The sequence below is a fragment of the Engraulis encrasicolus genome, chromosome 2, assembly GCF_034702125.1.
Source record: "Engraulis encrasicolus isolate BLACKSEA-1 chromosome 2, IST_EnEncr_1.0, whole genome shotgun sequence".
In the NCBI taxonomy this organism is placed as follows: domain Eukaryota; kingdom Metazoa; phylum Chordata; class Actinopteri; order Clupeiformes; family Engraulidae; genus Engraulis; species Engraulis encrasicolus.
Window position 1 is genome coordinate 12,540,618 of NC_085858.1, and position 70,671 is coordinate 12,611,288.

The window sequence follows — 70,671 nt, forward strand, 5'->3', positions numbered from 1 at the left end:
GGAAATCAAAATCATTGCCAGTGTTTCCCTCACACTTAAACCCTATTGGTCCCTCTCTCCCTTCAGCAAAGCATCACCTGTGTCTTGTCTTCACATACATTCCAACTAGGTCCTTCTCCATAACAACACTATTACACATTTTGTCTTCCAACCTGCCACACATTCCATCAGAATGCTCATCCAACTTTCAGTGTCCCTTTAGGTCACCTCCATTCCATTGCCCTACCTTCCATTTCCCTTCACGTTGAACCTTTCCTGAATTCACTCTTTCTGGATCTCTCCCCAGCCTATCCACCACCTCCACCCAACACCCACCCCATATCCCATCCCATCCCTCCCCAGCCCAGCCCAGCCCAGCTCAGTCATCCCATACCACCACCCCCCTTCCTGTCCTTCCTACTCATCTTGGAGAACCAGAGAGAAGGCCTAGGAGCTGATGATCTGTCCTGACCAGGTCTCGTGCTTGCTTCCTGGGTTCAGGTGAGTGAGGACCACATCCACGGCCTGGATCTTCACGCACTTGGGTGGAATAGGACACACCCGGTAGGTAACTTCATCCCCCTCCACCGGCACGTACTCTCCCTCGATACTGTGGGTACACAAAAATAAAGACAGTGCTTTTCTTAGATGTCATTATCTGCATGTTTTTTTAATCATGCGTAATTAAGATCTGAGATGATGAAGTTACAAAGTCTAATGGACTCAATGCTGTGGGCGCACAAAGCATTGTCTGATGAAGGGCATGCTGCCCGAAACGTCACATTAAAAAAAAGAGCAACGGGAGCTTGGTGTCGCGGACTTTTCTTTCAGTTTTTTCATCGCACAAAACAGAAACAGCACTCTTCTTAGAAGAGGTCACATTTGAACACGTTTCTCATGCTTAGTTACAGGAAAATATACAGATGCAGAAGTGTCAAAGCCAACTGGACATGTAGACAAGTCACGTAATGACAATTACACTTACCATGGGCCTACTGTATTCATCACATTTCAAAATGGCCCAACACTGTTTTCCACTTCACTCCTAACTTGTCGCTGCTGATTTGAATGTGTTGCAGTGAAGCACAGGGGTATATATTTCCTGACTTACTCTGAGATGTGGACAAATATGTCCTCCCCGCCGTGAGAGGGCCGGATGTAACCGTGTCCCTGCGACCTGGAGAAGTTTTTACACACACCCTTGAAGACCGGCCCTGACCTGGCCCGCACCGTGCTGGGGGACAGAAAAGGAAAATACAGACGCAGAAAAGCAGAGGAGTTAATCATGATGAAGACGACAATGACGACAATAAACATTACATTGATTACACTGCCTTGAGCAACGTGCTGTTAAGGTGCCTTGTTCATGGGCACTTCAGCCATGGATGAAGGTGTAGGGAGCAGGGCTTGACGTTAGTGGTTTTCCTGAGTCACTGGCCATTCAGCCTTTCTGCTAGCCAGAGTTTTAGTGTCATTTTTTTTTCTTTAGAATATTCTTGCATTTAAATACAAACAATTGATGCAACTGCCGCCATTTGTCACACCAACGAATAAGTTACCTGTCAACGTGGCTAGTGAGACTGAAACTGTTACTAGCCATAGCCAAGTTTCACCTGCATTTGGCTAGTTGCAGGTGCCAGTGTCAAGCCCTGGTAGGGAGACCATACACCCTTCTACTGGTAAGAATGGGATTCAGACCTGCAACCCTTTAGTCCAACGACCATCTGCCTGACCACTAGGCTACGGCTGCCTGCATGCCCTTGTGTTGTAAACAACAATAGCTTTAATGTCCAAAAAGTGGAAATCTGTCTCGACAAAAGGAATATCTAAACACATTACGACATGATAGTCACGATAAGTGATGATGAGCAGTTTGTCAGGACACTGCAAATGGAGGCACACCCACACTGGACAACTAAGTCCAGTGAGTGCAATAAGGGGGCACAGGCACAGCTGGCAACAGCATGGGAGAGGCAATGCTTGGCATCCTCAATTGAGAAGCAGTACAACCAAGTGCCACACATTGCAAAAGACCAGGGGCCTATACTACAAAGCTGGTTCAGGATAAGTTAAGGTGAAGTCAAGAGGTAAATCATCTGATAGAAGAGCCTGGAGCCCTCATTTTCTTAAGAAAAGCTCTTGTATTAGATGATTTACCTCTTAACTTAACCTTAACTTATCCTGAACCAGCTTTGTAGTATAGGCCCCTGGTTTGTGGACATGTAACCAGGTCTTCTGGACCACGTATGTGGATGGGTAGCACTGGGCGTGGTAGCTTCTGAATCCAGGTTGCCCATCACATCACTCATTGCCAGGTGTCAAGTCAAGTCAGCTTTTATTGTCAGTTTCCTCATATGCACAGGTCATACAAGGGGAAATGAAATTGCGCTTCTCTCTCTATACCATGCAAGGACATGGACATACGCAGGACTGATATTTACAGGCTGACATCAAAGAGCAAGACAGGACAAGTAAAAGTGATGGACCAATAACAGTCCATGAGGAAAGGGTTCAAACCAGGTCTGACTTGTCATCATTTTCCACACAAGTCCGCCTCCATTTGCTTCTCGTCTCCATCATCAGTACTTTCTCTGTAGTCAATCAATGACGGCAGAAGGCCAACAATGTACTGAATAAAAAAAGTCAGGCTTTAAGAGCCCTTGCTTACGCAGAGTAGGTGCGGGTGCGTTTGGTGGGCAGAGGACTGGGCAGCTCTCCGGGCATTGGCGGCGACCTCTCCCACATGCGGGTGCCCTCCCGCAGGGCGGCCAAGGTCAGCGAGTGGGGCGCGTGGTGGTGTCGTGGCGACCGCAGGGCTGGGTCTGTGGGAGAAGACAGGCCGGGTTCTGCCATGGCCACTGCTCTAGATGCGTTTCTTTCTCTCTCTCGCTCCCTTCTTCTCCCCTTTTGGGTTCGTAGAGCAGGAGTTGGCGGTCAAGCTTTGGCAGGAGGCCTACTGGCTGCACCAATGCCCTGGCCGGAAGCAGTATCCACTGTTTTTTCTGTTCTTCTTCTTCTTTAAACAAAGGTGTAGGAATGGTGTGCACCGCTAACACCTGGACTTCCTAAAAGAGTTAAACAACATAAAATGTGGTTTTAGTTGCAGTGAACATGTTTTTCAAGAATTGCAAATATAAAACCAAACCAAAATCACTGCAAAAATACTATGTATCTAACTAATCCTACAAGATGCAAAACGTTTTTTTTAAATTGTGTATTAAAACTTGTTACTTGTTTTAGTGGATCTGTTTACATGCAGACAGTGTCACTAAAAGCAAGATTGAAAAACAAACACAGCAACAGTGTAGCCATGTGAGGCCAAGTTGGATACCTTGGAGCACAAAAGCACCATTGTGAATCAAGCTCGCTGGTACACAGATTGAGACAATGTGCTTGCTATGAGGCGCAGCCTGTAAAGAGCACAGTGTGCTTTCAGGGCAACGAGTGTGCCAGCTTGGAGACCATTTTCTTACTCCAGACAAATAGTCAAGGTTACTCCAAAAGCCCACTCGGCTGCAGCTTTGTCGTACGCTCATCCCACACCCACGTCAGAGATGCTGAGATCACGCTAGTGTTGTGCTTCTTACGTCATCGTCCTATCCAGCAAATCCACCAGCCTTTGAACATGACTTTACCCGATAGAATATTTGTATACCTGCTTCGAAATAAAACTGCAGAAAAATGTAGGTGATGCCTTCTTTGTCCAACTGTTTGATGATATGAAACGCATTGTGCAAACTGACTAATAATTAGAAATGATCAGTTTTGCGCCATTAGGCGAATGGGAAGTCCAAACCACCTCGCCATGCACCCCGCATACTAAACTGGGGTAACTACCAACCACACAGAAATCCCATCAGAGTACCATCATCCAATTAACAGTGTTTACTACACTGTAACAACATGCTACTAACAAGCTGAAGATGAAAGTACGCAAAGCCACGATAAACCTAAACTCCCATTCCAACGGGTATGCCTTGTCCCATTTCTGGAAAATTCGGGGAGGAGATTCTTATTAGACAAAAGGTCGCAATTAGATGCAGAAGAACCTGTACAGACTAATTTAGTCACTAATACACCTTGTGATGTGAGAGTCAAACTCTGAAAGGACCTATGACAGACGTGCAAATATGAAGTACCCATATTGTTGCAAAATGATTGCGCACCATCTCCAAAACAATTCCGCGCAACATTAGTGATCACGCGACAACCACTGAAGACCACAATTCCAAGCAACTACTTACCACAGTGAAAATGAAGTCCGTTTTGCCGCCGGGGTGGAGATGCATGCGTCTTGTCACTCGCTATTATATAACACTAATTAAATAAATAAAGCTCGTAACGGCGCGTGGACCAGTGGAATACCCTACCAGCTCGGTGTTGTGTGTGCTTGCGCAGCTGGCTGGGATTCCTCCGTTGATTGTGGAGGCATGGGCGTGTGTCGGTGGGCGTGAAGAGGAGAGAGAAGCCCGCGCACGAGAAGCCCCAGTTGGGAATAGGACAGTGGCGGAGCATTTGTTGTTCAAACACTGTGTGGGCTTGCCCAAGAGGGGGAGAGAATGAAGAGACGCGTGACTTCCATCATTTCATCACCACCACCACCACTTTACTGAACTAGTCACGAATTTGAAATGTGGCTTAGGCACACCATTATTATATAGAAACAAAAGCAAGCCAAGCTTTAGATTTCACTAGGCCATCAATGCCAAATAATGATAGACTATACAACAGCATTCAGGTCGGAGACCCCCCCCCCCCCACACACACACACACAGATACACATAGTCCACGTCTGTACATAATTAATCAAATTTATTACACAATTGCTGGGCCAAAAAAAAACACACACCTCATACAGCATGAAAAAAAACAAAACCAGAGAGACGAGAGTAATGGGAAAACAATAATTGGCCCTTTTTCAAAGATTCAGATATAAATACGTTTTTTTTCCAGAAACAAGAGCTTGTTCAAAAAGGAATTCAAAAAGAGTCTGGTAATCTGAGGACCGGGAACACACGTTTCTTTTCTGACTACACATTAAGAAATCCATTAACACTATCCTCCATAATTCCTTCTATTCCTGTATATCCCTTGCAGACTTTTGACTGCTGTAATGGCGGTGGCAGATAGAGTCCGTTGAGTTTATGTGGGTGGGTGGTCATCAAGTCACTGTGACCTTGCTTCCAATAACTAGTTGTTCCACCATGACAGAAGTCCCAAGCCTGGTTCACTGACAGAGCCCTGTTAATGAGAGTAGTAAACAGAACGAGAAGACATGACTAAAATGTACTGAATTCATGGTTTTTCACATTACTCTCATGGTAACCCTGATACATCATCCAACTGTAGTCAAAACGTTCAAATGTTTTGAGGGCAGTCATGGGCAAGCTGCTAGAGAGCCTGAGAGACACCTTGAACAAGGCACCCAACCCCACATTGCTCTAGGTACTGTACCTAATACCACTGTACATAAATAACTTTGAGTCACTTTGGATAGAAGTGTTTGTTTGCTATGTGCAATGCAAAATTATACTTAGGCTACGGTAAGTATTTATCATTGTATAGTAAGGCCCAACCGATATATCGGGCCGATATTTAGCATTTTTGGGATATCGGTATCGGCCATACTTTCAATAAATTTCCACCAATAAGTTTGTATAACTTTCACAACCAATTTTGCAGCCATTTCGTTCTGAATGCATCTTCTATTCTGCTCTCCCCACTTTGAGTCTATGAGAGTTAATTATTATAACTAAATATATGTGTATATAGTATAATAATAATTTATATTTCATAAAATGTTATTATGAACAATATTTCTATATATCGGCTGCACATAACGGTTATCGGCCTCCCATTTCCATAAATATCGGTATCGGTATCTGCCCTGAGAAAAACCTATCGGTCGGGCTCTTTTGTATAGTTTCTTAAGAGCATGCGGGGGGTCTCTTTCGAATAAAAGTGTCTGCTGCTAAGTGCAATTCCACTACTAACAGTGTGATGATGCAAATGCATTTAGTATAGTTTGGTGTCTTACCACCAGCGTGTAGGGGGCCTCCTTCTTCTGTTCGGGCTCTGGAGGAGGCGCTGCAGACGCCGGTCCTGCTCCCGGTGCTGCTGGCGGCTCCGCAGCCTTGCTGGGCCCTGTGGGTGAGGTGTCCAGGAAGACCTCATCCGCCACCCGGAAGCGGATCTCCTCGCCCTGGTCCATGTAGAGGTCGTGGGCACCCTCGTCCGTCTCGTACTCCCACACCCACACCTGCTCTGCCTCGTCGCTTAGCCATGCAGTTAAGGTGCACATTACATTCCTTTTTTTTTAAAAACTTTTTTTTTAAGGGGTAACTTTATTAGGACAGGACAGTGAGGAGATGGGGAGTGGTCAGCGAAGCACCCTGGCCGGGAATCGAACTCGGATCAGCCGCATGGCAGGCTAGTGCCGTACCGGATGGCCACGGCAGGGGCGCACATTACATTCCAATGGGGTTTGTGTTGGACATCGATGTATAAAAGAGGGGGAAGGGGGATGAAGCAGCTTGATCAAGAATGTTAAGCAGTTGTATGCAACTTTGGATGACATGACCTCAATGAATATCCTCACATATTTTGACCATGAAACGCTAAAACAGGATAATTACAGGATAGTTACAGGATCATTTCTGATGAAGAATCTTAAATGGAGCAGGATTGTCTAACTTGTTGGTCTGTAGCTTAATACTCAAGTGGCCAGAGGGAACCTTGTGAGAATATAATGAACAGCAACATCAGAATTGTCAAAAAAACTTTTGTTTTATGAGCGCTTCCTGGGCTCAAAAAAATATTGATTTGAGGTGATGTCTGGGTGGGAAAATGTAGAATTTGAAAACCGCAAAATAGGCCCTCTCAAGAGTGCTTTGGTATTTTTCTTTTTTCAAGTTAAACATTAGAATTGTTTTCATCCATAGCCAAATTCAGATTTACAATAACAGAGTTAAGTCAATAATACCAGTTCTAACAAAAATGCACAATCTCCTCAAGAATTGTACTCAGGAAAATCAACGCAACTCAGTGAATAGCAAATAATAAATAACACTCAGATAAGGATACAATTTAGCAGGTTGTTGCAAAGATTCTGGAGGGATTACTATGTCGTCAAAAAATCCCAGGCTGACTGAAAGCCAAAGATAGAGAGAAAAGATTAGCATTTGCAATAGTAAAGTACATGTCGTTTTTAAGAAGAAAGACTTCTGACATCACTAACTTCAATGGGTTTCACGGCTCCCACCAGTAATTGTTTTTCAATGTATTGGCCGAATATTAATGATTAGATACAATAAGACACACATTTCAATTTTCACCCCTTCCTCCAGTAAAGGCCTATTTCACACGCCGCTACCGCCCGACTACCGCCGTGTTAGTGTGGAAGGACAGATCTGTTTCCATGTATTTTCGCCACCACCAGTAAAATTGCTCCTGTCCTGCCCCGCCCGGCTTTCCCGTTCTGGTGTGAAATAGGCCTTAGGCCAGATATCTGGCCTAACATTTCTCTTGATCAGATGAATCAATGCATAGTACAGCAGCTGCTCTGTAAACATGAGGGAGGCACTACAGAGAGTGGTGCTTCCAGCACAAGGGGTCATTTCACGTGAAATCAGAGACTTTGGGAACCGACCGACACGGATTTCAATCATACTTGCTGTGCCTGTTTAGTATCAAGGTAGCACCCCAGAACTGCATTTGTGTGAATCTGACACCAATATTAAGGGAGAAACAGACTAGCAAAGGTTTACAGATGAGGGTAGGACACTATGCATTCAGCCTTGATTATATCAGTCAGTGTAAGTCACAAAAGGATGTCTGAGGTGGTTTTTGAAAGCTCTTTTCTGGCTCTACAAATTACACACACAGCATGGAATACAACAACCTTCAGAATATGAATTATGACACATTGAAAAATTAAGAATTGAATATCAAAAAAAGTATATTTTATAATGGCTGGTTTCTTGTCTAAACATAGCCTGTAAGGTCATAAAGAACACCGGAAAATGGGGTGTTTGGTTCTTTATTCATTTCAGAGATAATGGGACATAAAGGTTGAAATGAGTTGTAATGAAGTAGTAATAGAGTAGTGTCAGGGACAAGGCTGGACTGACCATCTGGCATAACGGGCATTTTCCCGGTGGGCCCTGCACCCTCGTCGGCCCCTATTCCAGGTACTCAAAAACTACACCGCTTCTGCCCATTGTCAATGGACACAGTGGAAGCTAGACCATTTTAAGCATTCAGAGAAGGCAGGGTTGAAAGAATAAGCTCAGTAAATGAATTTTCTAAATGTTAAAGCATCAAAGGGTATGTTGTAGCTGTATATGATGGCAACTAGTGGCTAGCATGTGTTGAGGAATGTATGCTGAGCACTGGAGAGGTGAAACTGAACTTCCTGCATCCTCATGAACCATCTCCATCCTTCACATATTCCGATAGACATGCCGTCATGTGATATTACTATGGTATTACCATATTATTACTAGGTGATTTGTATGATGCCATATTTTTGAGTCCCATTATCTCTGAAATGAATAAAGAACCAAACACCAGCATTTCAGGTGCTGTTCATGACATTGCAGGCTATGCTTAGACAAGGAACTGGCCATTATAAAATATAAGTTATTTTGATATTCAATTTTTAATTTTTCAATGTATGATAATTCATATTCTGAGGGTTGTTGTATTCCATGCTGTTTGTGTAATTTGTAGAGCCAGAAAAGAGCTTTCAAATAACCACGGACATCTTTTTGTGACTTACACTGACTGATATAATCAAGGCTGAATGCATAGTGTCCTACCCTCATATGTAAACCTTCGCTAGTCTGTTTCTCCCTTAATATTGGTGTCAGATTCACACAAATGCAGTTCTGGGGTTCTACCTTGCACTAAACAGGCACAGCAAGTATGATTGAAATCTGTGTCGGTCGGGTCCCAAAGTGTCTGATTTCACGTGAAATGACCCCAAGGCATTTGTGGACATGAACTACCATCCATTTTAGGTCTATCAAAAGATCCCAGCCATCATAACCATGGACCAGCTGCTACCAAGTACACACCACCAGACTTCTTCCACCAGGCAATATGACTGATGAACATATCCTGAGGTAGGACCAGGCAAAGAATGACCATCACTGGATAAGGCTACTTCAGTAAGTATTGTAGAACATGGGCAGCATAACCCATCACTTGGTAAGGCCAACTGGGTGGGTACTAGTAGACAGACAGCGACATTTTTACTTACCATGTACTCCCTCTTGGCTACAGTACTTGATCTTCCCCACGAGGATCTCATCCAAAAAGGGGTGGAACACCACATACCTGAAATGGACTGCAGGAACATTTTTTTTTTTTGGTTTTCAAAATAGAACAAAAAAGTTGTTGACAATTATTGTGTGCCCCCCTTTTTGTTTTGCTTGTTTGGGAGGGTGGGGTGAGATGTCTAGTCAGGGTGAGCAAACCTGTTCTTGTTCTTGATTGTGTGTTTAAAAAAAAGTAATAATGTCTATGTATTTTACTTTTTAAACTTTTTAATTAAAAAAGAAGTTGGGAAAAAAAAGTTGTTAACATTCAAGAGTAAAAATTGACTGCACATTGGCATGTTCATCTTACAGCAGTCCTACCTTTTGTGTGAGAGGCACCATCACCAGGGAAAATATAGGAGTCCTCCAATTTAACGATGTCATACAGACAGATGCACAGTCCTACATTATAAACCACCTGAAAAACCAAGTCAAGTCAACTTTTATCGTCAGTTTCATCATATGCACAGGTCCTATAAGGAAATTGAAATTACTTTTCTCTGTACCATGAAGGAAATAAACATACACAGAACTGACATTTACAAACTGACACCAAAGTGCAAGACAGGACAAGTAACGGGGATGGACCAATACAGTAAAGTGATTAAGTAACTGAGCATTAAACATTGGTGAGTGACAGTAATGGATCAGTGATGAACCAACCAGTAACAATAAGTGGTGAAGTAATAAATAACAATGAAAACATGGAGGAACATAGAATAGAAGACATAATAACAATAATGTAATATTAATGAGTTAGTAAAATCCAAAAATAAGTCTATGCTGTACTACACACAGGGCATAACGACAACTGACTTTTCTTTTAGTCTTTGTATTTCCATACACGATGGTGGCATGAAAAGAAAATTGGACAGCGTTTTACCTTGTTCGCCAGTTTTTTATTCAGTTCTTCTGTGACAGCTTCATTGAGCTGCCTCTGGAAGTTCCATGGAGGAATCCTCACAGTATCGACCATCTCAACCAAAACAAACATCCTGCTGAATACAACGAAGAGCGACAATGTAACTGTTCAGCATATTCTGTCAACTACTAACTGTAACTTCATGAAAGTCGTTATGCTTTCTGGTAGCAACCCATGCAAATACAACATTGGACGTTTGGATGCTCTCATGTTTACTAGTAGCTTACTTTAGCTCTGGTATATGGTTAGCATGTGATACATTAGTTTGCTACCTTTTATGTTGACCCTTGCTTCAGCCGTCACGTGTGAGTTATCCAGTATATGGGAGGCACATATCTTCTATTGTTATCATTCATCATAAATCATACCAAGTTGTACTTAATAGCTGACATTTTGACTCTGGCAAGCATGCATCCAGCACAGCAATAGCTTGTGTACACATTGACGGTAACTTGCTACACGTGCCTTTTCACGACACTGATTAGCGTCATACGGCAAGTCGTAAAAGCAGAGGAAGCTGGGTTTTTTTCTGCTACAAATCTGACACATTTCAGGGGCTGTTCACTCATGGAACTTCCTATTAGCCACAATTGGCTAACCCTAACCACGGGACAGTGCAAAATGAATGGGTGTCAATGGAGTTTTTTACCATTATCATTTTTGTGATTTTTTATAATTTTTTGTCCTGTAATATGAATATTAAGTTCGAAGCTAGAAATAATAAGACCCCATTTGAGTAGCGTTTCGATTATTTTGCGCCACTAGATTATTATATAGTGGGTCACAAAGCTCAATTTTTATGGGGCCAAACCCATAAACATTAGCACGATGCTAGCGAGTACAGGTTGAAATCTTCTAACCAGCTGTAAAACTACACACCTGAACGATTTGTCAATACAGCCTATTGTTAAACAACAGTCATAGTGCTTACCAGGAATGTTTTGTTGATAATATTTGTGACTGGAAATGGCAGTAGCAATGTATTTAGCATGGGTTCCCCTTTCCATTCCATACATTTTCCCACATGAAGGACTGGCCTACGCTCGTTACTGCAGAATGCATGCAAAGCTAACTGGCTACAATGGGAACCAATGAGACTGAGCCTTCTCCCCTGTGTTCTAATTTCTCTGACACATTTGTAGCAACTGACCAATGATAGTAAGACTGAATTATCTTTACCTACATATCAGTCAGTTTCAGTAGTCACCTCCTAAAATGTTGTCGTTACAACTAAAGAAAACGTAACAAAGTGTCATGTTTTTAGATTTAGCCTACAGTCCCATATGAAGCAAAATAAGCAAAGAAAGAAAGACACTGTTTTACACGACAACTGGATTTCTGGTTACTTTTAAAAACAAACATATCTATTCGCCAAACATAAATAAACACAAGAGAGCATTAATCTTTGATGTTTTATTAATTCATTTTAAATAAATTCTCTAAAATGTAATTTTAATCACATTACAAGATATGAAAGAGCAAGCATTTGGATCACTAGCTGCAACAAAAATCAACGTGGATATCTGCTTGAACATACCCAAAATCAGTGTTGTGAGACTAGCAGAGCTTCACAGAAGATATGCTTTAAACAGTGCCTGGAGAGTGATGCATTATAAACACACATTTCTGTTATTACATTGTTTCACATTTAACAGTGTGAGCAACGATATTACCATTTCTGAAACGTTATGTATGGGTTGACTGTTACAAAGGGAAGCGTGACCACATAAATACAGAATAGTACAGTATACTTGTCAGGAAAACCCTTCTGGAATGTGTAAAAAGCCAATCATTCATATAGTGCATGTTGAGTGAAAGGCTTTTTTGTTGTTGTTTTTTTAAAATGACAACACAAAGATGCAGTTTCTCATCAACATAATGGCCATTTTGTACAAGACTCCACACACCACACATTATTATACCAGACCTAGGCATCTTTGGCAGTTTGGTGATTTGGGCATTTCTCCTTGAACAATGGTCACAATTTCAGTCACAACACAGGTCTTGCAGTCCATCACACACACGATTTCTCCTGTTTCACATGTTTTGCTTCATTTTGCCTAGCATTTCATGCAGATCCTAGTAGGTAGGCTTTTAGGCTTCAGTCATCAGTAACTTTACCTTCATTTAGGTTTATAACCCATCAAAGACACACAATGGGAAATGTGGCTGGCAATTCCCCTCATACATCATATGCTCACAAAAATAAATCTGCTCACTTTGGTAGGCTTCACAATGCTGCGTAAAATGTTCACCTGTCAAAGTAAGGACAAGTGCAAGTGCAAGGATTACATAAAAATAATGGAATATAATTGTCTATAGATGATGAAGTCTGACAAAAGGCATTACATTACATCAAAAGTGCTAATGCAAATGGAACACATGATTTTGTTTGGGCCCAATGGACACATCAGTCATACATTTCATAGGAGACCATGACTTGCAATTTAGACTATAATGCACAGGACAATGTAACTGGCAAATGCCTCTGAACCCATTTCATATTCACACCCAAAACCATAAAATGCATCCCATAACACGGATTCCTGGCGAAATTGGAGGGAAAGTGCAAGAAGGGATGAATTTTCTCATTCAATACAAAGCCACCTCGTGCGGCCCTGATTATTTGATTTGCAGCACATTACTGTCACACAACAGATCACAGTATACTCTGTAATTTAAATCAGTGCAATGCTATTGGTATAAATGGGGCAAAGTACCTTTTGGGGGAAAAGTGCAGTACATATAGACCGAGGTACACAGGCCCCTATGATTGTGCGTTTAGTTTGTCACCAAAGACAGACAAAATGTCACCTATGGCAGGGAGTAATACAGCTGAAAGGGACAGGCTTCACAAACAAAACATTAACAATCACACAAGTAAACTAAGGAATTAAATAAAGGACTAATCATGTCTCTCTCTCTCTCTCTCTCTCTCTCTCTCTCTCTCTCTCTCTCTCTCTCACACACACACACACACACACACACACACACACACACACACACACACACACACACACACACACACACACACACACACACACACACACACACACACACACACACACACACACACACACACACACACACACACACACACACACACACACAGACACTCACACAAAGGAGCAGCAGGACAGGTTTAAAAGCAGCAGTTTGTTTGTCTACCAAGCCACAGTTTACAACACCTCTGACTTTCTGCACAATTGCTAGTGCTTTCCCTGATACAGTAACTGGTCTGGCTTACAAAACAAAGCAACTGGTTCACTACAAGAGTAATGCTCACCCCTCCAAAGCCTACTGTAATCCCCACTTATCACATGATACTGCATGAGAGGCCATCTTCCTTTCAAAAGTAACATGGAATGCATTACACATTTAACATGTCATCATTAATAACACAACGCAATTAGCACATGAACAATGAGCGTGTTGCAAGTATAAGGACGGCACTTATTTCTATGCATACATTTGTGCATTACGGAAACACCAATGTGTACTGACTACAAACAGTAGACACATAGAATAATCAAATGTAGCCCTCCCTAAATGAGTAATAAAAGGTATGGTGTATACGTATGTGCATGTCTGTTTAAAACTGATTTAAATCTTTTCAATACGCTTAAGATATGACTTGTGTGCATTTGTGTGCAAGTGAATGGATGGAAGTGTGCGCTTTCAATTTGTACAGCGACCAGAAGGTGTGTGCGTGCATGTGCGTATGCGTGTGTATGTGTGTACATGCGTGTGCGAGTGTGTGTATTAGAGATGTTTGTGCTAGTGAATGCAGTAACTCTAACCGAAGAATAGAATGGATGAGTGGTCAAATCTGGCTCTGAGGAAAGGAGACAAAACATATTTTAATCTTTTTCCTTCTTCTCTTTCTTTCTTCTTGGGTGTTCAGACTTGTTGGCCCCTATTCTGTCTGTGTTAATACACCCAACCCCCTTTACATTTGAGCTTTACTAGCCTTGCCCAGTCCATCCCTGAGAGCGGAATGGATAACTCCCTTGATGACTACTTCCCTCTGGTTTCGAAGTGAGCGGTCCGCACACTTAAAATCATTTTTGTTTTCTTTTATTATTCCATGGCCATGAAATAATAAAAGGAAACAAAAAGGATTTTAAGTGTGAAGACCTCTCACTTCGAAACTACAGTCAGCCTTTGTCCTGCACCTTTTCCTGGGATGTGCACAATCTTCACCTTCCACTACTCCCCTCTGGTGACCAGGCGACCACTGCACCCACCACCCCTGGGGGGGCCGCTCCCCTCTGGTGTCTACTGCAGCTCCTTCATCCTATTGAGAGCGCTGCCAGCCTGGAACCACTGGATCTGGGTCTCGTTGAAGGAGTGGTTCAGCTGGATGGTATCCTGGCTGCCATCGCCGTGCTTGATCACCCCGGTCAGCGGCTGCAGTGCAGGGTCACCAAGGAAGAAGAAATGACACAAAACACATAACTATTGTAATCTCACTAGTGACAAACCGTTCACGATGTGTTACACACAACAAATAAGGTCCTGTGCCCAACAAACCCCCAACTGAACACCCTTTCTGGACACTAGGTCTGCACAATATATCGAAAATGTATCGAAATCGCGATATCAAGAGTGTCAATATGCGTATCGTGAAAATGACAATCATCACAAATAAGTGAAACATTTCTCTGCAATCCAATCACTTGCTGAATGTCAAAAAATGCGCAAGAAGCCCGCCATGACCAAAGCCACATCCCCCATACAGAGCGACAAACTAGTGACAAGAAAAACACTCGACTATATTTCTAAAGGTCTTTTAAATATCTTTATCAAGGTATTGCATGCGGTTATCAAGTATCGATTTTTTTTTCTGATATCGTGCAGCCCTACTGGACACCCAACCCCCCCTGTGTGATGTGGTGCTGACCTTGCCAGGAGCGAAGGTGGAGAGGCCAATGATGGAGATCTTATCGTCAGGACGGATCTTGTCGTAGTCGTTGGGGTCATTAAAGGTCAGAGGCAGCAGGCCCTGCTTCTTCAAATTTGTCTCTGTTACAGATTAGAGAGAGAGAGAGAGAGAGAGAGAGAGAGAGAGAGAGAGAGAGAGAGAGAGAGAGAGAGAGAGAGAGAGAGAGAGAGAGAGAGAGAGAGAGCGCAAGAGCAGAGGTGTCAGAGGATCACATTTTAGTACAAGAGCTGTTCAGTTATTTGCACAGTACAGCTATGTTAGTTTTGTTTTTCAGACCCCCAGTAGGAGGAGAAAAAAAACTAAAGTCACTCGCTCACTGCCTCACTTCATAACCTAAATTTACTCAAAAGACTGGGGCTGTGAAACACCATAAAATAAACTCACTCTCTGTCTTCTATGCCTTTAGCTGGTACACAAGGCCCTTGCTGCAATGCATATTGTACAAAAGGTCTGAGGTGATGTAGCGAGAAATATGTTCTTGCTGATTGTGCAGACTCTGCTGGAGGTTGGATCTGCTTTCACTCACTCCTTTAGTAAGGGCCTGGTCAGCCTGGCAAGCCTGCTTGCACTTACTACAATCTGAATGTAGCACATTAAGTAAAGGCGGTCAAGCACTCCCTCTGTTCACTGTTGAAGATGTGACTGAAGCCAAGCAAGTCAATTGAAGCAAACCCACATAACCCACACAACCCACAATAGGGAGCAAATAATTGAGTGAATAGGCTAGGCATACTATAGGGATGCCCACCTCACCCCCTGCCCTCTCAAACCGGCACATGCACTTCTGTATAGTACCGCGGTAGTAAACGTAGCGTAGAGCTACTACTTTATTGGAGCACTTTACCGTGGATCCTGGCGAAGCTCTTGACGATGATGGCTCTGCCGCCCAGGTGGCGCGGTTCAAGGGCAGCATGCTCCCTGCTGGAGCCCTCTCCATAGTTCTCATCTCCCACCACCACCCACGACAACCCGTTGGCCTGGGGGGCGTAAGGGAAAAACTATGAGGTTACACCAGCAAGTAAACTGATTTATGTAAACTGATGCAGATTATATACTGTATATGACGGGACAGAGTCTGGTGCACCAAACCAGTCAACCATTATTCATCAAAAAATAAAAATAATAATATTGGTAACGTTTTATTTTACGATTTCTATTTTAAGGCATCTACCTTATATTCGTGTATGGAAATGTAGTTATATTGTACATACCTAACACTCACAGTGTAAGAACATAATGTTTGCCATTTCGTTTTTTTTTTTTTTTAAACTGTACCTAATTCATGTAAAAGGGACCACAAAAGGGACCATATAATAACATCATCATCATCATCATCATCATAAAATGTACCTTTTTTCCTTACCTTGTAATGGCGTGCCACATCAGGCACCCCTCCATACTCTGAGGTCAGGACGTTCTTAACCTTGTTGACAGCTTCGTTCTCATAGTTGACGGCCCCGATGAGCAGGTTGTTGGAGATGTTGTCCAGGTGGCCGCGGAACTTCAGCCAGGGACCGGCAGCACTGATGTGGTCAGTGGTACACTTGCCCTTCACCTGATGGTGGAAGGGTAGAAGTGAGTAGACAAAACAATGAGAGGAAGAAAGAGAAAGAAAGATATCTCCAGAGAAATCCCTTAGGTCATCCGCAAAAACCCATTATCACCTAGTGACGCAAAAATGGCGTGTTTTCTCCGCTTTCCCCTCTGTCTAGCAAAGACGAGCCGTGGCAAGTTGGTCTAGTGTCTTTTGTGTAGAATTCTTGCCTTTGGTCAGGTGCATCGGAGGGGAACCCCTGGGTCACCACCGTAGAGACAAGAAAGCTTCCTCACACTGTCAACATTTGCAGCGTTTAATAGCCTGGGGCGCACTTGGAAAAGAGGCAATTGCCTCAAGGTGACTACCCTAGTAAAATAAAGGAGAAATAAAAAAGAAATAAAGCAACGTTTTGGTCTATTGACCTTCAAGCAATTCCTTGACATGCTTGAAAGTCAATAGAACAAAACATCACTATTAAACACTGTAAATGTGGACAGTGTGCAGAATCATTCTTGTCTCTGATTTGGTCTGGTGTCACACCAAAGGGGATAATGGTGCCTTAGCCAGCTTTGTGTCTTGCCCTGTCCTCCAATCACAACGTTCTTCATGTGCAGCAAGATTATTGTGTTTTCAAATCTGAGATGGGCTTAGAACGGTGACAAATCAGCTGCACTGGTCTATGACGTTCAGTTTTAGTTTGAATGCCAATCGTTGGTTGGACAGACTTGCCTATGTTGTGAGCAGGCTATGTCGTTGTACTGTATTAGCCTAGCGAGCTAAACCCTGGGAGCAAATTCAATTTGCGGCCTCTAGGGGCGTCTAGATGTCTAGGCTAGTGCAGTATACCATGCTACAGTCTGGCTTGCCGGGCTAGTCTTGTCCATATACCTTGATGAGGATGGCCAAGTCCTGCAGGTCCTTCCCGCTCCACTTGTCAAAGGGCTCCAGGAGCTGCAGCCGGTTGCTGGCCGGGTTGACGTCCACCGCCACGCCACTGCCGTCAGCTGGGGGATGCTGGTAGGTGTCCTGGCCCGGGTCGAAGTCACGAGACGGCAGCTCATCGCCGGTCGGGGGCACCAGTTTAAACTTCTCACCATTGGGTGCTGTGAGGAAGTCCTTCTCAGGGTTGAAGTTCAGTGTGCCAGCGATAGCCAGGGCTGTGACGATCTGTCAATTGGCAGCACAGAGGAGAGATCAGGCTGCTTCTGACCTACTACATACAGTATTCAAAACATTTGTAAATACAGCCAAACAGTGTAAATACAAACTGGAGCTTCAGCAAAGGTGACTGAAAGAATGAGTTCATCATCACAGACACCAAAACAAAAACAGACTAATAACAAATTGTCATGACATAACAGCCAGAGAGAGGCACATTGTGGACCTTAACAAATGTTATTATATAGTAGGGCTATAACGATACACTCACTATAGGGCTATAACGATTCAGTTCGGATCACGATTTTTGACCTACGGTTCGATACACTCCACGATCGTAAAATAAAATTATTAATACAACTATGACAGATTGTACTGTAGGTAGAATAGGTTACAAGAGGCTACAAATAATTCTATAAAGTTTAAATATGATAATTATGATGATTTGAAGCTTGGAAGCACCATCACTTCATATCATGTGGTAGTTTTCTGGACTGATTGGTGTGAAAACTTTGAAAGGGTGTATCATGGTACTGCTTGTATCATGATTCAGTATCGTGAGTCTGTGTATCACGATTTCTCGGGTCGATACAATATCGTTACAGCCCTATTATAAAGGCATTATTTGCAATACCACATACCTCGGGTGAGGTGACAAAAGCGTGCGTAGCTGGATTGGCGTCATTCCTGCCAGTGAAGTTCCTGTTGTAGGAGGTGACTATGGTGTTCTTCTCTCCTTTTTTCACATCCTTCCTGTGGGAGGTTGAGGGAAAAAACAATGCATAAAAGGCACACTTTGGACATTAATATGCGAAATAATCACTTGTTTTAACAATCCCAATGAATCTTATAATTCATTATAATATGAGATTCTTATAATTCCAAAGTTGAACTGCTAAAAAAAGTACATATTGCATATTGAATCTATTTGCATCTAATTGCTTAATGAAAGTGAGAACCACAAAAACTACACCAGTAGTTAGGGGACTTAACAATCCAAAGCATTAAGATAACAGGCTGACTGGACCCATCTATTGCATGTGTAAACTATGATATTGCATGGGTGACTCGTGGTTAGGGTTTGTTTATTTGGGTTGGTTTTGGTCTGGGCACAATTTTGCCATTTTCCTTGCTTGTTTTGCTGTTCTTGGCAAAAGCAAAGTGACAGAAACATTGCTTTTACTGGCAGGTTAGGGTTAGGGATGGTTTTGGTTAGGGCTCAACTCGCGTTTAGCAACAGAAATTCGCAGCGGGCGACAGGAAATTCCCCCGCAACGGCAGGTAAATAAACTAACATTTCTGGGGTGTTGCAGAGCACGACTTAACATACAAAGTCGGTGCACCACAACGCGGAATGCACTAGCATGAAATAATTACACCTTTGTATGATGCCAGTCTGAAGAATATGATACTGAATGTAAAAAGTTTTCATAAGCAACTATGTGCAACCTAAGTAGCTTTCCTCACCTGTCCCACTGTCCAATGCAGGGTCCACAGGCGTTAGCCAGCACTACACCACCCACATCTCTCAGGATCTTGGCCTGGATTAGGGAGAGGGGTCAGGAGCATGGATGGGACATAGTCAGGACTCAAAGTACAGGAAACAACACCACAATCAAACCAACACTGTATTACAGACAACATAGTGTGCTAGATGCCTTTAGCATACCGGTCAACTTTGAGCAACAACAAAAATCGGGAACATTCCCAGATTTTAGCAGGTTGTGATGAGGTTAATCGCACAATTCGCTGTTCAGAGGCTTGTGTTTACCATAAGAACAATATTATTTGCATGAACTGACGGTTTCTGCAAGGCAAAGAGTGGGCGTACACACGCCTACGGTGAGAGCTTGTATTTTCAAGGAACTTGAATTCTTGGTGGTAGCTGGCATAAAATCTACTGGCAGGTAAATAGAAGCAAGATCTTCTCTGCTTCCGTAGCTGGTGGAATAAGTAGAGCGGCTGTAGCTCATTTTTTTTGATAATGTGAAAAATCTTGATATTTTGCAGGAAAATACCAAATCGGGAAGACAGCGGGAAATAAGTCGTAAGGGAGTTTCCCTTGAAAATAGGGAGGGTTGATAGATATGACCTTTAGCGGCAAATACCAAGCACGAGTGTTCCCAGTTCCACACATTAACTCAGTGAGCCAATTCTAACTATGAATCTGTATGAGCCAATTGATAAATCTCCTGCCTTTTCTGAGCGAGAAGAAGCAATCAGGTGAGTTGGAATACCAAGTACTGCATTGCTGTACTGAAGCTAGATTGCCGTCACATGTACACCACTATCTTCTAATGAGTGTAATAGACAAGACCACGTTGGGGATGACTTACGTAGCCGTCCCTCTCGATGGTGGCCCGGATCTGCTCGGAGCCAGGCGTCACGGTGAACTGGGCCTTACACTTCAGGCCTCTGTCCAGGGCCTGCTTGGCCAACGAGGCAGCGCGACCCATGTCCTCATAACTGGAGTTAGTACAGCTGCCGATCAAACCTGGTGCACAGACGCGCAGAATACCCAACAGACAGGCAGATTAGACATTTTATTTGATTACCAAGATATTCATACATGGATTTTGACAAAGGCCTGTTGCTTGTATGTCATCCTTGTTCCGTTTCACTCCAAAAGCAATGACATACAATTTGGCCAAACTGAACTAGTCCTCTGCCATACAGCAAATCGAGAAACCTGCATTAGCTCTGGCAGACCACGTAGTCAACGCTCCCTTTTGCCTATTGGCTGACGCCGACCTAACCCCTACAGCTGTCCACGAATCAGCTGCGCTTTAGTTAATCAGCTGCTGCTCTCAATTGGATGCTGGCCTTTGGCGCACTTTATTTAAACTACCGAATTTGTTTTCCTGTCATTGCTTTTGCTGCTTGTTTTGCACCCACCACCTCCCCTGCTCCACCAGACTTATCATTGCCAAACAATGTCATACTGTTGTCATTGTTGCTTGCTCTGTTCTAGGGGGTATGTTGCCTTTCCAGCTAAATGGAAGGCACTCCACCTGAGGATGCTGCTGTTCCCTGTCTTGGCTTCCATGGAGCTCATGGAGAAGCCGGGGAGCTTCCTCCGAACAGAGCCATACCGTCAAACACAAAATGTACAATCAGAAATAAAGATTCTGAAATGTATCTTCTATCTCTGTTTCTCGTCTCATTTTTGACTAGAGTGGATCTGACAGAAATGGGTTTAGAATGCTTTGCTCAGTTTGAGCCATATATGAGAATGCAGGTTTGCCACCGGTATTTTTCTTTGTTTGTACATTGTTTGGCAATCAAACTTGCATGCTATACTACCAACAGTGACAAACAACAGTAGTCAAGGCAAGCTCTGCTCCCTCCTTGTTTAGCATTTGGAACAAAGGGAAGCAGAACATTGCCAAAAGTAAATACTATTGCATAACAAGAGCTGTGCTACTTTAGTGCGTAAAACAATCACTTCAAAACGTGCTAACAGTAGGTTTGCAGTTAGGCAGGCTTAAATCTCTTGTAACGATCATACCAGTTGCACAAGTATTTTTTTCCAAAACCTAAACCCCTATCCCCTATGTAGCCACAACCGGCCATCAGCGGAGAGAAAATCTTGAATAGTATATTTAGTCAGTTAGTAAAAACATTGGAGTTTGGAGAAGAGTCAACAAGGTGGTGGTCAATACCGACCTACTTTGACTTCCAGGGGCCAGCCGCTCTTCTCAGCCACGGCCCCGAAGTCAGACACGGGGTGGGCCAGGTCAGGGGTGAAGGGCCCATTGATGTGGGGCTGCAGCTAAAGGAGAAGGGGAGAGAGAGAGGAGAAATCATCTAGGCTGGCAGAAACATTAAGAAACGTTAAGAATGATTCTTAGTAGAAGTGCTACACACACACACACACACACACACACACACCAAACACGCGCGTGCACACAAACGCGCGCACAAGCACGCACACACACACACATACATACACAAACGGTCTCTATGAAAGCCATCTCTACAAACCGTTTCTAAAAACACTGAAACATAACTGCAGTACAGTCTTATTATTGCCATTAAGCATGTACTGCATTATTTCAAGTTTAGCCATAATAAACAAAAAAATCTTGCAACAAAAACAGTGGGTGACAGCATTAGGTTGTAACCACCACTGAATTATTTAGTAAAGGGTCATTTTCATGTCAATTCCCACGATTCCCTAGAAGCTACCCAATCTACCTTCAAAGTACAGTATCTGATATTTCACAGCTATCACAGCTATCTTTACAGCTATCTTTTGATGCCAACTGAAAGACTCCCAAGTATTAGCATCCTACTGTACGGATCTGGCCATGGATCCTAGAGTTATTTCCCAAGAAAGTTGAAGGTACTTATCCAGAAATGCTGTAATCCTTGTTTATTGGCATGAAGGATACTACAAGGCACCACAGAGTGGACACTGCTCTACTACTTCGTAACGAAATACAAACCCCAACTGTCAATTGTGATTAATAACAAAATACTGTCATTTTCAAAACATCTGATATTTACATTATATGGAGTACAGTACAAATAAAAGATATCAGCTGTCAAAAATATCGTTTTGGGGGATATTCATGTATATGAAAAAAAAACACATCTCAAAAGAGTTGGGATGGGGGCAATAAAAGGAAGCAAATGTTGAAGAAGACTAAAAACAAAACAACAACCAAAAAAACACCCAAAAAAAAACATACACACGCAGAATTGACATGGAATGACCGTAAAATGCATGAGTGACATACTTCACTGAGATTGATCTCAATCAGCTGGTCATAGTGGCAGTCAGGGTCTGGGACAAGACAGTCCTTATACTCGTCAGCCAGCTCAGCAATGTCTATGAGAGACAGGAGGGAGGGATGGGTTGGTGGATAGGTAAAGACAGACAAAGATGGAGATAGAGTCAAAACCAACAGCACACATTTGTTAATCCAGTGGTTCTCAACCTTTAAAAAAAAATGCTCCCTTGGACTCATCATAAACCTTTCAACGCTTATTATTAAAAATTAAAATAGACTAATGCCCCACAACTGAGCAACCCCCCTCTCAGCTCCATCTTTCCCAACGCCCCCCAATGGCTCCCTAACGCCCCCTGAGGGGCTGCATTATGCTAGTCAGTAGATACTCAGTCCGCAGGTAATTAAAACTATCTAGATCAGGGGTGGGGAAGCTTTTTCATTCCAGGGGCAACTTCAAATTCATCTGAGGTCCATAAAAGTCCTCAGAGGGCCATACTATGAACGCAAACCAGGATTCCCCCCTGTACTTTAGGTCTATAAGGCAGCCACCTTTAAAACTGACCCCACCTTCTCTAGTTCCCCTGAGTATAACTTAATTGTATTGCAAATGTATTTTCTAAGATTCCATTACAAAATATGTCATATTTCATGTGAAGCTGCATAACATTAAAATTACATCGGGGGCCGGATAAAACTAGCCTGGTCCTGACTAGGGATGCACGATGTGAAACATTTTGGCCGATACGATATCCGATATTGATATTGCGGTTTTGGCCGATAACCGATATTAACCGATACCGACGTTTTTTAAAAAAAAAGAGATAACATTTAATACAGACTGACAATGATGCAAACAAACTGAATTTTTGAATGTCCTCTTATTTCCAAAAACACTTTTTAACTCCCTGTGATAAAATTAGATAAAAAATAGAGACAAACTAGAAGACAAACAATGAAAGTCCCCGTCAAGTCCAATCTTTTAGAACCGTAACATATAAAAAAAAAACATTGGCGTTAACATCGGCCCAGTTTTACCCATCGGACCGATGTCCGATGTGTTGAGAAATGTCAATTATCGGCCGATACCGATACATCTGGCCGATACATCGTACATCCCTAGTCTTGAAAATCCCATAATACTACCATTTCATTTCGTATTTATGGTCTGAAGTTGTGTGATCTGACGCGATTGCAGGAAAAGGGAAGTTTGCACTCAGTTATGGTTTGAAATGATTGGACAGCTCTCACCCAATCGCCGACAGTTACTCAACAACATAGCGCAGACCAGAGCCATTGGCACAGACGTTTTCGTCATCGTCACGAGCGTCCTCCCCCTTTCTCCCCCACGTAGGGTGCTTATTCGCTTATTGGCCGTTTTCTGAATAGATCTGTGGGCGAACAAAATCCCACCGATCTGGATACTCCACAGAAGAGCAGGGCCAGACTACCGTAGTGGAGCCAATCCTTTGGCGGAAGTGCGTAGGATGGCTCGCGAGGCTAGGATAAAACGGCCTCATGGGCCACAAACGGCCCTCGAGACATAGGTTCCCCACCCTTGATCTAGATCAGTGGTTCTCAACCTTTTTTGATCAAACGCCCCCTTGACCTCATCCTAAGTCTGCCAACGCCCCCTTGACATCATGATAAGGCTGTCAACACCCCTTTAGTATTAAAAAAATAAATGGACTAATGCCCCCAATAACTACTAGGCACTGCCCCCTCTCAACTGTATTCTTCTCAACGGCCCTCTGGGGCTCTGCAACGCCCCCTGGTGGGCTGTAGCGTCCCCGTTGAGAAACAGTAATCTAGATGGCCACAGACCTGCACGGCCCGTCTTGTCCAGGTAGGTCTTCATGCGGTGGTTGTAGGGGAAGACTGAGGTGGTGGCTCCTATCTCCGCCCCCATGTTGCAGATGGTGGCCATGCCTGCAAACACAGTATCCAAGAAGGTCAGGTTTGACGTTGAGTTGCCATTCAAATTCTTAAGCCATACTGGTTATTCAAATCATAAACCCTGGCTTGAAATTCTAGAAATCATGCGTTCATTCAAGGTCTCTGGTTCAGTTTAGCTACCGGTACATTGCGATGATGCATAATGAAAAAGAGTTTTTATTCATTCATTTATTTTATTATGTTATATTCGTCTTTTATTAAACCAGTAGTCTTTTTTTGAAAGAAAGCAAAGAAAGGCAGTTGACAAGGCATGTTAAACTAAGATTATCACCAAACATGACCATAAATTACAGAATGGACTAAAGGACACTGGCTGAACATTGTAATCTGAGATGCTGACTAGACTTCACTGAGATGGCAGCGGTGTAAAATTTCACACCATCAGTCTATAGGCCTACTGGTACTAATACACTGACTAAACAAGTTCACACAGTGTATTCTTACTATTCAGGGTGGAGCAGGAGGGTTTTTTCCCTATGCAATCCAAAATAGTGTCTGGTCTATGTGTAGTGTACATAGCATACTGTACCTTTATGATCAACCGAGCTTAGATGAGGATATAGTGGGCCGAGAAAGAAACATCAGACCTGATGGCGCCACAGCAGCAATGAAATCACCAAATAACACATTGCCTCATTTAGGCTTAGCAGCCTGCCTCTTCTAGGGGTCTAAAACTGTTCATAAATAAAAGCCTGACTCTTTTAGTAGCTTGTATCAAAACAAGTGTCTCTTTATCTATGGTAAATATGTTTTTTTTTAATTAAAAGCATCCTTCAAATAGTAGCCTGCCCCATCTGTTCAAACTATTTTTTTTGTTTTTATATAACCAGCTATTACTTGAGGACATATGGTACATAATATTATTAGATGCAGGAGAGACAACAATGCCAATACCCCATCTATCTGATTTGTTGGTCTGGATTCACTGTCCGTGTACTTGTCAAGCTTCATTGGCTTCAATGTAGGTTGTATGTGAGAGAGGAATTTGTATCTTTACAAAATTAAATACAGTTAAACTTCACAGATGTTTTCAAGAGGTTTCCATATGACCTGTTAACGTAAAGACGCAAGTAAAGCTGCCTCCTTGCACGGCAATTTCGTTGAGTGCAGTGTGCAGAGTTCTGTCAAGCTACCTGGTCTGACAGGCATCTGACTGACTGGCACAGAAAGAAGATGGGATAGTTTAGCTTGGTTAAAAAAAAAGAGAAAAAGAAGGGTGATTACCTGAAATGTCAAGGAAAAAATAAAAATAAGTGGGAGCAGAAAACCCTGGTTGAAGAGGACTTTTTCCCTTTTTTATCTGGTCATTAGCTTGTCCTGCTCCCAGGTCAGACGTTTGGATGTGCAGACTTAAGATTACTCTTTCAGCTTAGTTTGGTCTCACCAGTGCATGAGATGGAGTCCACACCGGGCCCATGGTACTCCACGATGGCCCCGGTGCCCCCCTTCACCGTCAGGATGCCGGCCACCTTCAGAATGACGTCCTTGGGAGAGGTCCAGCCGGACAGCGAACCGGTCAGCTTCACACCAATCACCTAGGGAAGAGAAGGAAGTCAATAAAAGTGAAGTGAGAGTAATCACTTGCACATCCACAACAAACACGCCTGCTACAGACAATAGACAAAGCCTGAGGAAGATGAGTGGGTTTATGTTGAAGGAATGTCGGACAACTCACATTTGAACACATGGTATGGGATCCTTGTAGCCTGATTATCATTGACTTTCAAATCTCTTCGAGACTTGGTCTGACCAAGAGCATAACAATTAACGTTTCCCAAACAGCATGGTTGACCCGCCTCCCTAGGTTTGCATCTGGTTGCGTGGTTTCTGACAAAGTGGGTGGAGTTCCTCATTTTTCTGGAGATCAGAAACGATATTTACATTGTTCTTGGCCTGACCAGAAGCAACGCCAAAGGTGTTGCTTCACTAGGAGGGTGTAGCCTGGCTAGGATCCTTGGGTATACAATTTAATTACCGAGTAAAACGGTTTATAATCTCTAATTTCTGCATCCTAACCTGTGTCAGTTCGCCTAGTATACCTAAATCTGGGCTACACAAAAAGGGAGGTAAGCTTTCCAAATATGCCGTAACCTTACACATGCACGTGCACGCACACAATCAAACGCACACACACACACACACACACACACACACACACACACACACACACACACACACACACACACACACACACACTCACTTTGGGGCATTTGAGCTCCCAGGGGATTCCGGCCATGACGTCCACAGCGTCAGCTCCTCCCACTCCGATGCAGATGGCTCCCAGGCCCCCTCCGTTGGGCGTGTGGGAGTCTGTGCCAATCAGCATGACCCCTGGGTATGCATAGTTCTCCAGAATAATCTGCAAAGTGTTCAGGTGAACCATAACTGATGCTTGGTCAATGAGAAATGATATGGTTCACACAAAGCAAATTTGGTCCAAGTCCAAGATATGATAACAACAGTCACCATTCCGGGTACTATGACTAATATGAACTAGGCTATATGAAATATAGTCATTGATCTACATCTATGCTTACATGTTTCTTGTTTGGTGTACATCTATAAGTTTATCAATAATAAGTTTGTCAATGTTTCTTATGTCTTGTCTATTGTGTTGTGGGGAGCATACGTATGTTCTGTGAAGTCACAATGACTCTCTCTCTCGTTGTAAAACAAATAAGGAAAATTGGGCAAAAGGTAATTATCTTAATCTCACAGTGTGATACAGCACTTGATTACACACAGTCATTTCCCATGGTGGATGAAGATCATTACGAAAAGCCCACCTGGTGAATGATCCCGGAGCCTGGTTTCCAGAAGCCCACCCCGTACTTGAGTCCTGCTGTGGCCAGGAAGTTATACACCTCTTGGTTCACTTCCTGGGTCACGGAGAAGCCAGAGCGGGAGGAAAGGACACAACAAGGAAAGGGTTACATTTTGGTAGCTCGCACACGAGGCCTGTGAGTCCCTTTAATCCATGTTACTCAACAGAGGATCCCGCACCTGCTAATCCAGCTAAATACCACACACACACACACACACACACACACACACACACACACACACACACACACACACACACACACACACACACACACACACACACACACACACACACACACACACACACACACACGGCCAAAAACATTTGAACTCCTTTACACAGCGGCTCATCCCAAGTCCCCACTTCCCAAACTATGTGCTTGAATAAAATAAACTGATGTTCACTTGCCAAGCGTTAAGGACTAGATGTTGACCCAAGGCTCCAACATCCCATTCATTAACCAGAATTTGGCATTTTCCACAAGTGCTAACAAGAGTGTATTGACAGACTATCCTGCACTACCGCTGAAAATGTGTGTGCTCATGCCAATTATCAAGCTCTGACCACCTCGGGATGCCAGCATAAGTGACAGGCAGTCTGGCTAGGCAAAGCGAAGCAATACACCAGAGTAACACAGTGTTTGTTGAGTAAATAAACAAGTTAACAGCTGAGTAAACTAGTATAAGTCTTTGGCCAGGTAAGCACTGGTTATCCATAAGTGGTCGCACCACTCTTCACTTAACCTCACCTCATTTGGCTGACCTCAGAAAATCACAACCTTGCAACACAGTGGAGCAACAGGCTATTCCCAAAGTTGCAACTTTGGACGAGTACATCCTCCCATTTCAGATCGGTTACATCAGTGGTTCTCAACCTTTTTTGAAACAACCGGCCCCTTGGCCTCATCACAAGCCTGTCAACGCCCCCTTGCCCTCATCATAAACCTGACAACGCCCCCTTGCCCTCATCATAAACCTGACAACGCCCCCTTAGTATTAAAAAATTAAACAGACTAATGGCCCCCACCTCCTTTCAGCTGTATCCTTCTCAACGCCCCCCAAGAGCTCCCCAACACCCCCTGGGGGGCTGTATCGCCGACATTGAGAAACACTAGGTTATATCCTTCTTAGTCCTTCACCTTTGCTCTCTGCAGGTCCTCAGCTCCTCCGATCTGGGCCTCGATGAGGTGGTCGCAGTGGATGGTGGAAGGCACGGCCACCCTGGCCAGGCCGCTGCTGATGAACTGCAGCATGGCCATCTGGGCTGTGGCGTCCTGCATGGCTACTCGGTCGGGCCGCAGCCGCAGGTACGTGCGGCCCCTGTCGATCTCCTGGTTGTGCGGGTCATCCAGGTGGCCGTACACAATCTTCTCGGACAAGGTGAGCGGGCGATTGAGCCTGCAAAATGACACACATGAGGTACGTACAGTGTTTTTGAATAGGACGCAAGTACATATCCTCGAAATCCACAAATGGAAAAGAACATTTTAAAGCACATGGCTGTATCCATGCAATTTACAGTACAGGGAAAACAGTCGTTTGGCCATGGCAACAACGGTGAACACACACACTGATAACTCAATCATACTGCTATGAAACCACAGAATTAGACATACTCCTATGGAACTTATTAGTCAGATGTCACCATCACCTAGTGCCTCCACTCAATTTAATTTTGCTTCAGCAAAAATCAGCTTCCACAAAGTGATGTAAATGTTACTACAGGATACATCAGGCTATAGAAGTATTGTGTCTAGAATTTACTTTTTTAAAAAAGCAATTTACACACACATGTAAAGACACATTGCTTGAGCAAAAGCATGAACCAAATATTGTGTTGTATGTCAGGCACATGCTACAACGAAAAGTTCTACATCAACAGTCTACAGCTAAACAGTAGGTTCAGAATTAGACAAGACTCTGGAAAGTATTGTGTGATCATTTCCAAGTTGTTGGGACTCAGGACTGACCTCTTGCTCACAATGCTGATGTTGTTGAGCAGCTTCTCATAGCTGATGCTGGAATCGGGCTCATATCGACTCATGGCCACCCTCGACTTTGCACTGAGGGCCGCGGTGACATGCAACTGACGGGCCCCATGTCCAAGTGCAAGCTGAAGGAGAGACACAGACAGAGGGACAGGCAGAAGGACAGACAGAAAGGCAGGCAGGCAAAGGCAGTAAATACATACAAGAGAGACAGAATGTCAAACAGGGTTTCTGACAGCTTTTTGTGAATACCACAATGAATTTTATATGGGTGTGGTAAATCTAAACCCATAGCATATGGCTATTAGTATTACCTGGCAAAAAAAAAAGTTTTGTAATCTCTCATGTTTTGGCCACAATATGTGTAAATGGAGGCTGAACAGGGTCAACCAAGGTTACGCTAAAACTAAAACGAGGCAAGCTTTCCAAACACACACACACACACACACACACACACAGTGAAAATAGGAAAGCTCCTTTAAAAAACACAATATCCACAATTCATTTGTGTTAAAATAATACTGGTTCAAGTACCATTATGTGTAGCCTATTATCATCGTTAAAGGGACTGAGTGTTGAAAAAAAAAAAAAAAACACCCCACATCTTGGCTTGCCAAAATTCATCGCGTCTACGAAACGCACAAGGGCTATGTGTGATGTGATTTCATTAGTCAATAGGCTAGTATGACCAGAGTAAAATACACTCAAAGAGAGTTGCGTTCTTTTAACATTTGAATTCACTGCTCGGTTAAATGGCAGGTATTAGAACTTTTAGGCTACATCCTGGCTGCTCACCTGTCAAAACAGATGGGAGCAAACGCTTGGTAAAACAGAAGCGGACAAATCCATGTGTCAAGAAAGATAATAGGCTACAACTCACATGCTAAAAACAAATCTGTGTCTTACTTAAACAAATCACAGTGTAATGAATGGTACATTGGTGCACTTTCATGAATTGCTTTGCCGTAGACGTCGCTAACAACAACATCTAACGGGGACGCAGTGACCTGGGAAACTGCGTAGTAGGCTATGCCAGAATGATAACACGCAACTATTTCTAACTAACATTTCTTATCGCATAAATCACACCTTCCAAAAGGTCAACATATTTGTATGTCACTATTATAATTGGCCGAAGCTTTTAGTCTGGATTACATGATATAACATGATAATCTTACCCGGAGCCGAGTAACTGTCATGCAGTAGGATGCCATGTTGGTTGGAATGTGTCGCTAAGGTGTGACGTAATGACTCAGCTGTTCGATTTAAAGCGCTCAAACAGATGCGCTTCTTTCCTCTCTGCTGCTATTGTAGCTACTGTAGGCTAGTAGGCTAGTTTTTTTTAGTACAGGCTACATAATTAAGACGTGACACTTGCAAAATGATCCACACACACTGTATAAGGATATAACCTTATACTGCACATACTACCAAGTGTCCTGTTCTACACATGTACCAGTAACGTGCGCTGGGATTTATGGCTGGTGAGGCAACTTTTTCAATATCAGATTTTCAAATAAATAATTGCCAAATAGGCCTACCGACAAGTTCCATATGTCATAGCAGCTTTCTTAACATAAGGTAGGCCTACATATTTTGACATAAGCTTACTGCATTTCCGCAGAGAAAATGCTATTAGATCTCTCTCTCTCACACACACACACACACACACACACACACACACACACACACACACACACACACACACACACACACAGGATTCAAACAGTGGTCTCACATATACCACACAGCACCAATGTGGACAGCAGAGCAGAGGAGAGGAGAGGAGAGAAGAGGAGAGGAGAGAAGGGGAGGGGAGAGGAGAGGAGGAGAGAAGAGGAGAGAGGAGATGAGAGAGGAGGAGAGGGGAGGAGAAGAGAGAGGAGAAGAGATGAGAGGAGAAAGGAGGAGGAGTGGAGAGGAGGAGGAGAGGAGCTCAAGGAGAGGAGAGGAGAGAGAGAGAGAGAGAGAGAGAGAGAGGAGATGGGAAAAGAGAGGAGAGGGGGAGAGGAAAGGAGAGAAGAGAGGAGAGGGGGAGAGGAAAGGAGAGGAGAGGAGAGGAAGAGGAAAGGAGAGGAGAGAGAGAGGGGGGGAGAGGAGAGGAGAGGAGAGGAGAGGAGAAAAGGAGGGGAGAAGAGGAGGGTAGGTGAGGGGAGAGTAGTGGAGAGTGTAAGCTCCTTCACAGCCCACTGCTCTCTCACACACACACACACACAGGATTCAAACAGTGATCTCACATAAACCACACAGCAGCAGCAATGTAGACTGAGCATCACGGCGGATGCTCAAGACACACAGGATTCAAAACATGGTGTCATATAGACCACTGAGCACCACGGCGAACAAACCGGTGTGATAGCTTTCGTGATACGAACTGGATTCTCGTGCAAATGTAGGCCTACATCTACTTGTACGAGGCTACGGCAAGCGATGTGAGACAAAGGTGTGGCAGGAAGCGAATGTCAACGTAAACAGATATTACACACGCTTCGATATGGTCACCAAATATTTTGGGACTGTCATTTCTGTTATGCCTACAAATTGGAATTAAATCAGAGTCTTGTAGTTACACGGGTATATTTGATTTACCTCAACGGTACCCTGTACTCAACTTTACAAACAGTTACCGGGCACATGAGAATCACACCACACTGGACAAGAATCACGGCGGATTCTCTCCCTCCCCACGGGTCTCACAAACACAGGCTTCACACACATAGGAAATTGGTCCTACCTGAACTCGTGCATCAGGTCCATGCGCCGCTCTTTTCCTTCACTGCGTGCTAACGTTACTTTAGCCGGTGCTGTTCATCCAAAGCCCCAAACGTCGCCCCAAACGTCCAAAGCAATTTGGCATTGAATATGAGTAGCCGCGAGGATTTGTGTTTCGTGAGGCTCCTTAGTCCTTAGTAAATTGTTAAGTCGTAAAATCCCATGCGAATGGTCTTCCACACATTCTCGCCGGTTGCAAACAAGACACAGGGGAAACAACAATATTTTCTGCAGTGTTGTACCACTCACTTTGAAATGATCGGGTAGTTATTCTGACCGGTCACCTCAGTAGAAAACCCTTCAGCTCTGTCGGTCCTCCATTCTTTATCACATATTTTCCCCTTGGAAATCCAACTTTGAGAATGCTCTTAGTTTCGTTATGAAATCCACTTGTAGCAGTCAACGTGAACAAGCTGGCCAACAACACCGACTGACTGTATTGTGAACTTCAGATTCGCTATGACGTAACTGTCCAGCAAGACTCAACACCAGAAGGAGTCTGCGGCCAGGCTACTGCTCGCCTCACCATTGTATATTTCAGTGGGCGTTATGCCAAAGCGTCCAGAGTAAAGAAATGATAATCACACGTATAAAACATTTAAAAAATATCAGGAAATGAGGGCACACCATACATACTTCTATTAAGTGTATAAAAACGTTTAATACAATATTACCAGGTTGCATTCACAGAACGAGCAACATGGCGCATGCGCGCAACTTTGTTAACAAGGGATTGCGCAATCCGGGGTGAGGCCAGTTCAGAGTTGCCCCAAATTCAGCATATTCGGAGCAATTTGACATGAAATGGGCTAATATTACGATTTTGGCCACGGAAATGATTGTAAATGAGTGAAACTGTTTAAATACTGCTCAAATGGTAGTTATGGTGCAGATGCTCGAAAACAATAGCTGTTATTGTTACTATTATTCACATTAACTGCATCTCATCATTGTCATCTGGAGCTGGTGAGGCCGTGCCTCCCCTGCCGTATTGGAGTGCACGTGCCTGACATGTACAATGTTGCAAAGTCGCATGTTCAGGCTAGAGAAAATGAAACAAGCAAGCAGATTGTCTATAATGTTAAAAATACGGTGTAAGAAACCTATACTCTGCAACATAGGCAAGAGAAGGCAAGGCATGACATTATTCATATAGAGTAAATAGGAACTCACTTTTGTTATTATGTGCCATAAGACCAGGGGTGGAAAAGTAACTAATTACTTTTACTCAATATTGTACTTGAGTAGCTTTTATGAATACTTTGTACTTTTTAAGTATTTTTTTTAATTAATACTTTTACTTGTACTTGAGTACATTTTGACCCAAGTACTTTACTCAATTACACTGGAACCTGGCCTGAGTACTGAGTACAAAAAAATGACTGAGAGACAAAATGCCATGCACAATAATGCCACAATCCGCCGGAAATGAAAGATTGTGCAGGATGGCACACAGCATTTCCACTATTTTACTATCTTGTATCAATGTATTGGATGATGGCTGGTGCCAAGTAAGAGATAGAGGTTATGGAGGACGATATTCAAGAAAAATAAACATGACATTCTCAAGAGGAAAGCTAATTAAAAGTAACTAAGTACTTTTTACTCAAATTACATTTTAAGTGAAGTACTTTTTACTTCTACTTGAGTAGATTTTTAGATATGTACTTTTTCTTGTACTTGAGTAGAATTTAGGCAAAGTAAAGATACTTTTACTTGAGTACACATTTTCTGTACTCTTTCCACCTCTGCATAAGACTAGCCTATAAGAATCATTTTATGCAGCCTTTCTTTTTTATATGTGCATCTTCACAGAAACCATCTGGTCAGTAGCCTATCACGTGTCACAATAACAAAAGTTCTCTCATAGACTTTGTATAACATAATGCCAATTACACACAAGCACTAGGCCTATTCCTATCTCATATCCTCCTGTGAACTGTATTGATGATCAGATTTTAGTTTAGATAGAGTAGAAATTCTGATATTCCAGACGAATAAGTGATACGTTTACAGTAAATGAGTGCATGGCCATATGATAACCACTGATTTAGTCTCTTCCAATGTACAAGGGGAGCTTAAGCCTGATGTCACTGGTTGGATGGTTACAGGTTCAAATCCTGCAACATGAGGAAGAATGTTTGTGAGTGGTCAAGGCATAACCACCCTCATTGCTCCAGGGACCATTCAATTAATTCTGTCAGACATAGTTTTAGTGCCATTGCAACAGATTTTGCAGGTGTAAGGGTCTCTTCAATAAACTGATCTGGACAATGTAGGCCCGACATGCTGGATTAAAAATGCATCAGACATTCTTCACGTTTAGTGTACAGTATTGCAGCTGCTTATTGACTTCACCACAACTACAACACTAAAGTAGGCCTATATAAGACATTCTGCCTGAAACATTTCCTTTTGGTATCCTCAAAACTGAAGATGAAGGCAAATAAGGCATTTCACTATTGTACATTATTGTATATCTTATCTATATGATATTTAGTTAAGATATCTTGTCTGTATAAAACTACAACATGTAGGCCCATGACACCATCACATCTAGGTTCCCTGTACATCCTCTCGGAACAAGCAAATCTGTATCTACAGATCTGTTTTATTCTGTGCATCACATCTAATGCCATGAAAAATTCACACATGCCACACGTCTTCTATGCACTGCATTTACTGGACAATAACCTTGAAATAATAACCTAAAGGAAAAATGACTGACAACAACCATGTATAATATTGTTTCCCAGGATTCTTTCAAAAGTATGAAATGTTAACAGCAAGAGCCAAATTGGTAGACCTGTTCAATAAATTCCGCAATAGATTAGTGGAGAGCAAAAACAACACACGTCCATCGTCATGCCTGTAAAATGCGAGCCCGTGCTGTAGTCGCAGCTGACTGGACATCCAAGCAATCCAATTGAGGCTGGGCCCTCCCCCATCCCGACCAATAGCGCCTCTGTTGCTATCACATATTGTATTTTTAGCATTTGCAAAGCACTGCTCTTGCAAGCGTAATATCAGTTCGCCAAATAAAGTAGCGCATATTAACATCGACATTCTGGCTGATAAGAGTATTAAAATCCATCAGATACACAGTGCAGTGGATGTGCGCAGTGGGTATGCTGTTGTGCTGGGAAACACACAGATACATTAAACGAATAGCATAGGCCTACTGTATATTTTTAATGTGCTGTTTTGCCAAAGTTACAGTAAAATAATTTAAATGTTTGCCTGTGGTAACATGTATGTATAACGGATGGGCATAAGCAGACCAATTAAGAGTTCATTTATTAGCCCAGGTTACTATAATAACATAGAAGTAGTCCCTACAGATGGAGCGTCATAGGGAAGGGGTGTGAACATGGGGGGTTTCTTGTATAAATGCGCAAGATTGTCAAACACCAAAGTTTCTGCTGATCCCTTCATCCCCTCGTGCAGGCAGTGAGCTTGCACAATATCACGCTGTATTTCTGGAGTAGCCCAACTCGTTTGTTTTCGCTCGCAAATCCTCGTCTAAGATTTACCGTCCCCCACGTTCGAGTGCACTTTAAAACAAGGACTGAGGAACAACGTGACATGAGTAAGTATATCCACATAGTCTATGTTGGGCTTAACATATGGCTTTTAACATCTCACGTTGTCTACGTGTCGCTTACTGCAAAACGGTATATTTTGATGCAAAACGTGTTATAGTTAGAGCCAAACATAAATTGTATGGTCTGTAGGTTATTCTGAGACAGTGCATGGCAGGCTACTGAGGTGCTTATAAAAAAGACAAATGATGTTCGGACCGCAGGTTAGAGCTCTAGTATCTTTGGTATTGGCCAATGCGTGTCATTTAACTGCTTTTGGGTAGGCCTACCACTCGGATATTTTGCTTTTCAGTTTAGTATTGGGATGGGTTTCTTAAGCAACAAAATCCACTGCATTGACAATCACGGGTGTAAAACTTGGCTTTAAAGGTCAGCATTTAAATCCCCTCGAAGAATCCAGAAGCATTGCTGTTGTCAATACGGATACGGTGTTTTCAAGGCTGCATTTTGTATCAGTTTATTCTACCAGCAGCTCAGGGAGTGCAATAAAAGTATAATATGTGACTGCCCTTTATGCATGTGTTTGTCTAGTTGCCGTCATTCACGGTACACCAGAGATAGGAGGTTGCCGTTCGGTGTTTCTGTACACACACCCATGCAGTTACCCTTTTTCCTGAAAGGAGCAGAGTGCATGAAGAGTGGGGGCATGGAACCTTTATTATTTTGAAGCTTTCGGCGCACTGGGCCGCGTTCAAAAAAAGTCAGGCTACCCCCTATATCATTAAATAAGTGTCTGGCAGGGAAACTGTAGCACAGTGGACTGGGATGCAATGTTTAATCCACACTTCGCAGGCACAGGATGGTGAAAGTGCGATCTGGCATTACAATCCAAACACTCTGGCCATGCCATGTCCCTTCGTTTATGACTGCATCTGTCCAAAGCGGGAAGAGGTCACAAGTAATTTGGGCATCATAAATGACATTGACTGTGCACGCATCAGTGTAAAAACAATGAATTGCCAACATTTGGTGCTTTACGTCCAAAAATAACTAGAGAGACCAGGACCAATGTCGCTGCAGCCTAGGCCAAGGCGGCATACAGACTGAGACTCCCAACGGAGTTCGCTCCCGGACGTGCGGTCCCCGGTGTTTCTATCACTCCCGGACTTGCGGTCCCCACCCGATTATATTTCACGTATTATCATATACTGCCACATACAAGCAATTTAGGGTTAGGGTTAGGGTTAGGGTTAGGTTTAGGGTTAGGGTTAGGGTTAAGGTTAGGGTTAGGGTTAAGGTTAGGGTTAGAAACAAAAAACTAACATCAACAAGATAACTGGCTCCGTAATATGGCGGTGGTACCGTTAGTCTGGCTAGTGGGAGCGAGATGAAATGGGAGTGTAATGAGATGGGAGCGTGAATCTGGGAATCGGCCAAGGCCTGTCATTTTGAAGGGAGTGTAGGCTAGTTTAACACTAGGCCATCACATGGAGGTCATTCATGTCCCTATGGGGCCTTCTATCTATCAGCCACGTTGCTTAAAACGTAGGCTACTGTATGGCAGAGCAACTAATACAATCAACGGTACAATTTTGTAGTTATGAATTTGTGAACTGCCTTGAAGTAGCTTAAACCGAACACTTCGATGCCGTCGACGGATGATATTACTGCCTGTAGGCTACACTTTCTCACCTCATCTCACTCAAGAATACTTGAGCACTCTTGTCACCATTCATTTGAGGACGACATAGCCATCACTTCTTCCCAAAGCTATTGCGAAATAACACTGACCATTTAATCTACTCAAAGGCTATTCACAATCACGACATAATTGCTAGGTGGTCCTTGCTGCTATGTTTTGATGGTGCGGAGGCGGGTAGGGTTATCGTTTACACGCGTGATGATGACGTCAATGCCATTGCACATTGGGAAATGGTGTTTTAGAAATTCTCTTCATACACAACCTTCCATTTTATATGCCTATGTTGGCTGTAATGTTGAACGTCACATCAATTGCATTGACATTTTGTGGATGTTTATGCTTTGCAGGGTTGTTGATTGGTGTTGTGGCCTTTTATTTTCCTGTGTTCTTTGCATGAAACAGGTTTACTTTAATATACTCATGTCCCTAAACTCATCGGTTAATACAACCAGGATCTCCCAGTTGTGCATGACTAAGTGCCTAATATAGTTTCTTCCTGATCTCATCACATGTACAAGTCTTTTTTTGTTAAACAAATGAATGCATGTTATATGCATACAAAAGAATGGCCTTGTCATCTCTTGATTAAACGGATAAAGCTGTGGAATGACTACTTGAAAACCAGCTCTATTATGCTAGGTATCAAATGGGCTGGGTTTCTCCCCCTCTTGTGTAATGTCTGTGCTCTATACTTTTTGACAGTAACTGACTTCACTGTTCTCTTTGTGTTCTAGGAGGATTGTTGCTTGAGCAATGAAGACCATGGCACTCTTTCACCAATCTTTATAATGAGCACCTCTGATATACTGGAATAAGACACCTCCCAGTCCAGGAAGTAAAAAGCAACAGAGGAGAGAAAACTCTGACTTGGAACAGTGGCTTCAACCGAGTGTAAACACGGCTTTGCTTTCGAGACTGCCTTCTTCTAACCATGCACCTGGAGGTGAAGGTGGCCATCAACTTCATCGTCTCCTACCTGTACAACAAGCTCCCCAGACGCCGGGCAGACCTGTTCGGCGAGGAGTTGGAGCACATCCTCCTCACCCGCTACGAGGGCCACTGGTACTCTGAGGACCCTCTGCGGGGGTCCGCGTACCGATGCCTGCACTTGGGCTTCATCAAGGACCCCACCGTGGAGCTGGCAGCCAGGCGGAGCGGGCTGGACACTGAGGAGGTCCGGGCCAACGTCCCCGAGGAGCTGGCCGTCTGGATCGACCCCCACGAGGTGTCCTATAGGATCGGGGAAGGCGGCTCGCTGAAGGTGCTCTACTTTGACAACCCGCTCGGTCTGGGAGGTGGCGAGAGTGGAGAGGTGGCATCGCCAGTAGTAGAGGGAGACCTCCTCACCACCATGGTGGACGACGTGAAGAACATGGCCTTCAACCCGGAGGCCCAGGTGTTTGTGCCCATCAGCGACCAGATGTCTCCGGTCCTCCTGCCCTCTCTCTCCAACTCCCCGACCCCCATGTCTACCTCGTCCTGCCAGGGCATGTACGGGTACTCTGCATCCAGTACCCCGACCAACCAACCCACCGCTCACTCCTCCAACACCTCCACTCCATCTCCACCGAGCGCTGCGCTCCCCTACCTACAGACCCAGCAGCATCAGCATGCACCTCTCCCCCCTCCAAACGCTCGGCCGCCCCCTCAGCCCATCACCTTCACAACGGCCAGCTTCGCCGCCACCAAGTTTGGCTCCACCAAGATGAAGAAGTCGAGTGCCACCGGAAACACTGTGATGCCCAGCATGGGAATGCCTCCTGTCCCGGCTCCCCCACCTGCTCCTCTTCCTCAGCACCAGCAGGTCCAGCCACAGCAGCAGATGCTCAGCCGCACCCCCGCCTCCATCTCCCCTCCGGGGCTGCTGAAGCACAAGGCCCTGTCCCTGTCCCTGCACTCGCTAGGAGGGGGGCCCGTGCCTAGCCAGCTTTCCCCCAATGCCAAAGAGTTTGTCTTTCCCTCCGCCCAAGGCCACCTCTTCTTCGATGTCGATGTCACCGCCGCCGCTGCCGCAGCAACCTCGGCCTTGCAGCCTGCTCACAGCTGCCCCTTTCAGTCGGCACCGCCTGCCCTTGCCGCTCACCCGCACGCCCGCCCACCCTTCGATCCCTTCTCCAGCCCTCCTCCAGCCCAAGCTGTGGGCCTCATCAATGCCAACACAGGCTTGTCGTTTGTGGAGAAGCCCACGTTTGTTGAAGGCCTGAGCGGATACAACCTGCAGTACCCCAGCCAAGCCTTCCAGCCTGTGGTCTTGGCCAATTAAGCCTCCAGTCTTTTGGTGATCTGACGTGGCCACATGAAGGTACTGGTGGTCATTTGAGGACCCCCCTCCCCCTCCCTTCCCCTCAGAGTTGTTACTAATGCTTAGCATAGCTAAGAGCTTAGAGCTAATATTAAGACTACTACAGGCGTGACTACTTTTTCTGACTTACCATATCATTCATACATCTATTTTTTAAGTTGTTCCTCATGTTAAAGGAGTAACAAGCCTTTTGTTTAACTTTCTGTTGGTCTTTTGGGTTAAATGTTGACCATTTTCACAGCTGTTTCTACACTGACCTTACCACCCCCCGACACTACACTGGCAGGGTTCTTGCTGTCAAGCTTGCACTGCAACCATCCTACTGTGGAATAGATAAAAGCTGAATGATATGGATGGCTTTGGAAAGCTAGGCTGTGTCTTGGCATGCTGTGTCTGTTAGACCTGAGCAATGATTATTTCAGTGTGAAGTCACGAATGCACTTTCTCCTCTTGTTTTGTGCCAACATCATTTCCTGTGCGCTTTCATTTTGTGGCTAATGACCTCAAGTCAGCCTTTGTGTGGAGGGCCTGATGTTGGTTAAGCTGATACTGCACACGTGTAACACGCGCGTTCAAGCTTATTGTGAATTTTTGATTGTGTAAGGCTTAGGGAACATTCTGGTTAAAATGTGCAATGATTTGTGTGTATGTAATGCTGTTGATGAAGTAGGATTGTATGTAAAGGGGTCCAATCTCAGCGTGTTTTGCAAAGAATTGGTCAGCGCACAAGAAAGGACAAACCGATCAGGTCAGCCTGAGCTAAATGTACAAGACGACGACCATCAAGCCTTTTCGATATAACTGGCAACTAATCTGTTTTCTGGCTCCCCTCCGAGCGGACTCGCATGCACATAAGTACTCCCAGTCAGCAGAGCGTGAAGGTGAGGGCGGTATTGGATGGGGGGTGGGGGGGTGGAGAGAAGAGGGGGGGTATAGTGGCAGGGATTGTGATGAATGGCTTAGTGTGACTTTGAACTATGAAGATTTTTTTTAGCCTGCAAGGAGAGAAGGCGGTGAGGTAAAGCGGTGGCATCTGTGAAGGGCTTTGGCCCATCATGTCCGCCCTGTTTCTGTTGTGCTGCAGTGAGTAGACAGGCTCTTTTTAAAAGAAAATAATTTGCACAATATATAATGGTTTGTTTTTGGTCGCCAGGCTTTGGTGAACAACACCGTTTGGTATTTACCGTTTCAATGTGAAGGCAAATCCAATGCAATAGAAGACTGTGTCTCCAGATGATGAATGTTGCCTGGTCAGGTCTGATTTATGCAGTATACGGGAGTCCTCTGGCTCTGTCGATTCTGGGGAGAAAGGCAGAAGATTGACAGGCCTCATACTCAAGTTCACTTACTGAAATGTCCACAGGGACAAAAAGAGGAAAGCCATAATATCATCAACTGTTCTTTCTTTGCTAGTGAGCGACCTGATTGATGGGTGTTGTCATGTTGGATTAAGATATTCTGAGTAAAGAGGTACTGTCTCATCGGTTGAATGTTTTTTGTTTTTTTCTTTGTTGCTGTTTTCTTCTGTCTGTGCTCGAGTTGTGCCCGTGAATATTTCATGTGTAAGCTGACCCCTTTCGACCCTTAACTTAACTCAACGCTGCCCTTTCATCAACAACTCATTACTATTTTTTTCTCTGATTTTGATGGGTTGGGTACTGGTCTGTTTGTAACTATGACGATTGGGAGGTATTGGGTGAAATTTTTTTACATTTGTTTGTAATTTATTTACAATTTTCTATTTTTTCCTGTGTGTTTTTTGAAAGGAAAATACCTACGACATTTATAAAAAGTATAACATGAATATGTATAGATTTCTTATGTTTAAATATCCTTTCTTTAGTTTCTTATGTGCTGAGGTTATTTTTTCAGATTAACTATAAATATATATATATATATGCAAGAAGAGACAAATAAAATGTGTAAATCAAAGTATTGAATGTGTATTGTACCTTGTACAGAGTTTTGTTTAATAAAAGACGGGTAATAGAGTATATGTTCATCTGAGGCGTTTCTTTCAAGAGTTTCAGGATTGAATGTTTACAGTTTGGGTTGGCATTTCATTCTCTGTCCTCTTCAACAAAAGTCTTGAAATACAAATTGGTCATCTGTGTGATCGTAAAGGCAGTCTAACACCCATGTATTGCTCTGGGTCCCACCAGCAGGTTCTTGTCGAGCTCAGTCACCAGCCCGGCAATTCACAACCTTGTAGGTTCTGTTATTGTACCCAGATGCCACTGATGGGTCTGTTCTGGTGGTTGATCATCTTCACCTGGGCTTTGATCCCTTAGCAGGTACAATTGTACTCGGCCTGAAATGGTGGCCAGGCAGTTGGCAGTAGTCCCTGTAATCTGATCTGGGACGACCAGAATAAACCGTTTCTATTGTGGCCGCCTCTCCAATGCAGCCCAGCAAGCAAGACGGTCTTGCAAGCTCACAGATGACCTGTTCATTATGTGCAATGTGGAAAGCCATCCTTAAGACCAATACAATGCAGGTTCCCCTCGCCTGTCCTATACACTTGTCCCTCATATGGCTGTAATCTTGTAAAAGGTTTGGAGGGGTATTAATGTGCTCTGGACATCTATGGGATCAGGCAAGGTCCATCCTGCTTTATGTGAACAGCCCCCTTTAAACATGCAACAGAAGCATTTTCAAAGTTGATCTGTTAATTTTAATTCTTAAAAACCTAAGATGGTATTGAGCCAAGTCGTGCCCTTGTTTAACCATATATGAGTAGATTTAATGTTTTAGTTTATTGCACATTTAATGGGGGTGGTGGGAATGGGGGTTCTTGGGTTGTTTGAATATATGTAAGCAAGTCTCGTAAACACTGCGTGATGGCTGGTCACTTTTTTTGTTTTGCTCAAACGGATGTTTCTCCCACAGCTGGTGGTAGAATGCCAAGCTGTTTTGTTGTGGGGTTTAGTGTTGTCATTATCTGAAAGCTACATAATGCTTTGTACTCAAAGCTTAGTTCTGCATTTGCTGGGATTTTTTTGCATTTAGCAAAAAATGGTTAACTCCTTTGGTATGAGCCAGTGATATGCAAGATCTTTATTTTCACACCTGGTAGTGGGGCCCTGCCTTTGACCAAGAATGTCTTGAACTGAGGGAAACATAGTTTTGTATTTGAACATATATTGCATATATTGTACTGTATTTTAGTTTGCACTCTGGAGTATTTTGTTGACACAAATACAAGTTTATTTTATAATATTCAGCTTTCAAGAGTATATATATAAGACAAGGAAAATATGATCAGATATATTATTAACTGTTTTCTTTGCCTGAATTTTTGTTCTAGTTTTGTCCTCTTTTTCTAATTGATTGTTCTATTTGAATCTTTCACACACAAAATGCAATGACCTGTTTTCTGTGCTCCTCCCCCAGTGGGATTACTACAGCTGTTTCTTATTGTATGAGATTCTTTTTTAAAGGTTTGTAATAAAATAGTGACAAGTGGCTGCATGGTAAAATACCTGCTTGTCCTGTCCTCATTCTTTATGTTTTGTCTACTTAATCATCAAAAGTATTCTATCCAACATGACCAAAATGCTTTTGTTTGAAGGCCTAAAATACCTTACATTTCAGATCTGCACAAGATTAACCAAACAACAAAAAATGAGTTACATTCTGGTTTGTCCACCATTGGGCAAAAACTGATTACAGATAAACTGCTATCGTTCTTGTATCTCACCACAGATTTGTTTTCATGTGATTAAGGCCTGTGTTTTCAAAATGACACATGGCACAAACAAAACCAATGACCTACCTGCTCATATTTTCACTGTGTGGGTCACAATTGATCTTGTCCTCACACATAAAAGCCACACTCATGTGGTCTCTTTCATCAAGCATTAACGACCAACAGTGACACAGAAGGCCAAAAAAGAACTAAATACCAGTACGCATAATCCACTTTATCTGACCTTGTCAGTAATGGAGGAAAACAATTATACCAGACACTGTAAAGCAGGGCTTGGGGCCAGATGCGGCCCTTGGATGGCAAGGTTGTGGTATGTGTGACATCTGTGGCCGTGCATAATTTGCGATCACTAACTTTTCAGGTTGGGGATATCTTTACTATGCCTTCACATGAGAGTGAAATCTTATCTAAAACAATGTCACAAATAGACCATTAAGGCTACTAAGAAATAGAAGCGTGAATATGTTCTGTCTGTAAAGCTATCCGCTTGTTTCGCACCCTAACCTCAGACACCTCTATGTTCGGCCCCTTCACTGGAGGGAATTTGAAGAACTGGCGCCCGGTGACTTAATTGAATACCCCTGCTGTAAAGCATAACTTGGACAACACCATCTTGCCATTTATTGCAGAAGACACAAAGCCAAAACTGGTGAGCCATGTTGACAAGAACATAGACCTAGGCGTACATACATATGAAGAGTTTATTTGCAAAACAGTGTATCCACCATTTTTGACTTTTGCATCTTATTACTGAAAATGACTGTTCAGAGGTCTAATCAACTATGTGAGAATTCTTCTTCAGTCAAATATTTTGAGAACATACGTTTTCAGCCTATATAAAATGCATTTTGAAATGCAATGCAATGGAATGCCCAATACAAAAATGTCAATCCCCCAACATTCTACAAAATGGAGATACACCATTTTGCAAATAAACTCTTCGGGTCCTACGTACATACAGTACAAAGGCACAAATACATACAAATACAATACATATACAATACAACTTCAAATTGTGTACAAACATAAATTCATACAAAGGCAAAACAAAAAGTGAAACATGCATAATACTGAAAAATTGGTCTGGTTTGTGAATATTCAAGTTAATCTCCCTCCAATTGCAGTTTTTTTTTCCCTGGTGGCTTCAGACAAGGGGCCATCATTTTGTTGACACTGTTATTGATTCATCATGCATATATTTTTTGCCAGACGACCACATGGCCCTTACTAACAAAATGGTTTTTGTTTGTCTCCTGTGCTTCAACACAGCTCGTACTTGGTTTTTGACACTGCTGGCTGCTAAAATAATAATAATAATAATTTGAAAAATGAAATGTGAAAGACAGACATTACTACCGGTATATCAGAATAAGCTTTGGCCAAGAAGCCTATGTTCATGTAAATAGACTCCAGCAGGTGTGAGTTCATCCAGTATGCAGCACTGGTCAAATGTAAAATGTAAAATACAATACAAAACAATGGAAATTAAGTGGAGTGGATCATATTGATCAATACATAGGCCTACAACAACATTCACCACATACAGCACCTAAACTTGGTAATATTAGGCACTTGATGGAGAGCTGGGAAAGATATCCAGTATGATGATCAAGGCTCTAAATTAACTTTTTTCATCACTAGACTAGGCCTAAATGGTTGGTAGATGTTAATCTAGCCAAAGACACTCTCCTGGGACAAAGTGGCCAGTAAGTTGCTACCAGCCAAACTGAAATTTCACCTGCATTTGGCTGGTTGACTGGTGTTAATTTAGAGCCCTGATGATGATATATCAGAACTACCTCCAGCAGGTGAAGCATGGGAGATAATGAGCAATCGAGACATCACACTGACAAAGGATGTGGCCTGGTGCATTTCCATCATTGAAAACACTGCACTGTATGCTCAATGCCATGGCTTACAGCAACCCTTTAGTGGAATGCCGTCTGCCTTTTCAGTCATCTGTTGGTTGAGAGGTACTTTGTTGGTTGTAGGTACATTTCTTTATTAGATTTCAATAAGCTTCATCCTATTGTTGGGCGAGCCGAGGCCCTATTTCTTGAGTGGATTTCAGTCAACTGCATTCTTCTGGGCAATGGGCACCACCACCATGAAAGTGAAGGTTAAAGGGAGACAATCGACATGGGCCAGTGATAACAGCAGGTGGCTGCCTTTCTTAAAGACATGTCGTTCTCTTCCCTTTATGGAACACACACAGAAAAGCACACAGCACTGCACACGGCACACGGCAGGCACACGGCATCAGGTACACTATCTCTCTTCTCCTTATGATTGTGTCTCGTGCTCTCCCCCTCCTCTTTTCTCTCCTCTGTAAGCAGCATTTCATCAGTGCATCCGTGCTGCTGCTGCTCTCCCCATCTCTCATCCGTGCCGCTGCTGCTCTCCCCATCTCTCATCCCTGCCGTGGCTCTTCTCTCCCCCAATTTACCCACTCAGTTCAGTTCATCCTCCTGCCTGCCTCCCTCCCTGTGCTGGCTTTGTCTTTGAAGCAGATGTTATGCAACATCTCCCCCTTGTGTGTGCATGTATGATCATTATGCAACGGCACACACATGCAGCATGCCAATGAGGAAGAGGGCTGCTGAGGCTGAGGCAGACACGCTTTGGAAGATGGCACACGACACAAGCAGGGCTGCTATCAGCTTGTGCTGAGCCCAGGGCAAAGTCATCTAAAAGGGCCCCCCATCCAATACATACTACAATGTAATGAGGACCAAATTTTGGGCCCCCTCTCTCTCCCCAGACCCCTTTGTCCCCCCCACCTCTGTCGGCTTCCCTGCACACGCGCACACTCTACACTGAGGGTGTGTGTGCGCGCGCGCGACTCTGTGAGTGTGTAGGCACGTGTGCACTGTTGAACAAAAACCTGCACTCTTATCTCATGGACAGGTTATCTCTCCTTGTGATGATGGTAGATCACTGATGGCACGAACTGAAAAATCAAACGTCTCAAGAATTGACTCATCAAATTTGCCTTTATTAATATGTGACACAAGATACCGTTAAACATACAGCAATTATACACACTCCCATATTGATGGGGGAGAGAACATGTAGGAAAATGAAGGTGCTTTTTATATAAAAACAGAAACGAATGCCACTCTTTAAAAAATGATGAAAACAAAAGCTCAAATCCACTGTCCGATACCAAGTCACCGTCTACTTAAAAATAGTCCAGGCTTTTTCTTGTTTAAGCAAACGTCATATAGTTTGAAGTGAGGTGACAGGCTGCTACATTTCCAGAATCAAGGTATCTCTGATCACAGGTGATGACCAGTATCTTGATCATCATATGTTCTTTTTTCTTTTTTTTACAGAATGAAATTACAACCAAATCAAATGAATATTTCCAATATTTGCAGCATGAAAGATGCCAGGTGATTTTATTTTAAAACACCACTCATCAGTCACAATATTTATTTAAGTACATTAACACAGTGATTGATTTTTTTCCCCCAATAGGGCACACATTGTGCCTCACCACCACCCTCCACAATAAGATCCATAGAGGAAATAATACAAGAGAAGGAAAACAAGGAAACCAAATAACATTTCAGTGGAAGTACAGGAAGCAAGCAACTAGTGCTGTGGACTAACTACTCAATTATAGGTGCATTTCCCCACAGCATTCACCTGGATACAATTAGCTGCTCTGATGAAAATAAGGACACTGCTCTCCCCAACACATAATCAAAGAAACATTCTGTGCATCAAATGCAAAATGTATGTCCATATATCCTGCTGGTTCTGTCTGTTTTAAAGTCAAAAATTCTTGCAATCCAAACCAAGATTTTTGGAAGATTGACCTCATGGATTACCAGCATGCAGTAACCTTTTTGAGGCCTTCAGAATAATTTGACTCATCATTTCCTGCTTCAAAAACCTGTGCTTTCCTCTGTCAAAACTCCAGATTGTTTCCTCATACTGCGTTGCCACTGTTGCGATAACGAAGTATCTGCTGGAAGCACAACTACAACTTTGTTGCCCAATAATTCCCATTTCATTCCATTTACAGTTCTCAGCAACAGAGCTAACCTGTACCTTTATATATAAATATATATATATAAAATGGAAATGTCTGTTTCCATCTTGTTTGCTGACTGGTGGTGTCCATATTGATTTGAAGTCCTCATGGGGCCGTGACAAGCCCTCCCACTCCCACTAGCTTTCACAGTCCTTGGCCAAAACACCTTGGCCTTCTTTATAAAAGAAAATCAAATATAAATGGAGTGGCCCATCCCTCATGTGATTGGCTTTACCCCAGGAAGACAAACTACTCCTTAAATGTCCTTGACAGTCTATAATAATTTTGTACGAGGTAAACACAATGCTTGACTGGCAGGAGGAGTATAAAAAAAGAATTGCAATTATCTGATAACATGAGTACATATCTTGGCAAACACCCATCCATACCTAAAATATTTTTATTTTCAGAATCCCTGCACGGTTAAAGGTTTTTGTTTTGTGTACTTCTTTTACGACTCAAAAAAAAAAAACGTAGAAATCTGTGCACATGACAATCAATAGATGCATCGTGAAAGAGAAGCACGTCATTTACTAAATAATCAACTGTTTTAAAAAAAAAAAAAATCATAGTAACATCAGTAAAATACAAATTCTCAGGTATTGGCTGTGATTATAAGTCAATCACACTGAGACAATAAAACCAAACAAAATAAAAGGCAAGCCTATTTACAGTTTAGATAATAACAAATAACTGTTCCCTTTATGTCTATTAGAAATGACACACAAAATACACTTGATTCCTTTTAAAAAATGAAATCCCTCTGTGACAACATCCTCTTTCAAACAAAAAGCTCACTTTAATTATGCCAGCTTTTTACCAACGTGGTGGATAGCACCAGTCCTTAAAAGGCTTTCTTTACGCGTTTTTCAACTCTATTTTACAAACGAGTATGCAAGACCCATTGAGTATTACTATCGAGTATTTAAGAAGAGAAACCAACTGCCTCTGGTGAGTCACACGTTTCATTATCGTCATACCCTTTCCCAGAACAGGCATACACAATTGTACATGCGTACACACACACACACACACACACACACACACACACACACACACACACACACACACACACACACACACACACACACACACACACACACAGACAAAGATGAGAGTGCAAAACAGTGGGGAAGAGCGAACACAAAGTCTTTGTGTGGACGATTGAAGGACAGTACAAAAACCTTGTCTAGGAGGGACAAACACATACCCCCTCAAATAAACACACCATTCTCTTGAATCAGGAAGAAAGAGAAACTCATAGGGCTGTGTCACCACTACCACAAATGTCTACCAAAGCGCCGAGGAATACGCACACATTATTTTGAAGACACCTCGTCCCTTTTTTCTGTTCTCTTCTGCACACACACACACTCCCCCCACCAAGACGTCCATCCACTTTGGTGGTCATCCACTCTATTTATTCATTTATTCCTCTCCCTGGTTTTCGCTCTCTCTTTCTGCAGTCATGAATAAATCAATAAATCCTTCCCTGCACTTCACATGCCTTTGTCCTGAGTCCCCAACACAGTGCTTCAAACAAGAGGAAGAGAGAGAGAGAGAGTCAGTTATTTGGACTAGCAAGGGTTTTTTTTTTGGGGGGGGGGGGGGTAGAAATGGGAGAATGGTTGGTCAGGTGGGGAAAGGAGAGGGAAGACACATCATTCAACAGTCATGTACTGGGACTTCATGCTTTGCCTGGGTTGCTGCTGCTGCTGCTATTGGCCCATGGCCCAATTATCCTCTCGTGTAGGTTTTTTAGCCGTGGTGGCTAGTACAGAGGGAGTGGGATTCATGTGCCTTCTAAACGTCCCTGCAACTTGGCTTTATTTGACAGGCTCTCTTGGTAGCCATTTTCATCTTTCCGAGACTGAACTTTTCCCTTTTTCCCCCCTTTTTATACGGGTGTGGCAGCGAGTGCCTCGTTACACAGCTACTGCAACTCAAAACCGAGACCCATCCTGTCTCGCCATCACCTAGCGCCTCTGCGAACGTCGGCCAAAACCTTAGGTGTTTGTAACAGCATTCTGCAGGGACACTTTTTCTCTGGTGATGAAGTATTATGTGTTTTTTTTTTTTTCCACTTTGTTTTCGTTCTGCTTTCTTTAACTCCCAAAGTCATTGCTGCTGCTGCTGTTGCTGCTGCTGTTTTGTGGTTTGTAGTTGTTGGATTAATCAAGAGGCTTTTAAAGTTGTCCCTTACAGTGGCCCATACTTGGCCTCGTAGCGCGACAGAACGCTCTTGCAGCGGGTGTAGTCCTTGCGCAGCTCGGCCACCTCCTGCCGCAGTGCCGCGTTCTCGCGCTCCAAAAAGGAGGCACGCACCGCGATCTGGTTCTCCTTCAGCCGCCGCGCGTCCCGGGAGCGCTTGGCGGCCATGTTGTTCTTCTTCCTCCTGGACCAGTACTTGTCGTCCTGCAGGGGGAAGCAAGGGGGAGGAGGGGAGTGATATATGACATGTTTCCTGACTTATAAGCAGACCATGAAACCCTAGAATGTCAATAACGTAATAATAATAATCATTGAGTTAACTTGGGAAAATGTAATTGTATTTCTAATAGGTGAACTGCACTAGTTTGTGAAGAGGAATCCAAAACGTGATGGGAGCTTCAAGCAGTACAATTCCTCGCAATTTGTTTCACTTGCATCGCTTCTGATGCCAATTTTGAAAAAATATACCACTACATTACACTTGGCTGACTTTTATCTGAAGCAACATAGTTATTTGGAAACCTGGAGCAATGAGGGGTTACTTGATTTGCTCAAGGGCACTGTTCGCATGGATGATATGGCATTCAAACCTGCAGCCTTGTAGTCATCACAAGACTAGATCCCCAACCATTGAACCACGGCAAAACATACAGCAGAATGCATGCGCTTTCCATCATTACAGCTCTGGCCCACATACCTTTGCATCATTGGGAACAAACACCTTCTTGGCCTTCTTGATCATGGGCTGGGGCTTCAGCTCGTCCTCGGAGAAGCGATGCTTGCGGGGGTTGAAGAGTTCGCCCCCTGGGACGCTGGACAGGACCAAGTCAGTGGGGTCCGGCTGGTAGTTGATGTCCACTTCGATCTCTTCGGGATCCATCGGGGTCGGAGTGACGCGGTCTTTTGTCACTTTGCCTTCTAACAGAAGAAACAGTATGGTGGTTAACTTGTTGTTATCCCTTTATAAGGCAAATGACTATACTGGATCACTTCTGCAGTTTTTTTAAATAGATACAACTGACATGATTGGTTATGGGCTACGTATATGCCAAATTACACAATCGTAACGCCAAATAAATGGCAAAGGGCAATTGTAAAGCACACCTTTCCTACGATAAATTGCATAGGTAACCTCCAGACTCTCACTTGTGAGATCGTCTGGTGTTAACCAGGCAACTGGGACTGCAGAGAGAATGTTCAATCACCTTTAGGGCTGCACGATTATGGAAAAAAATGATGACCATGATTATTTGGGTCAAAATTACATGGTTATTATCATGATTATTACACAATAAAAAACAGCTGAATTTTGCACAGAATATTATTTAAAAATCACAAAATTTTTAAATCACAATTGTAATATGTATTATGTAGAAGGAAATACGATGACGCTTAGGTGGGCATACAGATTTTTGGCCAGAAACACTAGCCTGTGTCAATATGTTCTCGCCTCAAGGACGCCCAAAGTCAGGTCACTATATTGCCCCCTGTGCGATCACAATTAAATTGTCATGGTAAGTAATAATTCATAATAAGTAATATGTAATACAGCCATCATATTGACTGCCTTTAAATGTTGCATGGCTCGCCTTTATCATGAAGAGGATATATTGTTATAACAGTTTGTGAAACAGCAGTACTTGCAAATCGTGTCAGTTCTAATTAATCTTATGTTGGACTTGTATGACACAAAGCACCTCTTTGGGAGGTATGTAAAGCTTACAGCAGGGTAACAGACAGGGCTGATAGGGTAGTTACCATCATCAGATCGGGAGGCTGAGTATTTATTACCAGATCAGTAAGTCATATAGGAAAGTATGTGACATCGAAATATTTCACATGCTATACTTATACACATGTCAGCATGAAACAGCAAGTGCCTCCCCTGAATAGCCTATCTCAAGGAGAGGTGTGCGAGTTGAGCTTTGGCCTCACCTTGGCTTTGGGCCCATGGCTGTGATATGCATACATACATACTGTCCATACAGTACATGGCTGCTCATTCACATGGCCGACCTCCAGCTAACATGTGTGTGGAAAGAAACGGGTGGGAGATGGCAATGTCCTCTTTATTTAAGAGAGGGTCAAGGCTAGGGCAGTGTGTGCGAGGTGTCTACGAGATTTAGGTGCAAGTATTGGCATCAGGGCCGAATTATCCATAAGGGCCAGTGGCACAGTGCCCAAGGGCACCCACCATTTACAGCCAGTTAGGGGCCACCACATGACACAAACTTCATAAATATTGTTCATAAGGGGGGCACCTGCGTGGTATAGTGTCTTAATACAGTCCAGATTGGCATAGCAATTAAAGTCTTGCAGTTAAATGAAATGCAGGACTTTTGTTTGTAGTGGGGTTGCACGTTCTCTCTAATTGCTTTAAGTGTACGTGTGTGTGCGTGTCTGTATGATATTACCTGCTCTAGCTTTTACAGGTCTCAGTTCAGATGCATCAGTCAGAGATTCTGCATCGTCGTCATCCTCATCATATTCTTCCTCATCATCATCTTCCTCCTCCTCTTCTTCTTCCTCCTCCTCCTGCACCTCCTCTATCTTCCTCTTCTTTGCAGTCTTCTGCTCCTCCTTCTTGTTCTTCTTCTTCTCCTCCAAGGTCTGAGGCAGCTCCACAGCCAGCTCCGGAACCAGGGAATCCTTTGGTGAGGGGAGCAGCACCTCAGGCACCTGCTGTGTGGTGGTGGAGGCTACTGCTGCTGCTGCGGCCGCGGAGGTGGACAAGGCTGTTGCCTTGGCAGTCGCCACCACCACCACCCTGCCTCCAGCATTGTCAGCTGCTTCCTCCTCCTCCCCTGACTCGGCGCTCTGCTCCTGGGCCAAGCTGCTGCTCTTCTGCAGCTCCTCCTCCAGGGAGATGGGGATGCCGTTCTCCAGCAGGAACTCGTCCAGATCCATGTACTCCAGATGGAAGTTCTCCCCGTCGTAGGGGATGGTCTTCTCCCAGATGGCGGGGGTCAGGGAGGCCGAGACGCCCCCTGCTCCTGCCCCTGGTCCTCCGCTGCCGCCGCCGCCACCCCTGGCCGTGGTGCTGCCACCTCCACTGGTGGCATCTCCTCCAGACTCGGTGGCCTCAATCAGGCAAAGCTTCTCCTTCTTGATCTCTGCATATGTGCAGGGGCGTCCACGACAAAAACACAAACACACACACACACAAATGAATTACAGAGGTCACAGGGGGTCACATTGCCCAAGTCATAAGCGATTTTCTTGTGGAGATTTCCCACACATGACCAAATGCAGAGTACAACATCACTACTCAAACTACTAGTACAACAGTACTACCCAAAACAAATGCACGATGCAGGTAAAAGTTTGTTGCTGCTACTACTGCTGCCAGTGCCATGCATGCACAAACAACACAAATGTATACATACTGCTTCAAATCAATAACACGTTCATCATTTACAAATAACAATGCCATAGTAAATTACATGCGCCACATCTGGAGCGCAGGGTTTAAATATAGACACCCCGGTCTGTAACCAGAGGTGGCGCGGGGAAGCGGTGAGAACTTCATGTTCTTTCCTGACTACACTACACAGTCTGGGTACGGGCTGTTCCAACCGCCGCTGTGTTCAACAGTGAATGAGTTGACAATGAACACACTCAAAAACAATGGCTTCTTAAACCAAAACGCTGGTGTCAATACTAATTTGTGCAGATCTCCCCCAAACTAAACATGTTAGTCTACAACAGCAAATAGTTGACAGCTGGGAAGGCTATGTTGCAGGAGCGACTGGAAATAGCTTCACAGTTGTATCATTTTGAATCATAGTCTGCATGTGAGGTTAAGCCTATTGTTAACCCCCTCCTCTGCTTTGCGCGTAAAATGCTGCCAGCCACACAAGACCCAGGCTCACTATTCATCCACATGCGACACAGAAAACCAGAAACATACCATCGTCGCCTTCAAGAATGTTAGGTGGGGGGATGTCCATCACTTTCTTCAAAACAAAGGGAAATGGCTTCGCTTGTCCGGAGTTTGGAGCAAGGGTTAATGTAATTGTCGCTTCCCCAGGCATAATTGATTGCGCAGGAATCGGCTAAACACAAGAACGCACTATGTCCGATGGATGATTCCGTAAAGTTACTCGTTTGTTGTATCAGACCAGTCGCTGTAAGACCTCTTCTAAAAATTAGTTTCGCCAAAACAAACGCGTACCCGAACCTGTCTTCCCTTCTGCGCCTGTCGTTTAGATATTCATGATGTACACGCCTTGGGTAAAAATCTGCCGTCGCTGATAGGCCACTTCACTGGCGGTCATAAATATTAATACGATAACATCTGCAGGACGCGGTGTGTACTCGCACTCAAGGACAAGGCTCTCGGAAACTGAGACTCTATTGGTCGGCAGGGATCCAATCCCTCTCGTAGCAGCATATACATTCCGTGTGAAACGCTATCTCGGAAAAGAACACAGTGTCTCCAACGACACTGTCCCCACTGAAAAACCCTACCACACAGCACTGAAAGACATGCCTATCGTGTGTCCTTGAATCCTGAAATGGATCCTGATACACTCCGAAGAAATATAAAAAATAGAAAATAATTACACTGTAATAACAATAAAGATGCCAAATAATCATACAATAAAAAACTCTATTCTTTTTTTAATCGCACGATTAATTTAATGATCTTCATTCGACCAGGTTTCATATTTACAAACAATGCAGTCTGGTGCGCTTGTGCTTTTCCACTTCCGCTGAACACTCATGTCAAAACACGTGCAGCCCCCACCTCAGAGAACATTCATATGAGGGGCGGGGGTACCGCATGTGCAGGGCAGGCCCGTTTCTCCTCGTGCCTGCACACGCGCCAGCCAGCCACCGGAACGCACGAGAACAGACCAGAGCGCGCCTGCGCCATATAGCTGAATGTGTAAAATAATGTTTTGTTGTAGTGTTGTCTCGTGGATGCTCATTTGAATAAGCATAGCTCGCTCAAACCCACACTCACCTGCAGGTGCAGATAGAGAGAGAGCGCGCGCACGAGACACAGAGAATGTGTTAAGAAGGCCATGCCAGACACTATAAATTACGGAACATGAAATGAACCACCGTAATTTTGGACCTGATAGATCTATTAGGCTATTTATAAATCTATCAATCGCCCACACGGTAACAACTTGAGGCAATGTCGTTGATTGTGGAAGTCTAAGTAAGAACACACGCGCGCATAGACACCGACACGCGCGCGCGCACACAATGACTCATACTGAATCACTAACACTTCTCATCCATCCACCTGCACAATATTAATATGCAGGTGAGGCAAGTAGTGAGTAGCTTCAAAACAGCCAGTTCTCTGAGATTTGGCAGCAAAATTACAAGCCTGAGTCACATAATGTTTGGCAGTATATCTTGCACCTTGGCAAATAGGACATGTTTTTGATCAGAATCAGAAATTGAATGGCCAAGTATACCAGAAATTGTCTCGAGTAAGTGTTAACCCTTCAAAAATCTCTGGGCATAATACAGCCGCTTCCAAAAGTTTTGTCGCCTATCCATCTGTTTCGAACAACAGCTAATAACCTGCCTTTCAATTAATCACTTGACTTCAGAAGTCGCTCATATGAAAACTACAACCCTCCCAAATGAAGTTTTATGTACAAAAATAAATTTCATGCACCAAAGGAAGATTGACCATTTAATGAACACGGAAAGGGCAGATTTTCACAAGACAAACGTTTTGTCGCCTGTCGAACATAATGTGAAAATGAGCAGATAAGTCACATCAAATACGCAAATCAGGTGTCATACTTGATTAATTACTTAATCACTGAATCATTCTCACCTCTTCAGAAAATCAACTTTGGCCTTAGGTGTATGTTTAGGGTCATTGTAATCATGGAAAGCAACACAATGAAAAACTATGGAGGTCAATGAGAGATGGTGACATATTTGCTATTCGTAGAGCAATACATGTTTAAATTCATGATTTAATTAATTATAAAAGCCCTCAAACACCAGCAGCGTACATGCAGCTCCACTTAAGAGCTGTATCCCTACCATGTTTCACTTTAGGCACCATGCATTTGTTTTCATATTCTTCATCTCCAACACCATACAGTTTTGATGATATCAGTTTTAAAATGATTGATCTTGGGATCATGACTTCAGAGTATGAGTCCCATTGGCCTTCATTTTTGTCAGAATTAGGCCTGAACAACTCTTGGCCGGCTTTTTTGTGACAGGACAGTGGGAGAGACTTCTTTGTTTGTTTCTTACATTAAAACTGTATGGTGTTGGAGATGAAGAATATGAAAAAAACATGGTGCCTAAAGTGAAACATGGTAGGGATACAGCTCTTATGTGGAGCTGAATGAATGTTGCTGTTGTTTGAGGGCTTTTATCATTGATTAAATCATGCATTTTAACATGTATTGCTCTACGAATAGCAAATATGTCACCATCTCTCATTGACCTCCATTGTTTTTCATTGTGTTGCTTTCCATGATTACAATGACCCTAAACATACACCTAAGGCCAAAGTTGATTTTCTGAAGAGGTGAGAGTGATTCAGTGAACAAGTATGACACTTGATATGCGTATTTGAAGTGTTTTGAAGTGACTTATCTGCTCATTTTCACATTATGTTCGATAGGCGACAAAACTTTTGTCTTGTGAAAATCTGCCCTTTCCGTGTTGATTAAATGGTCAATCTTCCTTTGGTGCATGAAATTTATTTTTGTTCATAAAACTTCATTTGGGAGGGTTGTAGCTTTCATATGAGCGACTTCTGAAGCCAAGTGATTAATTGAAAGTCAGGTTATTAGCTGTTGCTCCAAACAGATGGATAGGCGACAAAAGGAGACGGCTGTATACACGATGGGCTGCAAGAATGTAGTGCGAAAATGAACATAATTACATTTTTCACATTTGTTTAGACTATATTCAGGCTTGTTGATAACCCCTACAAAGTCCAGATCTTAAGGCAAAGCCAAAGGCTTTGGGTAACAGTCTCTCATCTCGTCTCCTGATGGAAAAGGAATGTGACAGTGGATGAAAATAAATCCTATGACATTGCAAACCCTTATTGAACCAATGTCACACAGGTCATGCATGCCATACTGTAATCCAAGCTTAAAGTGGTCGAACAACATTTAATTGTGAGACCTTTTCTTGGTGGCGACTTTTGTTTTGCTATGGCCTACTTGGTTACCAAGACAAAAAAGTTGATTAGTGGATTAATTCAACAGCTAGCCAACTCATAGTCTGTGTCTCCCTCGCTCTCTCTCTCTGGAATAGTTTAGATTTTCTGTGTTACGATCATTATGTCTTTATGTTGAATCTAGTCATTCATTTTCCTTTTGAAAAAAACAAAAAAAAAAAACCCAAAGAAAATTGATTTTCTCCGGACGCAAAGATGCGAAGAATATCAGAAGGTAGGGACTATACAAAAACTCTGTGAAACTGTGCTTATTTTCTTCGTTTCTTTGTTTTCAAAAGGTGCACTGTGTAATATTTTTAGCTGTTTATTTCCAGAATTCATGCTGCCCATTCACAAATGTTACCTTTTCATGAATACTTACCACCACCATCAAATTCTAAGTATTCATTATGACCGGTAAAATTGCACTTTCCATGACATGAAAAGGTTGATGTTCTCCATGTCTGCCATTTTTAATTTCCAGAAATATATTTTTAGTTGCACAATGTACTGTACTTTGGGCATACTAGTAAACAATAGTTTATTACTAGTAAATATTCATGAAAAGGTCAAATTTGCTGCTCATTGAAACTGAGCTGCCTATTGCCATAATTGCAATACCTACTATGGCCACAATCCTACACAGTGCACCTTTAAGGGATGGACTTGATTTGAAGAAGTAGTAGGTGCAATTAAAGATGTGCAAGAACTATTTTTCTGTATCAGACAATTTATTCTTTTCTAGATTCCCTTGAGAATACAAAGCAGAATATTCCATTTTGGAGAAAAATCACCCACCCAAAATATCAAAATCACACTACAATATCAAACAACAGTAAGCAAATCAAGACCAATGCACATGATCCCATTACAAAAAAACTTTATTGGTACGTTTTGGTCCATTACCTTGATTGTGTTAGAAACGTCAAAACTAAAAACAAGACTGAGAGTGTGACTGATGGTACCTTTCAACATTCCGGTTGCACAGTTGGACCCATTTTCACATCACATTCAACATACTCCTTGCAAGGAAAGAAGTGTCACTTACGTGCACTGTGTGGATTAAGTCAATTGAGTTTCTGTTGGCTTTGTAACAGTGGCAGTAAACGTCTGGCAGTTTACAAAATGATCACAAGAAAGACAAAATTATTACATGCTAAAATTACTTCAATGTTCCAAAAAAAATTTCTTGAACAACAATAAAAATGGGATGTAACCATTAACAGGAGGAGTAACTAGATTTTCAACAACGCCTTGAAGACAAATACTTTGGCACACAGGTAAAGGTGACAACAGTCACACAGTAAGGTTTCATCAGGGGCACTTTCGGCTGAGTTGTGGCAGGGAATTGGATTGTCACTGCACTAGATCGCAAACTACTCAATGTACTGTGTAATCTGTAAAATGTACAAGTTGTAAGGCACTGAAGCAAGATCAATTCAGTATTTCACATTATGCGAAAGGTACAGATTATACCAAGAATAAACTACTAACTATTTTCTACTTGTTCTAATCTAGAGCGCAATTTCTTTTCTACTCCACAAATACACATGTACTACAGTGGTTGCATCTTCATCTCACAGTACCATAATACAGTAAGTAAGTAGGTCTATAGTTCCAAATGTGAGTACAGTTTGCATCTCCTGGTATGATGCATTGTGTGTATGACTGTTCAGGAATGTTCAAATTAGGACAAATGTTCAATTAAGACTTAAGAGAAAAAAAACAAAACAAAAAAAAACAAGCCAACCAACCAAACATGACAAAACAAAACAAACCCAAAACCAAAACGGATTCACGTGGTCTGCAACTGACCAGACTGTGGTAAACCTTGAAAATTTGACCCAAAAGAAACTAACTCCAATTCATTTGTGATGTCTCCCAGTTCTCCATTCAGTTCACCTGCCTTTTAATTGTGCAAAAGAGGTAGTGCCAGTGAACTACGACCAAAAACAAATATAAATGCTGCTGTCCAAATACACAATGTGATACAGTGGCTAATTCAACAGCAATACAATATGCTGTGTGCCATCTGCTTCTCCTTCCATAGATACAATCAAAGTGGTCTCTTTCTTACATTTTGATATAAGGAGGGCTCTAAATTAACTTTTTTTTAATCACTTGCCACAATGGCTAGTAGATGTTAATCTTACTAGCCAAACACACAAACTCAGTAATGGGTCAAAGTAGCTGGTAATTTGGTCTTTTCTACCAGCTAACCTGAAATTTCACCAGCATTTGGCCGGTTAGCTGGTATTAATTTAGAGCCCTGGTTGTAAAGAAAGCTCTATTAAGCTAACTGACCTTTCCCAGTTGGGTTATGATATACTGTTTGCAGGCTGGTCAGAACAATGCTAGCGCCAGTTCCTGCATTAGTTACATTCCGAATCGAGACGCTTACCTGCAAGCCACTCGCATTCAAATTGTACTGTGTGCTTTACCACAAAAGTATTTTTTGGTCCGCATTGCAAATCAATTTTCTGCTTTCTGAATGCTCACATTTGTGGCATGAACACGTCAGTTGAATCAATGTTAGGTGCGGGAACTCTTTTACAGCACAGTCCATAAAGAGTGTAATACATTGTATAGGACTAGATGAAACCCTCGTTTTTATACCAGAAATTAACTCGTAAGGCAACAAATTGGTGGCATAAAAATACTGTTTCAAAATTTCTACAAGCTCATATCAAAAGTATTGAAGATGACACAATCCTTAAGATTTAAAATCCTTACACTGCTGGTCACTTCATACAGAAATCCAAGTTGACTTGCATTTATCAGGTCACATATGACCATTGTAGTAGGTCATTTTAATTTTTGTAGTAATGAGGCTTTTATTTAGGAATTTAACCTGCATTGGAGTAATAAGGCTTTGGCCTACGACCATCTTCAGCTCTCAATGGCATTAGAATACCACGTCATCTTGAATAGGCACACACGGACGTAAACAAGTAAGTAATACTGATTATTAATCTAACCACAACTGTGGCTTGAATGTGCAAAAGTATTTCCATTGTAAAGGACAATTTAGTAGCTAGTGTGTTGACCGACAAGGTTTTTGGATTCTTATTTTGTGTATTATTTGACTTGTTGTATTCTATATTTTACGCATCATGATAAAATTCAAACAGTGGGCTGACAAGTAAAAGGTAAAACCGTCATTGTGGCAGTTTGCATATGTGGTATGAGTGTGTGTGTGTGTGTGTGTGTGTGTGTGTGTGTGTGTGTGTGTGTGTGTGTGTGTGTGTGTGTGTGTGTGTGTGTGTGTTTCTTACAGAGCATGGCCATGTTGTTCATGCATAAAATGTGCGCCATGAGGAATGGTCTAGTCCCGCAAGAGGAAATTGTACTTCCCGAAGTTGAAGTCTGTGGGTGCGATGAGCATGTCTGCGCGGGCCTTGGCCAGCTTCTGCCGCATGAAGGCCCGCCTCTCGTGCCACTCCTGCAGCTCCTCCTCGCTGTGGGCAAAGTCACAGGCCAACCCCTCTGGACACACACCATCCAACCTGCCAATCGCAACAGAGCAGAAGGTCAGCATAGGTAATCCACTACAACCTAGAGGTCATTAAATACAACTTAGAGGTCACCCTGAACATGTCACGGAGATGGGTTTTTTTAAGATCAGATGGTTGCAGGTTTGAATCCCACCATTCTACTCCCCATCCATGGCTGAGGTGCCCTTGAGCAAGGCACCTAACTCCACACTGCTCCACGGACTATGACCAATACCCCGTAGTTAAAAATAACGCCAAGTCCCTTTGGATAACAGTGTCAACTCAGCTAAGTGTAATGTAATGCCTCATTCCATCCTCCCACAGCATCTTCAGATTTTCATAATATCAGTGGAACCAAATGTTTTACATTCTGATATCTGTTCCTCTACTCTCTCTGGTATTACTATTATTTGACATAACTTATTTAGAGACTTTCTAATGTCACTGACACGAACAGGTGTGTCTTTTAAAAAATTAAAGAAACACTATGCAACTTTTTCATAGTCATGAAATGGCTTGGAACTCAGGGTTTTGCTTGACTGACCCGTTATGGCGAAAATGGGAATATTTCCATCACCATCTGGTGGTTCTGCTCCGAAACAGCACTTGCAGTTTTGCCTGGAGGCGCCGCGCCCTTTGTTGTTGTGGAATTTGTGGCCGCTAGGGGCATCTAGATTTCTATGGTGTATGAGTGGAACGAATGAGAGACCCATTCATCCCCTTCGTTTGCTAACTAAGCAGCAGCAGCTCGCTGAAAGCTGGCTACTGGCTAGCTGATTGTAAAATATCACGCTGGCATGCAGAGAAAACAACGAATGGGACTGCAAATAAATCACGAGCTAATTGAGATGAAAGGTTTGGACAGGCAAATATTTCGCTTATGTGAACATTGGAAAAGGGCTTCAGAACGGAGAGAGCCGAAGAGCAAATATGTGGATTTTATCACTCATTCACTGCACTGGGATATATGCATTAGCATTCTCAAAGTCCACGCCACCTCGTTTTAGTTTACAAAGCTACACAAATGTATACGAGTTGAAATCTGATGGCGCACATTTTACTTGATGTGAAAGGACACAATCAGTCGAGCGAGGCTAAAAATGTTGTTGCCGATCAAGAGGAAACAAAACGTGATCTCTAGCCGGCTTATGGGTGTCCACTTTCACTTTCAACACCACACAAGATAAAAACGCGTCTTGTCACCTCGACTTGGTAATCAAATCTTTATTATTACAACAAAATAAGCAATAGCCTTTTGTCTCCTCATTCTCCTAATGTACAGGTACTATATAGTTACTGGAAATGTGAAATAAAGACGGGGATATCTGCCGGGAACAAGTGGATCAAATAATAGTATCCATCTGAAGGAAGTGCAAACGTGATTGCAGTTGTGTGAAGTGAATAGACGAAGCAGCGAACTCATAAGCAAGGGGGAGAATCGCTGATAAAGAAGTGGAGAAGTGGAGAGCGCTGAATGCAAGGAAGGGAATCTGGCTAATTACAGAAGACGAAGAAATTTAATTCGCACATAATCTCGAAGCCAATGTCTGTCTAATTTAGTTCAACGCACATTTTCGGCAGAACCACTAGAGGCCGCCATAAAGTTGTTTACATCGGTGTGTTTATGTCAAAGTTGCATTGGATATCTTTAAAAAATAAATTTTAGGGGCTTTTTGACAGGACAGTATGAGATGCTGACAGGAAGTGAGTGGGAGAGAGAGATGGGGGAGGATTGGGAAATGACCCCGGCCGGACTCGAACCGGGGTCCCCATGGGCATGCAAGCCCAAATGTGGGGGGCTTTGCGCGCTGCGCCACAGCACCCCCACAAACAGGTGTGTCTTGGTGAGAGGGTAAGCTTTAGTCAATCACAATTATCTATTGAGGTCCACTGTGAGTTTTAAGTAGTTTCCTTTCAAAAAGCATGCTTTGCCTATTCGCAAATCTGATCCGTTTCATGAATATTTACGACTGCCATTAGTTTAAACGCATTCCTTATGGCTTGGAAATGTATACTTTTTATACATGAATAGGAAGACCACACCCCCATGCAAATCTGCCATTTTGAATCAGTCCTATGCTGTGTTCCATTATTCACCCTCTGTACTGTGTACCTGGTTTGAGTGCAGTGAAGTACCCTTTCCACCCTCCGCAATTCACGAGGCGAGTACATTCCGATTCCCGTTCTGTCTGATACACTTAACGGAAATGACGGTTGGTCGCGTGACATCCGAGTTTACCAACCGCCAATATGCAATTCAACACGGAAGGCACTGTTCCTTATGCTAACACTTTTTGAAGTTACCCCTGCCTCTAATCAGGGCTTTGAACCGTTATTTTTTTCCAAACGTTCCGTTCCGAACAGAAACGGAATTATAATGTTTCCGGGTTATGAGTTCCACCAAATAAATTGACGTTCCCGAAACGGTTAGAACAAAAAAATATTGTTCCCGGAACGGTTAGTTTCGTTCCTGTCAGCTGATTACTCCCCATAGTCCTAACTGACGTTAATTAACCAAGAAAAACGGAAGTGCAAATGAATCAGCCTACTTCCAAACTGTTTATTCAAGCTGATGAAAAGAATATCCTCCAGAATTTTGTCATTCAGGGATGACCTAAGCGGAGAATAAACCTCAATGATGAAAATGTGCGTTCCACGCTGACTTGGGTCACGGGGAGCGCTATGATGGACATTGTGAGTTTGTGCATATTTGAAGCGGCCATGGATGCCCAATAACGTCGAACATTCTCGGTGCTCTTTACACACGCTTCTCTGCAATATCTTACAATGATGCAATGGAAACTCTGCCCTTTTGTATGACAGTGGTTTCTCTTATTTAAAATGTGGAGTGGAGACTTTGTAATCCACAGCTCTCTCTCCATTCAGTCAGAGAATGTCTGATGTCACACAGGACGTGAACCTCAGCCGTCATGGTAACGTGCACAGGAAAATAATTACTTTTTTGTTTTGTTTGAGGAACGGTATTAACCGGTATTAACCGGTTACCATTATTTTTAAATAAGTGTTTCCGTTCCAGAACAAAAAAAAACAATAACGTTTCCGGTTTCGTTTCTGTTCCCTGTAAAATACAAAAAGTTCCTGGTTTTCGTTTTCGTTCCTTGAACCGGTTCCGGTCTTTGGAATCAAAACTATGCTGTTATCACGGAGATTCAACCGTTTGACAGATCTGACACTCAACTACGTAACAAACATGGCGGCCGTTGAGTGCGAAAAGTGTACAGTAACATCACACTTCGAAAAATGGCCGTTTTGGGGGCGTTATCCGGGTAATTTACAGTACACTTTACCGTCGCGATTAGAAATGGAACACCCTGCATACCCAAACACAGTGCGGAAAGGGCGGACAGTACGAGTATTGGAACACAGCACTAGAGATCTTTGACATCTTTCGCTCCAATACCTACCTGATCTAAGAGATATCAACTCCTCCATAACTCGCCTTTAAGCAAAGCAAGATGGTTCGCAGACCAGAAAATGAAGTACTGAAGTGCTGTTCTGTGGTTGTGAAAGGTGGCGCACATGAAAAAAATAGTGTGGCACACCCAATGTAAGGGGGGCCTTGGCTGGAATCTACTGGTATTGCGGGGGCTTGTCATGGTCAAGTTTGGGAACCCCTGCTCTATACCACAAAGTGCTTAAATGGTAAAGGCAAAAAAGGGTTGAAGGCATGCATATCCGCGAGGGGAGCGTACTTGGGGCAGACCTGGTGTAAAGGGGGTAAAGGGAGCATACCTGGGGCAGAGGGCGAAGTGTAGTCCGGGGAAGCGGTGTATCCAGTCCAGGGTCTCCTCGTCCTCCTCGCAGCTGAAGAGCCGGTCCTTGTGCTTCTCCGTGGAGATGTGCTGCTGCCACTGCCGCTCTCCGTTGCTGTGCTTCCCACACAGACGACAGTGGAATCCACTCTGACATAGGGAGGGGAGCACCCATCATATCATCAGCAACATTACAGAAACCCATCACATCATCAGCAACATCACAGAATCCGAGATTACAGAGATTACTAGAAATTGCGTCTACCAGTGTGGTGCGTTTCTCGAAAGCGTAGTTGTTAGCGAGTTAGCAACGTGGGCCGATGGGAAATTGCATTGCAAACATCATCAACAACATTACAGACACCTGGGGTGCATTTCTCGAAACCATAGCTGCTAACTACGTTGTTGTTTGCAATGCAATTTCCCATTGGCAACTACCCAAGTTGCTAACTGGCTAACAACTACATTTTCAAGAAATGCACCAGAGTTGTTTAAAGTAGAAGTAGAAGCACTCTTGCAGATGTAATAAGACTGTAAGAATAACTTAAGATATGATACTGCATAGTTTCAACTTTGTAATATCATGTCACTTGTGTTGTTGTCACATCTGTAAGAGTATGTCTACTTTATACAACTCTGACAGAATCCCATGTCATTTGAGCACAACAGCAGTACAAATGGTACCTGTTAAGTCGAACTGGGTTTGTGTGTGTTTTGCTTTTGAATTCCACTAGGAAAATACACCGGGGAAAAATAGAAAAAATGGGTGATGTTTAAGCTGCATCAATCACGAGTCAGCTGATAAGTTGAAGCAGCTAGAGTTGGCTGATCAGCGTCAGCTGCCCGCGTTTGAGCTGATTTGTCCTGTGCAGCAAAGCTAAGCACAGGTGGGTTTAATTAAGCTCTTCAGCTCAGTTTCAGAAAACCCTGCTGAGAAGCACAGGCATAAAGTTGCTGTGCTTGGGCCAACAATTTGAAAAGATATTGTGCATACGTGACTCTGGAAACTGGAGAGGCAACCGGTAAGAGATTGTTTGTCTGTATTTGAGATGTTTAGTGAACTTGCGCTCAGTTGCCTTCAGTTTGTTTGATGTAGTTTCCGATGCTTGCGCATGTGTTTGCAACAATTGTTGTGCTATTGTTTAATGCGAAATGTAAATGTCAGCTTAAACGGCCAGGCACACGTTTGTTCTGTTTATGGTGCTCGCAGCGCAGTGGCTGTGGATTGTTTAAGCCACACAGCCAAATCAACCGTGTAGTGGGATCGATAGATTATAGTGCAGTTGATTAAGTTAAAAAATGTCAGTCTCAGGTAAATCAAATGTCTTCTCTTTTGTAGCTTTCTTACAACATCTTAAATTCATATTGCTGTTCTTTTAATCTGGATTTAGTGTTGACATACTGCAAAGTTTATTTTAGTATATTTGGAATACAAGCATATTTGCACATTTCATATTAATGATGGCCTACTTGCACAGAATTGTATTTTGCACATGAGCAGTGCGTGCTAACTATGCTAACCTTGTTCTTTTGTCTTGTCTACTGTTTACCCTTAGGTTTTTTACCTAAAGGTCTGACCTACTACTGCCAAGAATTGTTCATCCTGCCAACAAACTCAACTTAATGAACTTGTGGCCTGAACTTAAATAAAAAGAAAAGAAAAGAGTCAAAAAGGAAACAACTCTTGTCTTGTCCAGTCCTTTGAGTGGAATCCAGTGTACCTTCAAAACTCCACCAGAAGTCACTTCCTTTATTCAAGTTGGGGAAATTGCACAAATGAAAATAATCAAACCGAAAAATCCAAGCAAAACTGGAACAACTTGACAGTACCAGCTCAACAACTGGCAGACTACTGTTATAAACATATACTAATAACGTTGAAAATGGGAAAGTTCTCAGTCATGGGGAGGGCACAGGTGCATAGACACTTAACATGCTCAATTTTTATTCAAGTGTCTGAACACTTATATTGCTTGCGACTAGCGTATCACCAGTTCCTTTGTGTGAGATTCAGAGGTCACCCAGTTTGTATTTTCCTGAGTGATCTCACCAATCATATTTCACTGGAGAGCAGCGGTTGGCAGCGGAGGCCTCGTAACTCAGCGTCTCCGTCTCAAGGACAGGCACATAGCTCATAGCTCACAGCTCTCCCAATGAACAGCAGCAGCAGCAGCAGCAGCAGCAGGCTTTGGCCCAGATAAGATTGACTGGCAAACAGACACATCTGGACTACAGATACAGTATGTCTAAACCAAACCGCAGATGGTGCACACTGTTTCCAAACACACACATACTTATGTTTACATTTACACCAACTGACATGATGACTTAACATTGAACATGCATACTAAACAACGGCTAATCTCACAACTTGTCTCCGTCTCAAAGACAGAGGCAAAGTTCACAGCTGCTCCAAATGAACAGCAGCAGTAGTGGCGGTGAGATTTGGCCCAGATAAGACTGTCGTCCAGGTCTCTGGGTTTGCCAGTCAGAGAGATAAGTCTGCTTCTCCACACAGTGTGTTTCCAAAACACACATACTTAGGTTCGTAATGTTTACATTTACATCAACATACAGAGTCTATCAAAAGTCTACCCGCTCCTGTTCAAATGGCAGGTTTTTTGTGATGTGAAATTATTTGTAATTCTGTCTTACTCCACTTTAATCTTAACTATTATCCTGTTCAAACTCAAAGCTATAAAGGGGAAAAACAGAAAGTAATGTTCATGCTGACCTAGGTACTGTACAGCATTCATAAGACAACACATCAGCACATGAAATAATGCAAAGATTGGGTGCATGTTTTGTCTATACATAAGACGTGGACAAATGAATATGCTGGTGAACCAGAAAGGGTAATGAAGTGGCATAGTGATGAAGTGGTGTCTTCACAACAGTGCTGAATTGAGCAGATATATATATAAAAAATACAATACAAAAGCCATGGTGCTTGACCAGCACAGAGAGCACTGAGAGAAGCTGAAATGCTAAAATGTCTGCTCTGCTCTTCTTTCCTCTCTGGCTGTGCAGCACGCTAATATGCATGCATCCATGGGGACCAAGGTTCGAATCTGGCTTGGGTCATTTCCCAACCGTGTCCCATGACTAATTTCCTCTCTCTACACATTCCTATCCGAATAAATGCAAAAGCCCAGAAATACTTAAAAAAAGTTTGACCATTCCTTACCATGGGCTCAGCATAGTCGGTTGGCATTGGGATGTGTCTGTTGTCGTTGTGTTGGTGTACAGGGGGGTCGACTGGCTGCTGGCTCTGGTTGGTCATGGCCAGCCACATCTCATACATCTGCAGCATCTCCTGCACTGCACACATTACACCATAAACACACACGCACACGCACAAGCGCACACGCACAGGTTGTTTTTAACAATACAACCGTACAGACACTAGACTGAGAGTCGTTAGTATTCTGACTGGCCGCATTTTGGGTGTTTTTGTAGTGAGTATATTTATGTTTTGACTGCCTACTTTAGGTAGACAGTAGGCAGCTATGTGTCCTTCTAAGACGACAAATGAAGAGTTCAGATGCAAAACCCCCTAACTCCATTTCTGAAGACCTGCACTTCCATATTTTTTGGGAACCCCGTTGTTGGTTTGGTTTAAATTCATGTACTTGATGATACTAATACTGATATTAATATTTAAATTACATGAATAAACATAACATGTTTCTGGAAAGGCACTTAGGGGGTCTTGCATCTGAACTCTTGAAATAAATGGTTGGGCCACGGTAGTGCCAAGGAGCCATTGACTTAAGTAGACACTCACAGCCTTCGTTCCGCATGTAGGTCCACAGGTCCTTCTCCTCCTGGCTGTGGGCGAAGGAGCAGTTACCAATGTACTGGCACTTCCTCTGGTTCACCACGTGGATACAGATCTGAAAAGAAACACAGCCGAGGCCATCAGTCAGGTAACTCTGCCCAGACACAAGACACTGACTCAGCAGCCTGCATACAGTACATGCCAGGCAGATATAAAGGGATGCCACCGCTTTCATTAAAGGCCTGGCTGCTGAGCTCAGCTGTGGCCCACATCGAGAACAGGGGGGCACAGCAGCAAGATGCCTTCATCTCTATCTTGGGGAAATTCTAAAAAGACGGGTGTGACGGAGCTCATCTTGCACCTGTTGTTCACCCCCCTCAGGGATCGAACGTGCGATCTCGTCAACTACAACGGTCCGGCAATGGGAGACACAGTACGATACCGCTGGGCCAAGAGACTAGTCTCTCGGCCCAACGGCACGAGACTGTATGAGGCTATCGGAGGGAGGTTTACCAACGTTCCACGCCAACTCTGTGCTAGTTAGCCTCCGTTACACTCTCCCCCTTAAACCTCATTCCCATCCGGGTCACGGCACCACTGTGACGGAGCTCATCTTGCACCTGTTCACCCCCCTCGGGGATCGAAAGTGCAATCTCGTCAACTACAACGGTCCGGCAATGGGAGACACAGAACGATAACGCAGGGCCAAGAGACTAGTCTCTTGGCCCAACGGCACAAGACTGTATGAGGCTATCGGAGGGAGGTTTACCAACGTTCCACGCCAACTCTGTGCTAGTTAGCCTCCGTTACACGGGCAACAACGTAAAAAACGTAATTTCATTTCCCTTGTATGTCTTGTGCATATGAAGAAAGTGACAATAAAAGCTGACTTGACTTGAACAACAAACAGTGCGTTTTTGGAGCACAAAACACAAGAGTAGAAAAGGCTGAAGCTACTTATAACGTAACTTGTACTGTATATTATCGTTATGGGTCGATCCATGTGAACTGTACTGTCAGTCAAATAAAAAAACATAATATCTCAGCCTCTGATGCATATACAAACATGAAATAAATTGTATTATTAAAAGCGAAGACTTTGAATCTTGCATTGAACATGTTCATTCAGCTCTAACAAACCAAGAAACACAACATGCAAATGCAGTTCTGGGATTCTACCTTGTAAATAAAAAGGCCTGTCAAGTTTTGTTCAAATCCGTCCACGTCGGGCCGCAAAGTGTCTGATTTCACATGGAATGATCCTAATACATATAATAAAACTCTGTGGACACCAGTGTGTTCAGATTTATTGAGGTGAGCTGGAGATGAGATTGAGTTTAATTGGGAATACTCACATCATACTTCTGAGGGGGGTTCTTGGGAGGGCTTCTGACCATCACCCATTTCTGCTTGTCATAGGCCTTCACCAGCAGCACCTGCCGCTCCCTAATCCAGCTGCAAATTAAAGGAGAAGTCCAGTTTTTTGAACATTAAGGCCATTTTCTGAGTGGTCTGCAATGTTTTAGAGTCCCCCTCACCGTTTATTTCATGTTTGCTGCAGTCTCTGTTATTTGGCTGATTTGGATTTGATCTCAACCAGCTTTAGAATGGCTGTCTATGGGCACCTGCAACTCTGTTCTTAAAATCACCTTAAACATTTGTTTTCGAAAGTCTACAGCTCACAAAGTGGTTAGGGGTGTTCACTAGCAGTCCCTAACAAGTTTCAAGGTGAAATATGGATTCGGTCATTTTTTATTTGCCATTTTGTGAAAGAAAGTGAAAGTGAAAGTGAAACTTAATTTACAAATTGCTACATAAAACACACATAAAACACAACAGATGCCATATTTCGCTACAAAAGTTGCTAAGGAACACCAGTGAATACTGCTGAACACTTGCTGAGTTGCATATTCTTCAAAACAAATGTTAAAGGTGATTTTAAGAACAGAGTTGCAGGTGCCCATAGACGGCCATTCTAAAGCTGGTTGAGATCAGCCAAATAACAGAGACTGCAGCAATCATGAAATAAACGGTGAGGGGGACTCTAAAACATTGCAGACCACTCAGAAAATGGCCTTAATGTTCACAAAAGTGGACTTCTCCTTTAAGGGAAGGCATTCAGTCACAAAATCACATCACATTTAAAGGGACACTGTGTGAGATTTGTAGTTGTTTATTTCCAGAATTCATGCTGCCCATTCACTAATGTTACCTTTTTCATGAATACTTACCCCCAGCATCAAATTCTAAGTATTCATTATGACTGGAAAAATTGCACTTTTCATACATGAAAAGGGGGATCTTCTCCATGGTCCGCCATTTTGAATTTCCAAAAATAGCCATTTTTAGCTGCAAAAAAGACTCTACTTGGACCATACTAGAAAATATTTGTTTATTACTTAGAAAACTTTCATGTAAAGATCAAATTTGGCAATTGGCAGCCCAGTTTCAATGAGCAGCATAGTTGCAGTACCCTTTTTGACCATTTCCTGCACAGTGTCCCTTTAAATAAACAATAACAAGACATTGTATTTAAAAGCATCTTTCAAAACACTCAGGACACCGCTGCAAAGGTGACCAACAACAGTAAAGCACAGAAAATGGTGAAAATTACAAAGGAACAAGAAATGTGGAGTCACACAGTGACTCAGTGACGATGGAATCAAAATGTAGACAGCAAGTTTCAACAGCCGAAGACCAAATGCCTGTTTGTGCTCTGAAGGTCAATGGGAGTTTTTGCAATTCCACAATGATGTGTCTACTCGTATCTAATAAATAGGGGATACAAGTTGAACACAAATACAGGCAATGTGCAACAGG

The 70,671-nt window shown here is 43.0% G+C and overlaps 6 protein-coding genes across 11 annotated transcripts in view; 1 reads left to right on the forward strand and 5 right to left on the reverse strand.

Annotated features, from left to right (window-relative positions):
• Positions 1–359: 359 nt before the first annotated feature.
• LOC134468453 (cold shock domain-containing protein C2-like) lies at positions 360–4,579 on the reverse strand. Of its 2 annotated transcripts, none has more exons than XM_063222371.1 (4): positions 4,224–4,579; positions 2,648–3,044; positions 1,091–1,213; positions 360–589 (listed from the first exon to the last, which is right to left on the reverse strand). In XM_063222371.1, exons 2-4 carry the CDS (start codon positions 2,830–2,832, stop codon positions 427–429), a joined length of 471 nt encoding a protein of 156 aa, XP_063078441.1. In that variant the 5' UTR covers positions 2,833–3,044; positions 4,224–4,579; the 3' UTR covers positions 360–426. The 2 variants fall into 2 exon arrangements, with proteins under 2 accessions (XP_063078441.1, XP_063078447.1); XM_063222377.1 differs by lacking the exon at positions 4,224–4,579 and adding an exon at positions 3,311–4,030.
• Positions 4,580–4,770: 191 nt separating this feature from the next.
• On the reverse strand, positions 4,771–10,703 carry polr3h (polymerase (RNA) III (DNA directed) polypeptide H). Of its 3 annotated transcripts, none has more exons than XM_063222352.1 (7): positions 10,494–10,703; positions 10,183–10,297; positions 9,621–9,717; positions 9,242–9,328; positions 7,063–7,126; positions 6,017–6,254; positions 4,771–5,220 (listed from the first exon to the last, which is right to left on the reverse strand). In XM_063222352.1, exons 2-7 carry the CDS (start codon positions 10,291–10,293, stop codon positions 5,170–5,172), a joined length of 648 nt encoding a protein of 215 aa, XP_063078422.1. In that variant the 5' UTR covers positions 10,294–10,297; positions 10,494–10,703; the 3' UTR covers positions 4,771–5,169. The 3 variants fall into 3 exon arrangements, with proteins under 3 accessions (XP_063078422.1, XP_063078428.1, XP_063078436.1); XM_063222358.1 differs by having other exon boundaries at positions 10,183–10,294; positions 10,494–10,702; XM_063222366.1 differs by lacking the exon at positions 10,494–10,703 and adding an exon at positions 10,449–10,463 and having other exon boundaries at positions 10,183–10,294.
• Positions 10,704–14,055: 3,352 nt separating this feature from the next.
• LOC134468407 (aconitate hydratase, mitochondrial-like) lies at positions 14,056–30,603 on the reverse strand. Its single transcript, XM_063222331.1, has 17 exons — positions 30,540–30,603; positions 29,344–29,486; positions 28,513–28,771; positions 27,337–27,429; positions 26,751–26,909; positions 25,935–26,085; positions 24,419–24,523; positions 22,604–22,695; positions 21,528–21,633; positions 20,198–20,355; positions 19,329–19,402; positions 18,503–18,614; positions 17,592–17,870; positions 16,530–16,721; positions 16,011–16,143; positions 15,125–15,246; positions 14,056–14,631 (listed from the first exon to the last, which is right to left on the reverse strand). The coding sequence occupies exons 1-17, from the start codon at positions 30,573–30,575 to the stop codon at positions 14,500–14,502; spliced, it is 2,346 nt and encodes a 781-aa protein (XP_063078401.1). The 5' UTR covers positions 30,576–30,603; the 3' UTR covers positions 14,056–14,499.
• A 4,942-nt stretch (positions 30,604–35,545) lies between these two features.
• LOC134468467 (protein Tob2) lies at positions 35,546–40,576 on the forward strand. The gene is made up of 2 exons (XM_063222387.1): positions 35,546–35,722; positions 38,112–40,576. Exon 2 carries the CDS (start codon positions 38,309–38,311, stop codon positions 39,638–39,640), a length of 1,332 nt encoding a protein of 443 aa, XP_063078457.1. The 5' UTR covers positions 35,546–35,722; positions 38,112–38,308; the 3' UTR covers positions 39,641–40,576.
• Positions 40,577–46,362: 5,786 nt separating this feature from the next.
• Positions 46,363–54,262, reverse strand: tefb (TEF transcription factor, PAR bZIP family member b). Its single transcript, XM_063222397.1, has 4 exons — positions 53,552–54,262; positions 52,056–52,754; positions 50,339–50,559; positions 46,363–49,845 (listed from the first exon to the last, which is right to left on the reverse strand). Exons 1-4 carry the CDS (start codon positions 53,673–53,675, stop codon positions 49,630–49,632), a joined length of 1,260 nt encoding a protein of 419 aa, XP_063078467.1. The 5' UTR covers positions 53,676–54,262; the 3' UTR covers positions 46,363–49,629.
• Positions 54,263–57,666: 3,404 nt separating this feature from the next.
• zc3h7ba (zinc finger CCCH-type containing 7Ba) overlaps positions 57,667–70,671 on the reverse strand; it is a 30,762-nt gene continuing 17,757 nt past the window's right edge. For all 3 annotated transcript variants that reach the window (XM_063222414.1, XM_063222407.1, XM_063222421.1), the window contains 5 exons: positions 69,207–69,306; positions 67,858–67,966; positions 67,258–67,391; positions 64,051–64,220; positions 57,667–60,309 (listed from right to left, as the gene is read on the reverse strand). In XM_063222414.1, coding sequence (XP_063078484.1) covers positions 60,129–60,309; positions 64,051–64,220; positions 67,258–67,391; positions 67,858–67,966; positions 69,207–69,306 — 694 coding nt within the window. In that variant the 3' untranslated portion in view covers positions 57,667–60,128. The remainder of the gene's footprint in view (positions 60,310–64,050; positions 64,221–67,257; positions 67,392–67,857; positions 67,967–69,206; positions 69,307–70,671) is intronic.

What these genes read in the sequence shown, in the direction of transcription:
- LOC134468453 (XM_063222371.1), bottom strand. Translation starts at nt 2,832, where the DNA reads ATGGCAGAACCCGGCCTGTCTTCTCCCACAGACCCAGCCCTGCGGTCG. An exon ending in CGCACCCGCACCTACTCTGC is followed by an intron (nt 1,214 to 2,647) that starts GTAAGCAAGGGC and finishes TCTGTCCCCCAG; the next exon opens with CACGGTGCGGGCCAGGTCAG. An exon ending in ATATTTGTCCACATCTCAGA is followed by an intron (nt 590 to 1,090) that starts GTAAGTCAGGAA and finishes GTGTACCCACAG; the next exon opens with TATCGAGGGAGAGTACGTGC.
- LOC134468467 (XM_063222387.1), top strand. Translation starts at nt 38,309, where the DNA reads ATGCACCTGGAGGTGAAGGTGGCCATCAACTTCATCGTCTCCTACCTG.
- tefb (XM_063222397.1), bottom strand. Translation starts at nt 53,675, where the DNA reads ATGCCTGGGGAAGCGACAATTACATTAACCCTTGCTCCAAACTCCGGA. An exon ending in ACCTGTAAAAGCTAGAGCAG is followed by an intron (nt 50,560 to 52,055) that starts GTAATATCATAC and finishes TTCTTCTGTTAG; the next exon opens with AAGGCAAAGTGACAAAAGAC. An exon ending in TTGTTCCCAATGATGCAAAG is followed by an intron (nt 49,846 to 50,338) that starts GTATGTGGGCCA and finishes TTCCCCCTGCAG; the next exon opens with GACGACAAGTACTGGTCCAG.
- LOC134468407 (XM_063222331.1), bottom strand. Translation starts at nt 30,575, where the DNA reads ATGGCATCCTACTGCATGACAGTTACTCGGCTCCGG. An exon ending in ATCAGCATTGTGAGCAAGAG is followed by an intron (nt 28,772 to 29,343) that starts GTCAGTCCTGAG and finishes GTCATTTTGCAG; the next exon opens with GCTCAATCGCCCGCTCACCT. An exon ending in CCATCGAGAGGGACGGCTAC is followed by an intron (nt 19,403 to 20,197) that starts GTAAGTCATCCC and finishes TCCCTAATCCAG; the next exon opens with GCCAAGATCCTGAGAGATGT.
- polr3h (XM_063222352.1), bottom strand. Translation starts at nt 10,293, where the DNA reads ATGTTTGTTTTGGTTGAGATGGTCGATACTGTGAGGATTCCTCCATGG. An exon ending in TTGCAACAACCTGCTAAATT is followed by an intron (nt 6,255 to 7,062) that starts GTATCCTTATCT and finishes TGCATGGCTAAG; the next exon opens with CGACGAGGCAGAGCAGGTGT. An exon ending in AGGCCCCCTACACGCTGGTG is followed by an intron (nt 5,221 to 6,016) that starts GTAAGACACCAA and finishes TCTCATTAACAG; the next exon opens with GGCTCTGTCAGTGAACCAGG.